The 52,845-nt window shown below is 34.1% G+C and overlaps 1 protein-coding gene across 1 annotated transcript; it reads right to left on the bottom strand.

Annotated features, from left to right (window-relative positions):
- Positions 1-20,771: 20,771 nt before the first annotated feature.
- Positions 20,772-22,865, bottom strand: LOC118198825 (PHD finger protein 10-like). Its single transcript, XM_035370599.2, has one exon. The coding sequence runs from the start codon at positions 22,785-22,787 to the stop codon at positions 21,048-21,050; it is 1,740 nt and encodes a 579-aa protein (XP_035226490.1). The 5' UTR covers positions 22,788-22,865; the 3' UTR covers positions 20,772-21,047.
- Positions 22,866-52,845: the final 29,980 nt, after the last annotated feature.

Raw genomic sequence — 52,845 nt, 5'->3', positions numbered from 1 at the left:
CCGACGAATCCGGATTACGGACTTTGTACTGTACTTCGCTTTACACCTTTTAACTGCTTACTTTCCAGTATGAACAACTCTTGCTTAAATAGTTTTATAAACAAATTTGTCAACAGAATTTCAATTTATGTTTACAATTAAATGTTAAGGTTGTAAAGTTATTAGATTATTTTGAAACAAGAGATGGTGTGAAAAATGAGTAATGCCCTCAGAGGGATTGGAACCTAGACCACTTGAATACGTGCTACATGTGGTACCGTTACACCACGATGGCATGTTGGAAGAAGCGAGGAAGTACCTTATAATGTTATTATATATTTAGATAATATTTATAATCATTATAAATTTATATATATTTAATAACTAGATTTCTTCACTGTAAAATTCATAGGAATATACAAATGAATAAATCTTTCATTTCCAAATACATTTATACATAATTTAATAAATATTTATGCATTTTGTTAAAGGCAAATAGATGCTTTTTACAAGGATATGGATAAATAAATACCCATATATATTTAATATTTTTCATTTTCATAAAAATACAATGATTAGTTTAAAATGAGCAATTATTAAGCCTCTTTTTTTTAAAAGTACATGTTACAGTATTATGTGGATGACAAAAATGTCCTTTTTAAAATATTTTGAGATTTGGAACATAAAATAAAAGTACCAAATATTCCATCAAGGGTGTCGAAAAATGTATACAATTTTAAAGGTACCGTATTTTTCGTTTTTTATGCAAAAAATTTTGCTAAATCTATATTTTTGTAGTCCAGTAGCTTAAAATTTTATAAAACAAATTTATAATCAAAATTGCTGTTGCAAGTTATAAAAAAATAACCAAAATTTGATTTTAGTGTAAATGCCTCTATACAAATTGCTATTAACCATCCAACAATTAATCTTTCTTTTATGCAGAAGTGTTCCTGCTTTTCGATTTGTATGGAACTGTCATGCGTGGAAATACTATCAAAGCACTGTCAAGGGTGCTCTGGATGAAAAGGGGGGGAACCCTCCATTTGGAGACCAAAGCCTGAAAGCACTGCTTCGGTCGTAGTGCAGGGTTGGCCCGTCCTTCTTACCTTCATGGAACAAATGTAATTATTGGCAATAAGTGTCTGTCTTATGCAAGCACAGCTGTGTACATCTTTGCCAAGTATTGCTTTAGACAAGACAAGTCATAAAATGCATTTACCTGGCCACGACTATTGCTACATCTTCATGCATCTGAATCATTAATATCTAAATTATTACACAGACACACACAAATATATAGCAAAAATTAAATTTTGAGGACCTTTCTATTTTGATCAATACTTAAATAAACACAATCTAATGAAAGACTTCATTTCAAATAATGATCCACAAAATTACTATATCAGATTAAATTACTAAAAAAGTAATCTTCCAACTCCCTAACTCTCTGCTTCTTGAACACCATGCAAAATAAACAAGGAAAAAATTCCTATTGTATATCAATCCATCCAATAAATGAATCAGTTTGAATTATGCATGTTCATGCTCATGGTCACACCGATGATGTTCAACTATATTTCCTACCTACATTTTTGCCAATTATAGTATTCTGTAAGATGTTATTATGCATTCTTTCTTTCTATGCAACAGTACCTCATACAACTTTTTACAGGAACCCTAATAATGTTTAACTATATTTCCTACCTACATTTTTGCCAATTATAATATTCTGTAAAGAAGTTATCATATCTAGCAACGGCCCCTGCTAGACGGGACTTTTCTGAGAAACGAGATTCTCGTATCACTGGTTTAAATGGAAGGATTCCTAGAAAAAACAGCTCCGCTGGAAGCGAAGTCCCACCTAGCTATGGAAACGATGTACCAGCTACAGCGGTCCCGGGTAGAGATCAACCAATCAGATGAAAGTTATGCTTCTGAAGGATCACTTGATTCCAATCTGAGTGATAATCGATCAGTGTTTGGCATTCAAATCTTTGTAGCAAGTGAAAATGGTAACCTAGCTACGTGGGTTTCCTGGAAATATGTGGGTTCTGAGAATTTTTCCTTTGGACGTCCAGTCCCTCGTAGCGGAAACATAATGTGATGCAGGTGTTACTATGCATTTTTACTTTTTACACAACAGTGCCTTATACAGCTTTTTACAAGAACCCTAATAATGTGCATATTTACCATTTATTACCTTACAATAAACAAATTTTTAATAAAACCTTTTTGTCTAATGCTAATAACATTGTCCATATTTCATGTCACATAAAGAGAAATAAACAGATAATCCATCTAATAAACTATGAATGTAAACTTAGATACTGACCCACACCACATAGTACTTGTGTAACCTTTACAATTTCTCTGAATAATATTTGCTTTACACTAGCTTTTGTTATTGAAAAAAAGAAACATTGGATGTAATGCATGTGCATTAACTATGTTATTGAAAATCAGTTTACTGTAATCAAAATTCAGGAGTTTTCAAATTTATATGTAAATATCTGACAATGAAGAAGATTAGTACTGTTAATTTCCACATTTTCCAAAAGTATTATGTTTTATTACCTTGGATTTGTGTATTAATTTTATTTATAAATTTATGTTTTATCTCCACTGCCTTCAAAATGAGAATGATTTCTAGATCATAAAAGATAATGAGAAAGTAAAATATTTTAAATAAAGAAATACAGAAAAAACAGAAAGGAATCTTATGACTACATAAAAGGAGCAATGCAGTTTGAAAGTTTTAGAGCTTCATATCGCAATGACAATCCACCAGTTAATTTCATACCTATTTAACTTAGAAAGTGGCATGATTGCCATGAAATCAGTTTACCTAGTCATGAGATTAGTAGTTTATGCATAGTAAATATCATCTTATTATTTATAATATTTTGCTTCCTTATTTTCTTTAATTATCTAAATATCATCTTACTAAATGGAAGAATAAAAAATATACAGTAAAGCAATAGAATAGCCTGCATATAACTCTTAATTTCCTCATTGAAGTAGGTGGAATAACAATGCCCACATTTACTGGTATATGTGACTGTAAGGATAATTCAGATTGTCTCAGTACATCAACAAGCAGCTCTTCTCCCATTGATGATGCCATGGAACAGAGTAAGTTGTCCAATGATGATGCCATGGATCCCTTGAGTCCCAGTGATGATGCAATGGGACCACTACCAAAAACACAAAAGAGATTGCAAGTGTGTATGCTAGAGAAACAAAGGGTTATCATAGACTGAGACTCCTGATGCCCAAAACCTGTAGGCAAAATGGCTATTTATACTTGGTCAAACTTCATAAACTTATAGACTCCATAAAGAAACTACTAAAAAATGTACATTTGGATGATAATGAAAGATCTGAAGCATGGCAGGCATTATTCTTCTCTGGGAATAATAGTAATAAAAAAAAAAAAGATGGGAGAAATAAGTTTATTCCAAGAATGAAAGTGACAAAAGGGAAGAAAATTTTTAAACTTAGTTGAACTTTTTATTATATCTACATTTTATCCATATGCAACCTTTATATTATTAATTTAAATAATTTCACTTTCTACATAATTCAATTAGCCTCACTTCTATGCTGGTTTGGTACTATATATATATATATGTGTGTGTGTGTTCATGTATTTGTTATGACATCTATTTTCACATATGTGAATTTAGATATGATTCTAAAATTGAATTTCATATATATCAATAACAAAATATTAAAATTAAAAAAATAGAAAAAAAATTGATTTTAAAGAAAAGTGAATAATACAATTGAATCTACATCAATGTAAAAAAAACTAATATAAGAAGTCAGAAAATCTTTTTGCTATTGCATGCAGTAACTTATTTCATAATTCTGGTCAGATAAATTTAAAAGAGAAAATTTGTTCTTGATGAATCGTAATCTCAAATACGTTACATAGTTCACATGAAATTTCGGCTAGACTGGAGATTACGGTCCAGTCGGCAAGTGAAGCGAAATCGTCCCAAATCTGGTAACCTCTTCATTTAAATACGAATCAATGCTTTCCGATCATTTACTGCTTATTACAATTTCTTAATTTTGTGATAAAACACTTTACTCCACTTTTCTAATGTCTTAAAAATGATATTATAAAAATACTTTAGGTAAAGTGCAGAATCGCCCACTTATTTGTTTGCCACTTTTTACGAAGGTTAAAAACAATTGGATTTCTGTCAATTTTCCTTGACATTTTAAGTGAACATAGGTCGATGTGTGCATGGGTACCGAGTATGTGCAATTCTTAAAAAACGCGCCAAGCAGTGGGTGATTTTGCACTTTCCCACTTTTTGTTGTTTTTCTTGAAGTCCTGTTTTAGATATTTTTGTATGTTTACACGATCTATCTTTTGCATCTTTACAGAATTAATTCAAATTCGCAACCATCTAATATGGCGATACGATGAGTTAGTGATTTTCTAAAACGTACGAAAACAACTGATTTGGCAATTTTTTTAAATGCGCCATACTGGACCGTAATACCCAGTTTTACCGAAATTTCAATGATGAAATTGGAATTAAATTTAAGAAATGAATGAAATTTGCAGTTTTAAGTTTCATTAACAACAACTTTAATTACTTTAGATCTCGTCATTAAAATTTTCTGGTACTTGAAAAAAGCAGGCAAAGCAGTAGTCAAAAGTCGTTAATTCGGACACCCATAATCCGGACCTCAAAGCTACAAACTTTCTGCGCATGCGTCGTGTTGACGCATGCGCATAAGACTTTTACGGCTGCGAATATGTGTGTGCGCGTAATATGTTTATACTTGCGAGTTTAATGTATAACGGGCGGTATAAGCTAAGCTAAATTATCTAATTCAGTTAATGTTGCAGATTGCGTTGTTCCTTAATCTTCGAATTGGATCCGGCTTATTATTTTTTGCAGACTGTTAGAGCAATTTTATAAAAGTAAGCTTGAACTTTCGATTATGTCAAGTAGAATTTCCGATATATATTTACTAATATGTAAAGGATCTACAAAGCAAAAGTATGTTTCGAAGTCCATTAAACAAAATGTGGAATTGTTGCAAAAAATGGATAAAGGCATATCCTTCGTTTCTCTAACCATTCCGAAATCTGTTTATCAATTTCACGCTGGTCTGCGGGGAGAGGGAAACATCGCGGCGCACAATGAATTGGAAGTTGATTTGTCAGCACTATCCTTATCTTCAGGGCAGATGTTTTTATTTTATTTGGCTTATAATTCCTTACTAAATGTAGTATTTCATCTTGATGTACTCCGTCTTTGATATGACTTAAATCAAATTCCTCGTCATTATAATTCGCCTCCGATAGTGAAGAAAGTGACACAGAGGTTATTGAAAACAAAAAAATTTCGATTGACAAATTAGTCGGTATTCTCGACACAGCAATTATAGGACTTGAACAGCGGAACTTTTGTAACTGAACAAGAAATTATGTCTGTTTATAGAATTAAAAAGAAAGTATTATCACATAAAACGAAGCAACTTAAACAACTTGCATTGAAAGAAATGTTTAATAAAGTAAACAAATAAATATTAAGCTCTTTTTTTTTTTTTTTTTTTTTTTTTTTTTGTAAATTTTGATACCCTTTAGATCATAATTGTTCTTTATTTCATAAATTATGGTTTCATATTTTTAGTTTTATAATTTCTGCATGCCATCTTACCAGATTTAAATTGATGATCTATAACTCGAAATTGCCGAAGTCCCGACGAATCCGGATTACGGACTTTGTACTGTACTTCGCTTTACACCTTTTAACTGCTTACTTTCCAGTATGAACAACTCTTGCTTAAACAGTTTTATAAACAAATTTGTCAACAGAATTTCAATTTATGTTTACAATTAAATGTTAAGGTTGTAAAGTTATTAGATTATTTTGAAACAAGAGATGGTGTGAAAAATGAGTAATGCCCTCAGAGGGATTGGAACCTAGACCACTTGAATACGTGCTACATGTGGTACCGTTACACCACGATGGCATGTTGGAAGAAGCGAGGAAGTACCTTATAATGTTATTATATATTTAGATAATATTTATAATCATTATAAATTTATATATATTTAATAACTAGATTTCTTCACTGTAAAATTCATAGGAATATACAAATGAATAAATCTTTCATTTCCAAATACATTTATACATAATTTAATAAATATTTATGCATTTTGTTAAAGGCAAATAGATGCTTTTTACAAGGATATGGATAAATAAATACCCATATATATTTAATATTTTTCATTTTCATAAAAATGCAATGATTAGTTTAAAATGAGCAATTATTAAGCCTCTTTTTTTTAAAAGTACATGTTACAGTATTATGTGGATGACAAAAATGTCCTTTTTAAAATATTTTGAGATTTGGAACATAAAATAAAAGTACCAAATATTCCATCAAGGGTATCGAAAAATGTATACAATTTTAAAGGTACCGTATTTTTCGTTTTTTATGCAAAAAATTTTGCTAAATCTATATTTTTGTAGTCCAGTAGCTTAAAATTTTATAAAACAAATTTATAATCAAAATTGCTGTTGCAAGTTATAAAAAAATAACCAAGATTTGATTTTAGTGTAAATGCCTCTATACAAATTGCTATTAACCATCCAACAATTAATCTTTCTTTTATGCAGAAGTGTTCCTGCTTTTCGATTTGTATGGAACTGTCATGCGTGGAAATACTATCAAAGCACTGTCAAGGGTGCTCTGGATGAAAAGGGGGGGAACCCTCCATTTGGAGACCAAAGCCTGAAAGCACTGCTTCGGTCGTAGTGCAGGGTTGGCCCGTCCTTCTTACCTTCATGGAACAAATGTAATTATTGGCAATAAGTGTCTGTCTTATGCAAGCACAGCTGTGTACATCTTTGCCAAGTATTGCTTTAGACAAGACAAGTCATAAAATGCATTTACCTGGCCACGACTATTGCTACATCTTCATGCATCTGAATCATTAATATCTAAATTATTACACAGACACACACAAATATATAGCAAAAATTAAATTTTGAGGACCTTTCTATTTTGATCAATACTTAAATAAACACAATCTAATGAAAGACTTCATTTCAAATAATGATCCACAAAATTACTATATCAGATTAGATTACTAAAAAAGTAATCTTCCAACTCCCTAACTCTCTGCTTCTTGAACACCATGCAAAATAAACAAGGAAAAAATTCCTATTGTATATCAATCCATCCAATAAATGAATCAGTTTGAATTATGCATGTTCATGCTCATGGTCACACCGATGATGTTCAACTATATTTCCTACCTACATTTTTGCCAATTATAGTATTCTGTAAGATGTTATTATGCATTCTTTCTTTCTATGCAACAGTACCTCATACAACTTTTTACAGGAACCCTAATAATGTTTAACTATATTTCCTACCTACATTTTTGCCAATTATAATATTCTGTAAAGAAGTTATCATATCTAGCAACGGCCCCTGCTAGACGGGACTTTTCTGAGAAACGAGATTCTCGTATCACTGGTTTAAATGGAAGGATTCCTAGAAAAAACAGCTCCGCTGGAAGCGAAGTCCCACCTAGCTATGGAAACGATGTACCAGCTACAGCGGTCCCGGGTAGAGATCAACCAATCAGATGAAAGTTATGCTTCTGAAGGATCACTTGATTCCAATCTGAGTGATAATCGATCAGTGTTTGGCATTCAAATCTTTGTAGCAAGTGAAAATGGTAACCTAGCTACGTGGGTTTCCTGGAAATATGTGGGTTCTGAGAATTTTTCCTTTGGACGTCCAGTCCCTCGTAGCGGAAACATAATGTGATGCAGGTGTTACTATGCATTGTTACTTTTTACACAACAGTGCCTTATACAGCTTTTTACAAGAACCCTAATAATGTGCATATTTACCATTTATTACCTTACAATAAACAAATTTTTAATAAAACCTTTTTGTCTAATGCTAATAACATTGTCCATATTTCATGTCACATAAAGAGAAATAAACAGATAATCCATCTAATAAACTATGAATGTAAACTTAGATACTGACCCACACCACATAGTACTTGTGTAACCTTTACAATTTCTCTGAATAATATTTGCTTTACACTAGCTTTTGTTATTGAAAAAAAGAAACATTGGATGTAATGCATGTGCATTAACTATGTTATTGAAAATCAGTTTACTGTAATCAAAATTCAGGAGTTTTCAAATTTATATGTAAATATCTGACAATGAAGAAGATTAGTACTGTTAATTTCCACATTTTCCAAAAGTATTATGTTTTATTACCTTGGATTTGTGTATTAATTTTATTTATAAATTTATGTTTTATCTCCACTGCCTTCAAAATGAGAATGATTTCTAGATCATAAAAGATAATGAGAAAGTAAAATATTTTAAATAAAGAAATACAGAAAAAACAGAAAGGAATCTTATGACTACATAAAAGGAGCAATGCAGTTTGAAAGTTTTAGAGCTTCATATCGCAATGACAATCCACCAGTTAATTTCATACCTATTTAACTTAGAAAGTGGCATGATTGCCATGAAATCAGTTTACCTAGTCATGAGATTAGTAGTTTATGCATAGTAAATATCATCTTATTATTTATAATATTTTGCTTCCTTATTTTCTTTAATTATCTAAATATCATCTTACTAAATGGAAGAATAAAAAATATACAGTAAAGCAATAGAATAGCCTGCATATAACTCTTAATTTCCTCATTGAAGTAGGTGGAATAACAATGCCCACATTTACTGGTATATGTGACTGTAAGGATAATTCAGATTGTCTCAGTACATCAACAAGCAGCTCTTCTCCCATTGATGATGCCATGGGACAGAGTAAGTTGTCCAATGATGATGCCATGGATCCCTTGAGTCCCAGTGATGATGCAATGGGACCACTACCAAAAACACAAAAGAGATTGCAAGTGTGTATGCTAGAGAAACAAAGGGTTATCATAGACTGAGACTCCTGATGCCCAAAACCTGTAGGCAAAATGGCTATTTATACTTGGTCAAACTTCATAAACTTATAGACTCCATAAAGAAACTACTAAAAAATGTACATTTGGATGATAATGAAAGATCTGAAGCATGGCAGGCATTATTCTTCTCTGGGAATAATAGTAATAAAAAAAAAAAAAGATGGGAGAAATAAGTTTATTCCAAGAATGAAAGTGACAAAAGGGAAGAAAATTTTTAAACTTAGTTGAACTTTTTATTATATCTACATTTTATCCATATGCAACCTTTATATTATTAATTTAAATAATTTCACTTTCTACATAATTCAATTAGCCTCACTTCTATGCTGGTTTGGTACTATATATATATATATATGTGTGTGTGTTCATGTATTTGTTATGACATCTATTTTCACATATGTGAATTTAGATATGATTCTAAAATTGAATTTCATATATATCAATAACAAAATATTAAAATTAAAAAAATAGAAAAAAAATTGATTTTAAAGAAAAGTGAATAATACAATTGAATCTACATCAATGTAAAAAAAACTAATATAAGAAGTCAGAAAATCTTTTTGCTATTGCATGCAGTAACTTATTTCATAATTCTGGTCAGATAAATTTAAAAGAGAAAATTTGTTCTTGATGAATCGTAATCTCAAATACGTTACATAGTTCACATGAAATTTCGGCTAGACTGGAGATTACGGTCCAGTCGGCAAGTGAAGCGAAATCGTCCCAAATCTGGTAACCTCTTCATTTAAATACGAATCAATGCTTTCCGATCATTTACTGCTTATTACAATTTCTTAATTTTGTGATAAAACACTTTACTCCACTTTTCTAATGTCTTAAAAATGATATTATAAAAATACTTTAGGTAAAGTGCAGAATCGCCCACTTATTTGTTTGCCACTTTTTACGAAGGTTAAAAACAATTGGATTTCTGTCAATTTTCCTTGACATTTTAAGTGAACATAGGTCGATGTGTGCATGGGTACCGAGTATGTGCAATTCTTAAAAAACGCGCCAAGCAGTGGGTGATTTTGCACTTTCCCACTTTTTGTTGTTTTTCTTGAAGTCCTGTTTTAGATATTTTTGTATGTTTACACGATCTATCTTTTGCATCTTTACAGAATTAATTCAAATTCGCAACCATCTAATATGGCGATACGATGAGTTAGTGATTTTCTAAAACGTACGAAAACAACTGATTTGGCAATTTTTTTAAATGCGCCATACTGGACCGTAATACCCAGTTTTACCGAAATTTCAATGATGAAATTGGAATTAAATTTAAGAAATGAATGAAATTTGCAGTTTTAAGTTTCATTAACAACAACTTTAATTACTTTAGATCTCGTCATTAAAATTTTCTGGTACTTGAAAAAAGCAGGCAAAGCAGTAGTCAAAAGTCGTTAATTCGGACACCCATAATCCGGACCTCAAAGCTACAAACTTTCTGCGCATGCGTCGTGTTGACGCATGCGCATAAGACTTTTACGGCTGCGAATATGTGTGTGCGCGTAATATGTTTATACTTGCGAGTTTAATGTATAACGGGCGGTATAAGCTAAGCTAAATTATCTAATTCAGTTAATGTTGCAGATTGCGTTGTTCCTTAATCTTCGAATTGGATCCGGCTTATTATTTTTTGCAGACTGTTAGAGCAATTTTATAAAAGTAAGCTTGAACTTTCGATTATGTCAAGTAGAATTTCCGATATATATTTACTAATATGTAAAGGATCTACAAAGCAAAAGTATGTTTCGAAGTCCATTAAACAAAATGTGGAATTGTTGCAAAAAATGGATAAAGGCATATCCTTCGTTTCTCTAACCATTCCGAAATCTGTTTATCAATTTCACGCTGGTCTGCGGGGAGAGGGAAACATCGCGGCGCACAATGAATTGGAAGTTGATTTGTCAGCACTATCCTTATCTTCAGGGCAGATGTTTTTATTTTATTTGGCTTATAATTCCTTACTAAATGTAGTATTTCATCTTGATGTACTCCGTCTTTGATATGACTTAAATCAAATTCCTCGTCATTATAATTCGCCTCCGATAGTGAAGAAAGTGACACAGAGGTTATTGAAAACAAAAAAATTTCGATTGACAAATTAGTCGGTATTCTCGACACAGCAATTATAGGACTTGAACAGCGGAACTTTTGTAACTGAACAAGAAATTATGTCTGTTTATAGAATTAAAAAGAAAGTATTATCACATAAAACGAAGCAACTTAAACAACTTGCATTGAAAGAAATGTTTAATAAAGTAAACAAATAAATATTAAGCTCTTTTTTTTTTTTTTTTTTTTTTTTTTTTTTTGTAAATTTTGATACCCTTTAGATCATAATTGTTCTTTATTTCATAAATTATGGTTTCATATTTTTAGTTTTATAATTTCTGCATGCCATCTTACCAGATTTAAATTGATGATCTATAACTCGAAATTGCCGAAGTCCCGACGAATCCGGATTACGGACTTTGTACTGTACTTCGCTTTACACCTTTTAACTGCTTACTTTCCAGTATGAACAACTCTTGCTTAAACAGTTTTATAAACAAATTTGTCAACAGAATTTCAATTTATGTTTACAATTAAATGTTAAGGTTGTAAAGTTATTAGATTATTTTGAAACAAGAGATGGTGTGAAAAATGAGTAATGCCCTCAGAGGGATTGGAACCTAGACCACTTGAATACGTGCTACATGTGGTACCGTTACACCACGATGGCATGTTGGAAGAAGCGAGGAAGTACCTTATAATGTTATTATATATTTAGATAATATTTATAATCATTATAAATTTATATATATTTAATAACTAGATTTCTTCACTGTAAAATTCATAGGAATATACAAATGAATAAATCTTTCATTTCCAAATACATTTATACATAATTTAATAAATATTTATGCATTTTGTTAAAGGCAAATAGATGCTTTTTACAAGGATATGGATAAATAAATACCCATATATATTTAATATTTTTCATTTTCATAAAAATGCAATGATTAGTTTAAAATGAGCAATTATTAAGCCTCTTTTTTTTAAAAGTACATGTTACAGTATTATGTGGATGACAAAAATGTCCTTTTTAAAATATTTTGAGATTTGGAACATAAAATAAAAGTACCAAATATTCCATCAAGGGTATCGAAAAATGTATACAATTTTAAAGGTACCGTATTTTTCGTTTTTTATGCAAAAAATTTTGCTAAATCTATATTTTTGTAGTCCAGTAGCTTAAAATTTTATAAAACAAATTTATAATCAAAATTGCTGTTGCAAGTTATAAAAAAATAACCAAGATTTGATTTTAGTGTAAATGCCTCTATACAAATTGCTATTAACCATCCAACAATTAATCTTTCTTTTATGCAGAAGTGTTCCTGCTTTTCGATTTGTATGGAACTGTCATGCGTGGAAATACTATCAAAGCACTGTCAAGGGTGCTCTGGATGAAAAGGGGGGGAACCCTCCATTTGGAGACCAAAGCCTGAAAGCACTGCTTCGGTCGTAGTGCAGGGTTGGCCCGTCCTTCTTACCTTCATGGAACAAATGTAATTATTGGCAATAAGTGTCTGTCTTATGCAAGCACAGCTGTGTACATCTTTGCCAAGTATTGCTTTAGACAAGACAAGTCATAAAATGCATTTACCTGGCCACGACTATTGCTACATCTTCATGCATCTGAATCATTAATATCTAAATTATTACACAGACACACACAAATATATAGCAAAAATTAAATTTTGAGGACCTTTCTATTTTGATCAATACTTAAATAAACACAATCTAATGAAAGACTTCATTTCAAATAATGATCCACAAAATTACTATATCAGATTAGATTACTAAAAAAGTAATCTTCCAACTCCCTAACTCTCTGCTTCTTGAACACCATGCAAAATAAACAAGGAAAAAATTCCTATTGTATATCAATCCATCCAATAAATGAATCAGTTTGAATTATGCATGTTCATGCTCATGGTCACACCGATGATGTTCAACTATATTTCCTACCTACATTTTTGCCAATTATAGTATTCTGTAAGATGTTATTATGCATTCTTTCTTTCTATGCAACAGTACCTCATACAACTTTTTACAGGAACCCTAATAATGTTTAACTATATTTCCTACCTACATTTTTGCCAATTATAATATTCTGTAAAGAAGTTATCATATCTAGCAACGGCCCCTGCTAGACGGGACTTTTCTGAGAAACGAGATTCTCGTATCACTGGTTTAAATGGAAGGATTCCTAGAAAAAACAGCTCCGCTGGAAGCGAAGTCCCACCTAGCTATGGAAACGATGTACCAGCTACAGCGGTCCCGGGTAGAGATCAACCAATCAGATGAAAGTTATGCTTCTGAAGGATCACTTGATTCCAATCTGAGTGATAATCGATCAGTGTTTGGCATTCAAATCTTTGTAGCAAGTGAAAATGGTAACCTAGCTACGTGGGTTTCCTGGAAATATGTGGGTTCTGAGAATTTTTCCTTTGGACGTCCAGTCCCTCGTAGCGGAAACATAATGTGATGCAGGTGTTACTATGCATTGTTACTTTTTACACAACAGTGCCTTATACAGCTTTTTACAAGAACCCTAATAATGTGCATATTTACCATTTATTACCTTACAATAAACAAATTTTTAATAAAACCTTTTTGTCTAATGCTAATAACATTGTCCATATTTCATGTCACATAAAGAGAAATAAACAGATAATCCATCTAATAAACTATGAATGTAAACTTAGATACTGACCCACACCACATAGTACTTGTGTAACCTTTACAATTTCTCTGAATAATATTTGCTTTACACTAGCTTTTGTTATTGAAAAAAAGAAACATTGGATGTAATGCATGTGCATTAACTATGTTATTGAAAATCAGTTTACTGTAATCAAAATTCAGGAGTTTTCAAATTTATATGTAAATATCTGACAATGAAGAAGATTAGTACTGTTAATTTCCACATTTTCCAAAAGTATTATGTTTTATTACCTTGGATTTGTGTATTAATTTTATTTATAAATTTATGTTTTATCTCCACTGCCTTCAAAATGAGAATGATTTCTAGATCATAAAAGATAATGAGAAAGTAAAATATTTTAAATAAAGAAATACAGAAAAAACAGAAAGGAATCTTATGACTACATAAAAGGAGCAATGCAGTTTGAAAGTTTTAGAGCTTCATATCGCAATGACAATCCACCAGTTAATTTCATACCTATTTAACTTAGAAAGTGGCATGATTGCCATGAAATCAGTTTACCTAGTCATGAGATTAGTAGTTTATGCATAGTAAATATCATCTTATTATTTATAATATTTTGCTTCCTTATTTTCTTTAATTATCTAAATATCATCTTACTAAATGGAAGAATAAAAAATATACAGTAAAGCAATAGAATAGCCTGCATATAACTCTTAATTTCCTCATTGAAGTAGGTGGAATAACAATGCCCACATTTACTGGTATATGTGACTGTAAGGATAATTCAGATTGTCTCAGTACATCAACAAGCAGCTCTTCTCCCATTGATGATGCCATGGAACAGAGTAAGTTGTCCAATGATGATGCCATGGATCCCTTGAGTCCCAGTGATGATGCAATGGGACCACTACCAAAAACACAAAAGAGATTGCAAGTGTGTATGCTAGAGAAACAAAGGGTTATCATAGACTGAGACTCCTGATGCCCAAAACCTGTAGGCAAAATGGCTATTTATACTTGGTCAAACTTCATAAACTTATAGACTCCATAAAGAAACTACTAAAAAATGTACATTTGGATGATAATGAAAGATCTGAAGCATGGCAGGCATTATTCTTCTCTGGGAATAATAGTAATAAAAAAAAAAAAGATGGGAGAAATAAGTTTATTCCAAGAATGAAAGTGACAAAAGGGAAGAAAATTTTTAAACTTAGTTGAACTTTTTATTATATCTACATTTTATCCATATGCAACCTTTATATTATTAATTTAAATAATTTCACTTTCTACATAATTCAATTAGCCTCACTTGTATGCTGGTTTGGTACTATATATATATATATATGTGTGTGTGTTCATGTATTTGTTATGACATCTATTTTCACATATGTGAATTTAGATATGATTCTAAAATTGAATTTCATATATATCAATAACAAAATATTAAAATTAAAAAAATAGAAAAAAAATTGATTTTAAAGAAAAGTGAATAATACAATTGAATCTACATCAATGTAAAAAAAACTAATATAAGAAGTCAGAAAATCTTTTTGCTATTGCATGCAGTAACTTATTTCATAATTCTGGTCAGATAAATTTAAAAGAGAAAATTTGTTCTTGATGAATCGTAATCTCAAATACGTTACATAGTTCACATGAAATTTCGGCTAGACTGGAGATTACGGTCCAGTCGGCAAGTGAAGCGAAATCGTCCCAAATCTGGTAACCTTTTCATTTAAATACGAATCAATGCTTTCTGATCATTTACTGCTTATTACAATTTCTTAATTTTGTGATAAAACACTTTACTCCACTTTTCTAATGTCTTAAAAATGATATTATAAAAATACTTTAGGTAAAGTGCAGAATCGCCCACTTATTTGTTTGCCACTTTTTACGAAGGTTAAAAACAATTGGATTTCTGTCAATTTTCCTTGACATTTTAAGTGAACATAGGTCGATGTGTGCATGGGTACCGAGTATGTGCAATTCTTAAAAAACGCGCCAAACAGTGGGTGATTTTGCACTTTCCCACTTTTTGTTGTTTTTCTTGAAGTCCTGTTTTAGATATTTTTGTATGTTTACACGATCTATCTTTTGCATCTTTACAGAATTAATTCAAATTCGCAACCATCTAATATGGCGATACGATGAGTTAGTGATTTTCTAAAACGTACGAAAACAACTGATTTGGCAATTTTTTTAAATGCGCCATACTGGACCGTAATACCCAGTTTTACCGAAATTTCAATGATGAAATTGGAATTAAATTTAAGAAATGAATGAAATTTGCAGTTTTAAGTTTCATTAACAACAACTTTAATTACTTTAGATCTCGTCATTAAAATTTTCTGGTACTTGAAAAAAGCAGGCAAAGCAGTAGTCAAAAGTCGTTAATTCGGACACCCATAATCCGGACCTCAAAGCTACAAACTTTCTGCGCATGCGTCGTGTTGACGCATGCGCATAAGACTTTTACGGCTGCGAATATGTGTGTGCGCGTAATATGTTTATACTTGCGAGTTTAATGTATAACGGGCGGTATAAGCTAAGCTAAATTATCTAATTCAGTTAATGTTGCAGATTGCGTTGTTCCTTAATCTTCGAATTGGATCCGGCTTATTATTTTTTGCAGACTGTTAGAGCAATTTTATAAAAGTAAGCTTGAACTTTCGATTATGTCAAGTAGAATTTCCGAAATATATTTACTAATACGTAAAAGATCTACAAAGCAAAAGTATATTTAGAAGTCCATTAAATAAAAAGTGGAATTGCTGCAAAAAATGGATAAAGGCATATCCTTCGTTTCTCAAACCATTCCGAAATCTGTTTATCAATTTCATGCTGCCCGGGGGGGATGCCGTGATGCTCAATGAATTGGAAGTTAATCTGTCAGCACTATCCTTATCTTCAGGGCAGATTTTTTTATTTTATTTCGCTTATAATTCCCTACTAAATGTAGTATTTCATCTCGATGTACTCCGTCTTTGATATGATTTAAATCAAATTCCTGTCATTATAATTCGCTTCTGATAAAGAAGAAAGTGATACAGAGGTTATTGAAAACGAAAAAATTTCGATTGACAAATTAGTCGGTTTTCTCGACACAGCAATTATAGGACTTGAACAGCGGAACTTTGTAACTGAACAAGAAATTATGTCTGTTTATAGAATTAAAGAGAAAGTATTATCACATAAAACGAAGCAACTTAAACAACTTACATTGAAAGAAATGTTTAATAAAGTAAACAAATAAATATTAAGCTTTTTTTTTTTTTGGTAAATTTTGATACCCTTCAGATCATAATTGTTCTTTATTCAGAAATTAGGGTTTCATATTTTTAATTTTATAATTTCTGCATGCCATCTTTTAAGATTTAAACTGATGATCTACAATCCGGAATTGCCGAAGTCCCGACGAGTCCGGATTAATGACTTTTGATTGTATATCAACAAAAATAGATAACTCACTATGTCATCAAAAACTATTTATATAGGAACTCCGAGATGATAGTAGTACATTTGTTTTAGCCTGAAGTTGTATAAAGCCAAATTTGTGAATTTTTTGGTGGGGTGATTTGTGCAATGTTTTTTCAAGTGAAAAAGTATCACTGTATACACTGGGAGAACAGCAAAAATAGAAAATTTCTTAAAAAAGGGTGTTTTTTTTAAGGTACAACTCTGATATACGCCCTAATTTCACGAAATGTGGCGATATGTGTTCTGTGCTGGTTTTTGCCGCGATTTTGTGTTGTATGGCAACCCTGTTGACGTTGAAAAATCTTTTGCTGGAGCTCGTTGGTTCACGTCATGCTCTGTGTCTGAAAAGATAGGGAGGGGAAGGTAAAATGTTGGAAGTTGTTGAATTTAAATTCGGCAAAACGAAATATCATGGTGGCCATCCTGTTGATGGGTGGTGGGTATTTGGAGGTGTGGAAAGAGGCTCTGAGAGATTATTTTTAGTCGCTGTGCATGATAGAAATAGGGATTTGTGATTTCATTTATTTGGGAACCGTAGTACGAATTTCCTGGATAGTGTGTCTGGCTGTCATATAAATACGACAGTAATTACGTGGCGGCATGTTAAAGGCAGTATGAAATTGGTATTTCTGTTGTTCGAAAAAGCATTAATTCATGGTAAGTGCATTTTATTTTATTCTTATTTTGTAGAATGTTATGTTCATTGTTTTTTTAGTATGAATTTCTGTCGTTATTGTTGTTTTTTTAAATTGTTTGAAATTTATTTTAGTTTATTTTGTTGATTAGTGTGTAGTGCGTTGATTGCGCAATTTGTAGATGTTTTTAAAGTTTAAACAGGACGCTGTGTACATGGTATTCTTTGGAATTTATTGTTGTTAATTTATTAAAGCGAGGTGTGCGTAGTTCATAGATTCGTTCGTTGCCTAGATTATGCCATTCGTAGATATTTTTTTAAGTTAAAACATATCGCTGTGTACATGGATTCTTATTTAATATTTTTGGTTAGTAACTTTACGTTTTTGCTATCTAAATTTTTTTTTCAGATTTTTAGCTTAAATTGTGTGTTCAAAGTGGCATTTTTGGAGACATTTTAGGCTTAAAGTTCGAAATGTAGACAAAAAATTCAGATAGTAATATGGCAGCGTGGAGTTTCTCGCCAAAAATGTTTGGCGACTTGAGGGCGCATATCAGAGTGGTTCCTTTGGTACTTACATATTATCGCAACTAGGTTGGCACTATTTGCAAGTTTGAGTAAAAAAGTATGAATAGAAAGAAAATGTACATTTATTAATTACAAATAATTTTTAATACAGTTTTTTATAGTATTTTGTTTTAAAATATAAAATAGCAATTAAACCCTTCCGGTTTCGAATTTGAATAAGTTGCAGAATTATTTTTTCGGCGGAAATCTTTTGGCTATTGCTTTTAGCACTAATTGAAAACCGTATTCGCCATAACCATGTACACGTTGACTTATTTTTACTTAAAAAAAATATCCCAGAATTGCACAAAAATGGCATTGCGCACACTCTTGACTTTATCCATGTACACTGCTTTTTTCTCATAAATTACAAAAATTTGCACGAAAATGCAGGAAAATTTTGCGAATGTCCACATGCTCTTTTTACAAAACTACGTATAACACGTACGGTTGCCGTAAGTAGGGTCGCCAAATTTGGCAATTTATGCGAATTTCGGCCTGGTTGCGTTAGTACTTAAGTACCGTTCCTTTTTTACCAATGTTCTCTTCAATTTTATCAATCAATTGCTCATGTATGGAATTCTTAGTGCATCACTGTCAGCTTTTGTGAATTAGCTTGGTGAAGGAATAATCACCAACAAGTTCACAAATGCTCTCCAAAGTTGCCAATAAGTTTGCAATTTTCTAGTGGAGGTGTAATCAGAAAGTACCAATTTTCTTCATAAATCTGCAGTTTTCCTAAAACTATATTTAAAAGACTACATTTTTCTGTCATGCACCTGCCATTATGCATTTTGAAGAATTTTCGGGTTTTCATCCGCAGAGAACCCATTGGCGCTTCGGGAAAGAACCCGTTGGCGCCATTGCATTTTTACTCGCCAAGCTCGCGTTTCATCGGCAATGAGCTGAGCCACAAACGTGATTTTTAGTGCATGTAAATTCAAGTTAGCAGACAAAACAATATATTAAGCATATGGTAGTAAAAATTCACAGATAATAAGCATGTAGATGTAAAACTAACTGGTCAAACGTGATATACTAAATAAATTTGTATTAAATTCAAGTTAGCACAGAAAAGAATATATTAAGTATAAGACAATATACAAGCATTTATAACGGAAATAAAAATTCATTTGAAAAATATAAATTAGTATTAATGTACTGATATTAACCGGTTAAATGTGATAAACGAAAAAAATTACCTTAAATTCCAGTTAATACAGAAAACAATATATTCCTTACACCAGCAGTAGTTTTCTAATTTTGATGACCATGGTGATGCATCAAACTATTCTGTCATCTTAGGTAATCAATAATATTTTTTATTTCAATTTAATCATCTGTTTATGTCACACCAGCCATCCTCTGAAAGGTTATTGTTAGAAAAGCATTAACAATATATTGTTAAAATTTAAGCCAGAAAATTTATTTATTCTCATTTTAGATGACAATAACCAATAATAAAAATAAAAGCATTACTTAGTTATTTAAATTGCTGGTTCTTAGAGCTGTTAATAATTAAGAACACAACGTGAACAGCCGTGTTACAAATTAGCATTCACCCCTCCTGCCGTATTTTCTTCCTTTCATCACGAACTGAGAACCGACATCTATCTACGAAAATATTTCTATCCATTCATTGTTAAAAAATTAAAAAAAAAAATAATAATAAATAAGAGAAGAATAATATAAATCTGCAAATGCGAACAACGACAGAATAATTCAACAAAATGAACCCAAGAGGAATGGTTGCAAACTTCGAACAAGCGAACAGGATAAATCCGCTGGGTTACCAGGTTTGAACTATTATCGCCAAAGTTGGCGATGTTTACATTTACCGGGTTCTCTGCGGAAGTGCTTCCGAATTTTCAATACAGGAACATTTTATAGATACACACATACACAACAGCTCAAATGGCACTATCATCGAGTCTCAATGTGTGTTTGGCTTCTCTTTAACGAGTGCCAAACTGCAAGCATATCGGAAAGGTATCAAAAGAAATAATCTAAATTTTGAAAAAAATTAAAAGCAAAAAATTTAGAGATTTATTGGGTTACTGGATGAAAAATTGGGAATGTTTTAGTTTTACTGGGAAGTTTAGGACATCTTCAGTAAGAATAAAAAAATGAAGGATACTAAAAATTAAACAGATTTGTCATCTGAAGAAATAAATTAGCATATTCTGCATGAAAAATTTACCTTGATGAAATGTCATAAATATGCAAAAGAATTCCTGAACAAAGTTTAACAATAAAAGATAGTATACCATTTCTTATTTAATAAATGTCACCAAGAAGTTAATCCCAGATTTAAAATTTACCAGACTATTTAAATTGGCACCACACATTCTGAAATAATTATAATAATTTTTAAAATATTATTTTTAAAAAATATCTTGCATCAAATTTAATTTTATTACATAACTTATATTTTTATAAAATTAAATATCCACATTTTATGACACCATATCTACAAAAAAAATTATCATAACTTCACTAAAAATATCATAAAAGTAAAACAATATAAATGCCATGAAAAATTTACAAATAAAACATTTCAGATCCTTAAATTAATTATTTTGACTACTCATGAAACCCTTCTGAATGAATTTACATTGCAAGTGATAATTTTACAAATGTACATCCAATAAATCCATCCTTATTTGAATATATTATCTCTTTTTCCTAAAACAGGACTGACAATATATTTTTGGTCTTCGATTTACATCCAGTTCAACAGAACCCTTAGTAATATCATACTGCCATTGTGCTTTTGATGTTTCTGGTCCTGGCTTGGATGCCCCACACACTGAACATGAGCCACACCGTCGACAAACCCACTTTCCTTGAGGTAAACTTTTTAAACCAACACAGAACGTATGATATCCACGATCACAAACATCACAGAAAAGCATTTTATCTTCATCATTTGGGTCTCTACAGTGAGAACACACCTTGCAGTCCATACATTGCCAAGGATATGTCTTTAATACATCTACAACTTCCGATGTCAATTCAATGCAAGAAGGATGAGCACTGTTTTCACAATCAGAACAATGTACAAGTTCTTCTGGTTTACCATCTTTGACTTTACCTTCAGGTCCCATTTTACAGACTTTACATATCGCATTTGGTTTCACTTTTTGACGGTATGCAGAATCTGATGATAGGGGGCACTTTTCTAATGAAACAGTACTCTTCCTACTATTCTCTGATTTTTCATTTTTTTCTGAGCCAGAACTACTGTCGTCATGAGTGCCTTGGCTAGAACTGCAACAAGACCCTTCAGATGCTGTACTATCATCTGAATCGGAATGACTACCATCCGATGGTGCTTTCAAGGTACTCATTTCCTTTAGAGGACCATACAAAACTGTATTCACAGGAAGATACTTTAACTCATCAGAAGAATAAGCTTTATAGTAATCTTGGAATTGTCCCGGTAATAGTGACACAGGATACTTGCCAGGCTTTGTGTAAGTTTTTACTTTGGTTGTCTTCACAGGATAATGAATGGTGAAGGTCTGCAAGTCCATGCACGAACGCCTTTCCTCTCGTCTCTCTTGATTCAGATGGGCATTATACTCTGCTGCAGACTGGACTGCTTTCTTTACAAGATCACCCATTTTTGACTTATCAGCATTTGAGGCAGCATATTCCTTATGTTTCTCACTGATTGTCTGTTGTTCTTTTTCACGCAAAACACGGATATATTCTTTGTAGTGATCTGGGTAATCTTTGCTCATCAGTTCCAAAACTTCTTCAGAGCGTAGAGCAGTTAATCCTAAATCGCACTGCATTTCAGTGACCACACCTCTTTCTTTAAGGAACTGTTTTTCGTCCATGTCGACTGTCCTCCTTGCTAAATCTGGATATTTTCTTTTGAATGATTTCACATTCAAATAATCACATATTTGTTCCTGGAGGATGAAAAATTCTCCATTTTCTTGTGGCCACATATATTCAAACAAATTTTCGGGGGGAAAGGTACGGCGACTATCTTCATCATCGGAACATCGCCGTTTTAAAGCACTTTTTTGACTGTTCACACTGTTCTGAGAATCTTCATCCAGGGCAGTTTCTTTAAACTGAGTTTGCTTTGGCTCCACACTCCACGAACTTCTGGTATCCTCTTCAAACATATTAATACCAGAAGTAACACGAGGACTAGTTCTATCATGGCTACTGCTTCCTCCGATACTTGTTAGACTTAATTTCTGCCTACTTATGATATCAAATGATTGATCATCAGATTGTTGATCAACAGCAGTAAATCCCGGCGTTGACGATGACTGAAAGGAACTTACAGAATCTGCTTCACCTGTTTCAGAAGTCCCAGAAAAAGAAGTAGGAATCCAGTTCGAAGCTTCCTCCGTACTCTGTACCTTCGATTCCTCCGACTGTTCAGACATATTTATTCACGAAGAACCGGCAATTACCAAAAACTAACTGGGCGCCATTTGATAACAAGTTTGAATATTCATTTGAGCTGAGTTGTATCCCTACTTCTTAACACATGTTGTGATTATCTATTAACTTCCATTCACAACTTCCATCAATTTGTATAGTTAAATAAATCTAAATTTAGCAGCGGAAGATATAAATATATATGCAAATTTCAAAAATGGTTCAGTGAAAGACTATAAGCCTTCACTTTAATTACTCTAATGGTTTAGGTTACCCTATAAGATAAGTAATTTTAATTCATTAACCCAGGTCAGAGATCAAAATAAGATAATTTATTTCATTTAATTAATGATTGATTTATTTTATCTAATTATTTCATTTTATTAATTTATTCAGTTTCATTAATGTACCTTCTGCTTTAAATTAAATACATAGCTGTTATAGTGTGAAAGAAGTTGCGAATCTAAAGCTTCTCTAAATGCTCCGCACAGTAAACTTATGAGCATGGAACCAAGGCTAACTAGATATCTAGTTGGCTTTGATGGAACTTACTTAAGGAGCACACTTACTTAAAATTATCCTTCCTTAAATATTTTCCTGCCAACGTCTTGTCCTGTTGGCGGAGATCCTCCCAAAATTCCGGAAACATTCCTGTGGAAGTCTGAAGGAACCTATCTTTCTTAAATTAGCTAGATTTACAGTACTTAATTACTGTTCCTACAGCATGGTTTCCTGTGTCTAGAATGAAGCCTTAGACAGAGAAAGTAGTATTACCGGAACCCGGTTTTCTCTAAAAGGAGCTCTTCAGACCCTCTTCATTTCTATCCTAAGTGGGGGAAAAAGGGACTCTTTTTTTTTTTTTTTTTTATGTCCAAAGGGGCTTTGTCTCTGAAGGACTATTGTTTTCGTTTTGCGATTTTGCTTTGTTTCACTATAAATCAAGGAGGTTAGAATAGAAGGAGGAGGGTTTGCAGTTTCCTCCACTATCGGGGAATGAAACACCACCGAACAAGCGGCGTCCATGTTTGTAACTTCAAAACATTGCATTACAGCAGTGAAACGTACGTGTTTTTAAGCTGTTCCGTGCATGTATATTCCACTAAAAATATGTAAAATTTATAATGAAATACTTCGGTATTGTTAGTTTTTTGTTTAAGTTATAAAGATAATATTCGTAATTTACTACGTACAGAAAATCATTAAGAAATAGTTCGAAATCTAAATGCATGTGCATAACATTAAAGCCTTTAAAAATAATGTTTCTGCATACTTCAAGAATTTGTTTAGGTTTTATTAGCAACCTGTTAGGTGTACTTTCCAGTTTTTCCTTTAAGAAGTGATATTTCTGATTTATTTACAATATTGTAATTTATTAAAGAATCATTTAAAATATACTTAACCTGAAATTAATAGCGGATAATTATCTAAAAAAATAGTCACAGGTTGCATTTTTTTTTAAATGAAGGTTTTAAATAGATTCTTTTCACAACCAACAACCGTATAACAACAAGAAAATAAATATTAATAAAATAAAATAGATTTATATGAATCCAGTGATTTCAGTTTATGCGCGTTTCATATTTATGAATCTTAAAAAAATTGCCTTGAATTAAGCTGAATTACAGAAATATACCTATATTTTTCGATACATCTTTCCACACGTTCAGTTGTGTAAATATTTTACTTACTTACGAGGGCCATCCAGGAAGTAGATTACGTTTCCGTCTGTGTCCGCTAGGGGCGGGGCTAGTGCGGCCATCTTGGGGTCAGAGCGTTGCGCAGCTCAGTCTGCATCTAGCCGTGCTAGTGAGAGGTTCGTGCTGTGCTCCGTTCAGATACTATGACGGTTTGAAATGTCTGCGTTAACTGAAAATCCCGCGAGCTGCGAGGTGCGCTCAGTAATAAGGTTTCTGACTGCAAAAAACTGTAAACCGATAGAAATCTATCGGCAGCTTCGTGAAGTGTATGGGGACAACATTATCACTGAAGGTGGAGTGCGTCAGTGGGTCATAAGATTTCAAAATGGCCGAACCAATGTTCACGACGAAGATCGAAGTGGGAGACCCAGCATAGTGACCGCCGAACTTCTCGAAAAAGTCGATGCTAAAGTCCGTGAAAATCGAAATTTCACAATAACGGAACTTTCTTTGAGTTTTCCACAAATTTCGCGAAGTTTGTTGCACGAAATCATCAGCGAAAAGCTTGGTTACCACAAGTTTTGTGCAAGATGGATTCCAAAAATCTTGACAGAGGACCACAAAAATCAGCGAATGGCTGCAGCGTTGAACTTTTTGGACGCTTACCATAAGGATGGTGACTCTTTACTCGATCGCATCGTTACTGGTGACGAAACATGGGTGAAACATGTGAACTGTGAAACGAAATTGCAATCAATGCAGTGGGGGCACACAAGTTCTCCCAAAAAACCCAAGAAATGCATGCAAACAATGTCGGCAAGGAAGATGATGGCGACTGTTTTTTGGGACAGAAAAGGTGTAATTTTGGTGGACTTCCTGGAAAGAGGCACTACAATAAACTCTCAAAGGTATTGCCAAACTCTCCAAAAACTCAGAAGAGCAATTCAAAACAAGCGCAGAGGAATGTTGAGCTCTAAGATCTTGTTGATTCACGACAACGCCCGGCCCCACACGGCAAATGTCACTCGTAAAGTTCTTGAATCTTTTAAGTGGGAGTTGTTTCCTCATCCGCCGTACAGTCCCGACCTGGCACCGAGCGACTTCCACCTATTCCCAGCAATGAAGAAGTGGCTGGCTATGCAGCGTTTTGATGACGACGCACAGCTGCAAGAAGAGGTAACGAAGTGGTTGAAGGCGCAGGCGGCCGAATTTTTCGACGAAGGAATTTCCAAGCTCGTACATCGCTACGATAAATGCCTTAATTTGTATGGTGACTATGTAGAAAAGTAGTATTTGAGTGTGGCTTTCATCTGTATATAATAAAATTTGTTTCCTATACTTTGTTTATTTTTTTATTCCAAAACGTAATCTACTTTCTGGATAGCCCTCGTATATCTCTATACTGCCCACAAATTTGTAAATTTATGTAAAACAAATTTAACAACAGAAAAGTTAGTTTATCTTGATCAAATGCACAAATTATATTCTTAACAGTTCAAAAAACTTAAAAATGAATAATAATTAATACATAAAGAGAAGCATTACTTTATTTAACACCTTTACAATTCATAAAAATAGTAACAATTGGTATCTTACTTTTCATGAAAATTATCAAACGAATTACCTAAAACTTTCAAATTATACAGTTTAAATCCTAGCATACATCATTGTATGTTAAGGAACAAAGATGCCAGCTATAAACAGAAACATTAAAATGTATTTAACATATTTTGATTATTATTAAGTCCTTTTTTTCACATCTGGAAATAAAACAACATGACATTGTGATATTTTTTACCATAGTTATCAAATTACTTAAAAAAAAAAAAGAAAATCAATACTAAATAATAAAGTAATCCCAAGAATCTTTTTCGAAATCTGTTTGTTCATCCATATACAACACAAGCTGACATGCTTCAAAAAGAAAAGAAAAAAATATTGCAATTACAGACTTCCTTGCACAAGTCACAGCGATAACAGGAACATGGCCGCCAAGCTTCACCATTTGAGTTGAACGTTCCCTCCTTCTATTCTAACCCCCTTGCTATAAATGTCCGTTTCACTTTTCAAACTGTTGCCACCAAATGTCAGAGTCTTGCATTATATTTGAAGAAATTAAATAATGAAAAATCTGTATAAATGTATGCATATTTCTCGCATTGTGATAAAACAACGGTACATAGAGCCATCGAATTTTGAATAACGTAATCCTTCTACGAATATGGGTATGTGGAAGACCAAATTTGAAATTTGTTTTATTATGGATTTAATATTTTGTAAAGCTTTAACGAATTTTTGATTAACAAACTCAAAGATTTCAAAGGGAGATCTCCAGCGCGCGAAACTGTGTATTGGAAATTTTAAAGATATGCTCAATTTGAAACGATTTTACGATATTACTCTTAAACTGAAAGTGATGGTTTAAGTGCGAAGAACGTGATATTTAATAAATAAAGGTAAAATGCAAAATGTTAAGAAAGCGCCCCTTTGGACGTATTTTAAAATCTCAAACGTTTAGGTTTTTTTTTTTTTAATCATAGGTAGAAAGAAAATTGCATCCATTATAACACAACTTTTTTATTCAAGACCTATAAGTATAAGAATTAACTGTGACTACTTTATATATATTTTTTAATTCATCCAAGGCAAATTCAACAGAATATGAGAGAAATAGATGATATGATACCTGAAGAACTTACAAAAATGCATAATAAATGTACAGAAGAAGCATACAGTTTCTTTATGTTACATTTAAATAATCGGAAAATGAGATACCAAAAAAATTTTTATCCTGTATAAATAAAATCGTGAGGTTTTATTTATACAGGATACAGGTCTCAGAATGGATGAAAAACTTCTGAAATAGTTATATGTTTGAAAGAGAAAGTAACGCAACACAAAATAATATATTATTTGACAATTTAGATGCGGTTGCATATGATTTAATGGTTAATGAATTAGAATTTCGAAATACCTATAGTAAAATAATTTTTTCTAAAAAAGTAATAACCATAAATTTGTGGATGGTTAATAGCGAGGCAAAGACAGATTTATAAAAATATAAACTTTATGAAACATAACATAATCACTTTAACGACAAACCTGAACTGCTGCATCCTTTCGCCACTCTGTGAATAAAGATTTTAGTTCTATTTTGTAACTTTTATATGAACTGCTAATATACGACAATCACTTATAATACTCAAAACTGATACTCTGCTGTGGTTCTAATAATTATAATAAAACTGAAAGTTCGTACTTTTTCCATAGCATTTCATCTCATTCGATTGTTTCATTTCCATCAGCAGAGAAAGCTGATCTGAGCACAATATATCTGAAGCTATCTTATATATTTTAAGATACCTTCGGATATAATATTCGTATAAGATACCTTAAAATAGTACCGTAGACCAAATCAGAACAAGTAGCTTGGATGTCGTCTTTGACAGAACATCGAATAATCAAAAGTATAAGAGGTAACTATTCTGTCCAGCGACGGTTTTTTTGCGCTTTTATGCTGTTTTTCAGCTGGCCTTGGAACCGTTCAATGATTCTATTTGCTTGAGGTTATAGGCAGTGGTACGAATACGATGAGTGCCCAGCAGGTTCATAAACCCTCCGAAAAGATATGATTCAACGTTTCGACACTGGTCGGTTGTGATAGTGGAAGGGCATCCAAAACGACCTATCCATTCACTAATTAGAGCTTTACAAGTTGTTTCAGCCAACATATCAGACGTGGGAATTACTTCGGGCTATCGCATGAAGCGATCAATTATGGTCAAGCAATACTGATAACCTTCAGAAATTAGTAATGGCCCAATAAAATCGACGTGAATATGAGAAAAATCTTGCATCAGGAAGTAAAAACGTCGAAATGGAGGATTTCGTAAGCCTGCGTATCTTTGAACGCTAACATTTCTCACAAGCCTTCACGGAGTTTTTAATAAAACTATCCATGTTAGGCCAAACGTGAAGTTTGCGTATCATTTTAAAGTGTACCTGGATGCGAAAGGTTATGAATACTTTGGAAGATGACAGGTCTAAACGAAAAGGGAATGAAAAAGCGAGGAACATCGGTTATGAAGTCACAGTAGAGATAAATATCTTCAAGAGAGAAATACTGTTTAGAGAGCTTCAAAGAAGATCTAAAATTTAGCAATTGTAGTTCTTTGTCGGTGAGTTGTGTTGAGGCTAACTATTTGAAATCCAGAATAGATTATCCAGAAATAGAATCTGCTTCTATTTGGGAGAATGCGTTAATGATAGTATTTTCTCTATCTATATCATATAGTATATGGTTGGAAAATTGAGAACGATAATTTAGGTGTCTCAATTGTCGAGGACAGCACTTTTCTGCTTTTTCTCTGAAAGCGAATGTTAGTGGTTTTTGGTCGGTAAATATGACAAAGTTGCGTCTTTCTGACATGTACCGAAATTTTCTAATAGATTCGTTTATTGTCAAAAGTTCGCGGTCTTATGTAGACCATTTTCGTTGACTCTTACTCAATTTTTAAAGAAAGGAATACAAATGGCTCCCATTCACCATTTTGGAGATGCACGAGAGAGCTAATAGCAACTTCAGTTGCATCAGTTCAAAGACTGAGTTGAGCACCAGGAACTGGATATTTTAAGATGGCAGCTTTTGCAAGAACTTCTTTAGCTGCTAAAAAGGCCTTTTCGGCTTCCTCAGACCACTGGAGAGGGTTTTGTCTTTTTAGTTGGATGGAATAATATTTTTTTTTTTTGTTAGAATGATCTTCGAGAATAATTAAATGGAACAAAATGTGTCAGCATAAGGCACAAATCTGCGATAAAAAATGAATAGACCAAGAAATCTGCAATTTTGGGTTAGTCTTGCTGGTCTATGAAATTTAGAAATTACATCAACTCGATCTGGAATTGGAGAAATACTTTCTTTAGAGACTTTCAATCCTAAGAAATGTAACGTAGGTACACTTAAGTACACTTTGAGGGTTTAATTGTTAAACCATAATGATATAACCTTTTAAAAACAGTTCGTAGATGTTCAATTTGTTCTTCTTCTTCTTTTTTTGAGGCAATCATAATATCATCAATAAATGCATATATACCGTTTAAATCTCTCGTCAGCTCATCGATAAACCTTAGAAAAATGCTTGATACATTGCACAAACCAAATTGCATAGGAGTGCTCTCGAAAAGTCCTAAGGTGTACAGATAGCAACTTTATGGACATCCTCTGGGGCAATCGGAATTGGTGAAATGCTTTGACTAAATCTACATGGAAGAATATGTTGCGCCCATGGAGTTCAGTAGCAAAATCAATAATACTAGGGATTGGATACATGTTATTTTAGGTCTGAACATTAAGGGCTCTATAATCACTGACAGGACGCTAATCATTCATATCTTTTTTAGGGACCATATGCAGTCGTGAAGCGAAATTGCTGGTGGATGAGCGAATGTGGTCTAAATGCAACATATGCTGATATTCCATTTTTGATATTTTCAAAAATTCGGGTACAAGTCAAAAAACGTCTATGTAAAGGAAAGGCTCCATAGACGTCATTTTTTTTTATTTCCAATGGCAGATTATGAACAGTTACAGCAAAAATACAAGGACAAAGAATAATGCCAGTTATAGATCTTTTAGCCACTATAAACTGTTACCAGGTGCACCACGAGGAGGTAGATCTACAGCGCACCCATACACGTAATGTAAACCAGTTTATCTTCTACGACGCTAGCAAAGAGGGAAAATTCGCCAAGGGAATTGGCGACGGAACCTGTTGGCGGGAATTTCCTCCTCCGTGATATACCGGAACTGGCCGAGATTTTTCTCTTTCGCGACGTGTACAGGAAATTGAGGAACACGTATTAAGATGAATAAGAAAATTAGGTGAAGTTTCACTTTTACTGGCTGTTGAGCTTGCATTATCCATATCGCAGTTTGGTGTCTGATTTTATATCCGTGAATATGGAGGAAAAAAATGGAGTCGCACAGCTTTAAACTCTTGATAAATGTGACCGTCGAACCTGTTCGAACTTCGACATCAGCTTCGACCTTTGGCTGTTTTGGGCGACAAATATTTCATGCATGCGCAGCTATTTCTCTTTACATTCGAAGGGAGCTACTCCTGCTGCTGCGAAGTTTTCCTTCTTCACAATACATATTCTTTGCGCAAGCCGACGTGGTTTGGCAAAAACGGGAGGGCCAAACATTTCAATATGATATAAAGCTGAATGTTTGACAGTTCGGTTTGCACATGGAGCTTGAACAATAAGAGAAATTCATCTAACAACTTAGAATAATAATTATTACAGTATACGGATTTCACAGAATATATACTAGCAACGTGCAAAATACCATTAAAAGTTAATTTGGTGCAAGTACCGTTTAAACGACGGGTTCTAAGATGTGGTTGGAGGTTAAAATAATGTAGGAAATCTGCATCAATTATCGGAGTTTGAACGTTGCATAAAACGTGTGGTGCTACTTTGTTAGACGGAAGCACAGATTTTTGGTTATTTTTTAGAACAATTGTTAACTCGATTTTTACAATCGTCAATATTACTTTGGTAGACGGGAGCAAGGGTATTTGGTGATTTTTTGGGGCGCAATGGTTGGCCCGATATTGGCGTGGTTTTACAATCGCCTGCCATCTTGAAAAACGTAATTGCTGTTATTAATCATAAGGATTATGATAAGGAACGGGGGAACGTGGGCACTATCCCTTTACCATAACGGTTAATCAGTATAGTACCACGTCCATCTTTATCAAGAAGAACCCCCTCCGATCCGATCCGAACAATTATTGCTGGGGTAGCAAGCGCAGCGCGCTGTTTCCAGCTCTTGAAGAGATGTCTGAAGGCACATGACAGTGACGTGGTAAAGAGAACCCCCTCCCATGTCAACGGGGTCATATAGTCGGCTCACTCCAACCTCCGAAGCCCAGCGTTAGTTATTGTATTTCCCTTTCGTTATACACTTTCCCACTCACGCTTAAATTACCATACCAATATCGAATTCATACAGTGTGAATGCATTGCAAACCTGACTCGCTAAAGCAACATAGACAGGTAAGACGAGATACCATCATAAACCTAAGCCCACGATGGTAGGATTAAACATTTCACCCACTAATATAACTACGACTTCAGTTATGATGGGACAGGCTTCCCAATAAACATAAAATACATAGTGAAATCACGAATAAGATTACTAAACTTTTAATTAGACATTTCATAGTTTCCTGTATATTTCTCCGATAACATGATATCCATCTTTTCTCATTGCTGAGTACTTTCATAACATACTATGGTCAGGGTTTAATTACTAAAATTAGAGGTACCGGAGCCCTCTGGTAGACAGTCAGGAAAGAACAACAAGAATAAATAAATAAAATATTAAAAAAATTTTTAAATCTGTAAGCTTTCGGATTTTAAATTATGTCCAAAGAGGAGTTTTTTTTAACGTTTTGTGTGTTACCTTTATTTATTAAATGTCATATTCTTTTCACTTAAACCACAAAAAGCACAAAATTCAGTTCAACAGAGCAATGTCGCAAAATAATTTTAAAAATATCTTTAATATCTTTAGAATTTCCGATAGTTCCGCGCGCTAAAGATAGAATTTTTTTTTTTTTTTTTTTTTTTTTTTTTTTTTTTTTTTTTCCCGTAGAGTTTTGCCGTTGCTCTCTTTTAAATCATTGAGTTTGTTAATCAAAAATTTGCTATAGTTTTACAAAATACGAAATCGATAATAAAACAAATTCCAAATTTGGGCTTTCTGATGCCCATATTCGCAGTAGGATTACGTCATTCAAAATTGGATGGCTCTAGGTACCGTTGTTTTATCACAATGCGAGAAACATACATTTATGCAGATTTTTCATTATTTAATTTCTTCAAATATAATACAGGGCGATAGTATTTGGTGGCACCGATTTGAAAAGTGATACGCCATTTATAGGGTTCTGACGCAAAACAAATACAATAGTCCTTCAAGGACAAAGCCCCTTTGGACTAAAAATGACACATAAAATCATTAAGAATTTTAAAAATAAATAATTAGTTATTAAAATAATTTAAAAACTATAAAAGTCTGAAACTTTCATTTTACAATACGTCCACATGGGCTTTTTTCTACGTTTCGTGTGTTACCTTTATTTATTAAATATCATGTTTTTCGCACTTAAACCATAAAATTGGATTTAACAGCAATATCGGAAAATAATTTTAAAATGAACATATCTTTAGAATTTCCGATACACAGTCTCGCGCGCTGGAGATAAAAAAATGTTTTTTTGGCTGCACGGTGTTGCCATTGCCAAATCGCTGAGTTTGTTAGTCAAAAATTCGTTAAAATTTTACACAATAAGGAATAGATAATAAATTCCAAATGCCCATATTCGGATGGAAATGTAATGTTATTCAAAATTTGATGGCCATTGTTTTATCACAGTGCGAGAAACATACATGCATTTATGCAGATTCTTCATTATTTAATTTCTTTAAATATAATACAGGGCGCTAATATTTATTTAGTGGCAACAATTTGAAAAGTGAACCCACATTTCAAGGCAAAACGCCATTACGAAATCCTTCAGGGCAAATTGCCCATTTGGACTAATAATTAAAATTTAATAAAATGCCAAATTTCATAAGTGATTTTTGGTATAATTAGCCCAAGTGGGCTTTAGCCCAGAAAGGCTATTATTCTCAAAACGGCATTTTGTTTTGAATCACTTTCAAAATTTTTGCCACCAAACATTATATTTAAAGAAACTAAATAATGAAGAATCTACATTAATGTATGTAGGTTTCTCTCATTGTGAAAAAACAACGGTACTAGAGTCATCAAATTTTGAATAATGTAGTGTTTCATTCGAACCTGGGCACTTGGAAGCCAGAATTTAGAATTTGTTTTGTTGGTTTATTTTATATTTTATAAAACGTTAACGAATTTTTGATTAAAAAACTTAACACTTTCAAAGCCAGAAGTGGCAACACTGTAGTGAATAAAACTTTTTTTTTTTCCTCCAGCGCGCGAGATTGTCTATCGGAAATTCTAAAGATATGCTGTTTTTAAATATTTTTAGCATAATGTAACGTTAGCTCAAATGCTCTGGAGACGTGTATGTGTCAGTAAATTAATGAAAAGCCCGTTTGTGAGTAATGTAAATCTGAAAGCTTTCAGGTTTTTTTTTATTACTAAAAGGAAAATTTTCGAGGTTGAATTTCTGCTAAAATTTGTTTTCAGTTACATAAAAGAGGTGCCGGAGCTTTCTTATTCAGGGCTCCGACTGGAATTATGATTTATCCCCAAAACTAAAAAGTACCGGCACAATTTACGCTCTGACTACGGTACGATAATCTGAACTGAAATGATAGGTGCAATTCGCTTATGTTACTTAGTTCTTGGAGATATCTGGCTTAAGCAATGCTAAGTGCCAAACTAATTTTAATTAAATTTTTATTTTATATACAGAATGAAATATAATAACAATATTTTATGGAATTTGAACAAAAAGGATTTGGAAATATTAAACAAAAAGGATTTGGAAATATTAAATATACTGAGCAGTTATTTGGAGCTCTAAGATAAGTTAATGCACATTTAATTTTGTTAGAGTTGTAGAGACCTTAGCATTCTTTGGATGCCGGAGAGAGGAAAAATTAGCAACCGCCTTCGCCGGGAATCAAATCACGGACCTCTGGATACCGGCCCAACGTGCAGAACCACTACACCACGAAGGCACGCTAGGAAAGCGGGAGAAATACCTTATAGAGTTTCGTATACTGAAAGAATTATAATAATATTTTAGATATATATATGCAATAAAGTTGTGTGCTGTTTGGCATGTTTAATATTTCCAAATCCTTTTTGTTCAAATTCCATAAAATACTGTTATTATATTTCATTCTGTATATAAAATAAAAATTTAATTAAACTTTCTAAAAAAAGGTGTATATTTTGCAGTATCTTTAACATTATTTTAGTAGAAATATGGAATGGAAGGACTAATTTGCCATTAAAAATTTCATCGTTATAAGTCTGTCACATCTATATTGCATACTGAACTGAGAACCAGTAATAAATTTTGCTTAGTGTTTCAAATTAATACGAGGCGTATTCAGAAACTAAGTAAGCAAAACGCCTTTCCTATCCCAGAAGACAGTGCACATGATTTTTTGTAATGACATTGTCACTTTGAACTTTTGTTTTTTCGGAGAATGAGTGTGTCTCCACTCCATCGATTGTTGTTTCGATTCTGGTGTGAAATGACACACCCAAGTTTCATCACCTGTCACAATTTGGCTTAAAAAGTTTTCTCCCTCGTCACTGTACCGCGTGAGAAATGTCAGGGCACTATTAAGTCGCTTTGTTTTGTGAACATCAGTGAGCATTTTTGGAACCCATCGGGAACACAGTTTGTGATAATTCAAGCGGTCAGACACAATTTCGAACAAAACAGTACGTGAAATTTGTGGAAATGCCTCTGAAAGAGTTGTCATTGTGAAGCGTCTGTTCTCATGAATTGCTTCATCAACTTTCCTTACCAAATCATCGGTGACAACAGAAGGCCGACCACTCCAAGCCTCGGCGTGGACATTTGTTCGACCTGCATTAAACATTCTTACCCACTTTCTCACCATTCCATCACTTACCGCGAATTCACCGTAAACTTCTGTGACTTGACGATAAATTTCGGCCGGTTTAACATTCCTCGCGTTCAAAAATTTAATCACGGCACGAATCTCACAGTCAGCGGGAGAACTAATTGTCTTAAACATTTTGAATGTGCACAGCAAACTGAAAACACAACATAGAGCAACCAAAATGGCAAGAATTGGAAGTCAGTGAACAAGAAAGACTAGTGCGCATGCGCGGGACGCCTACCACAGCGCTGTGACGACGCTAGAATTAATACGAGGCGTATTCGGAAACTAAGTAAGCAAAATGCCTTTCCTGTCCCAGAAGACAGTGCACATGATTTTTTGTGATGATATTGTCACTTTGAACTTTTGTTTTTTCGGAGAATGAGTGTGTCTCCACTCCATCGATTGTTGTTTCGGCGCTAGAATTAATACGAGGAATTAAACGGTACTTAATTTCCGAATACTCTACGTACTTCCATATACACAATAAGTAAAAGTATGCAAGTTACAAGGGTAAATAATACTTTTTGTTATTCGCACCCAGGCGCGTAGCCAGGGAGAGTGCCCTGGGCGTCCGGGCACCCTCCCGCTTCACCACTACCTATGCTTAAAAAATAATTTTTTTAAATATTGCTTTCCAGATTCCCAAAAATTTCATGTGATTAATGAAGAATGAACGTAAAGTCTAAGATTTTCCATGTAGGAGTAAGATCAGGAAAAGTCGTCCTTCCTCAGCAAACAAGCGGCGGGAAAATACTCCGAAGGTTATGTGACACTTTCGAGTCGTAAAGCTTTTGTTCTTTTACAGCTTTGTAAAGTCTTCCATATTCAGTCTCACTTTCCTTTTTGGGCAAAATGTATAGTATTGCTGAACATTGTTAGTTTGCCATAGGTTAGAATATTAGAGAACGAGCTTTTAAGGTTTTCCTTATTTTTAAGGAAAAGACAAACCAGTTTCCCCCAGAAAGTCCTCCACAGATGGGATGGCATTCCTTCCCTATGTCTATGGAAACAGATAACCTTTGCATGCTTTTCTGTACTGATTTAAACAAACAGTAGTAAGCATATATGAAATACTAATTATAATGATAAAAATCTGATGTAATTGTAAGATAATATACATCGTCGACATCAAGCCGAAAGCACGAATCAACAGCATCCCTTTCCGAAAGAAATAATTTTATTGACATGAGCTTTAGTTTGCAAAAATCGACGTTCTACGCTGTAGTTCTAACATGTTTATCAAAAACAAATGCATTTTACTTTACAGTCATGGTGCAGAACAGAAGAATAGCAGAAAAGAATTCAATATTATTATTGAAGAGTATCACCGTTGTCCTCGGATAGGAATGCGAAAATATTGTTCATTTTTTTCTGATCCATTTACATCATATAATAGTTCAGATTCATGGCCTAAAATTTTAAAATGATAGTTATTCGTTTTCAAATTCTATAGTGTAGAGCATAGATTTTTGCAAAATTTTTAAAACTTTTTTTTTTTTTTTTTTACTCCTCAGTTTTATAGCATCTATTTCTTTTTAAGGAAAAAAAGTAAACATTTAAAAATAACATAAAACGTAGGCGCATAATCTTTGCTCTCTTCCTCTGTTTAAGAACAAAGGAGTCTCGACGAATGGAACCAAGACATTTTACTAAATTGCTGGAACCATCATTTAGGAGGTCCAATAAACCCTTAGGGATAAACTATGAGAGTTACGGTCAATTTGATCATGAGAAAGTGAAAAGTAGCGGATCAGATCTAACGCCATCGATCTGTGGTTTCAAATTGCCTCCAAAGTCTATGAATCACAGAAGGGCTCACATTTAGACATCTGGCCACTTCTGTCTGCCTTTGTCCTGCCCCAATGGCTCTCCATCGCAGTTCTGCAGGCAAATGATGCCTGGAGGTCATTGTTACGAATTGGCTATCTCAGATTTCTGATGTCACCGTCACAGTGAAATATGTGGGATTGCTCTCAAATATGGACTTTTAAGGTCCTCGCAGATGACGTATTCCGAAAGCAGTACCAATAATTTGCATATCGCAGTTTTACTCAGCTACTCTTATTTGGCAACATATTCAAATTTTACATGGTGTGGCTTATTTTTGAGGGAGTTATCGCTATGTTTTTCCTACAAATTTTGCTGTGTGTTGTGTTACTAGCAAAAATGCTTTGACTTGTGTTCAGTTAATATAAATTACTTAATATGGAGCGCCCTGGGAAAGGAAAGCATAAATTAGGGGGGGGGGAATACAAAAATTGAGAGTTTTTTTTTTTTTTTTCAAAAACTTATACATTTTCTAATGAAATGAACTCTACTGGAAGCATTTCTATTGTGGAAAAAGGTATACAATTTCCCCCTCTCATTTGAAAATTCTGACTATTATATAATTATAGCTATTAAAATAATATATCTCCCACCTCTCTCCACTTCCACTAAACCACACGAGAGGACTTTCGGCTCGCCTCGTATTTAGAGTGCCACCATGCTGCACCGACACTACACATTTACAAACATCCATGTTGGGCGGCAGATATTATCATGCAGATAGTTAATGCTTTCAAGTTGCGCACTTAGAGCAAATAATTTTCATAACAAAATTATTTCTTTAATGTATGATATTAATAAGGGGACAGTTATTTTAATTATTTGAAGTTTTTCTTCGAAGAGCAATACTAATTAAAAAGGAATGACCAGATGAAAATTTGCTAATAATGTTTCAACTTCACTGATTTTATACAGCTGTAAAAGGAAAATGTCTTATACTACAAATCTTATACTTACTGCAAATCCGTATGCTGTGACATATTTCTTGTTCCTATCTCAAAGAACTGAATTGTTTAATCTTTAATACTCTATTAAAAATTCTAAGAAATGAGAGAATCATTGATTTAGTCGCCTGAAGAAAAGTACAAAACACTCTTTCTAACTTTTTTACATTGAAGAATCAACTGTAAATGAGTTAAACTGTGCTGCTTCTGCCAATTTAAAAGATCAAGTCGATATGTAATTTGATTTTAGGTTGACGAAAATAATATTAGATCTTTGCCGGAGAAGATGGGCCATGCGGCATAAGGCGTACCATCTTTTTTATCAAAGCTTTTTCGATATAACTGAAGCCCTAGAGCACATTGTGTGCTCAACCAAATCAGATGCTTATGTACATAATCAATAGATTGTGCAATGTAAGCGAGACTCTATGGATGCCGAATTCAATCATTTCATCTGCTTTCATTGTAACATTCATAACAGCATATCATTATCTATCTCACTTGGAAGGAATTCTAGCTACTCTTCAGGGACGAGCTGTTGATATTTAGGAAGCCTATAACATGGTCCAGGAAATAACTGAGTTTTATATTTCTAAATATGAAAATGCAGAAAAGAGTTTTGAGAGTATATTTGATTCTGGACAAATATGTAAAAAATTAGATGCAGAGCTTAAAATGCCTCGCATCATTCGAAAGCAGGTCTATCGAAATAATGCTCATTGTGATTCTGTGTTTAATTACACTGGTTATCATAAATTAAGGAAAAATCACAAAAATAGCGATAACTCCCTCAAAAATAAGCCAAACGGTGTAAAATTTGAATATGTTGCCAAGTAAGCGTTGCTGAGTAAAACTGCGATATGCAAATTATTGGCGATGCTTTCGGAATACGTCATCTGCGAGGGCTATAAAAGTCCATATTTGAGAGCAATCCCACATATTTCACTGTGACGGTGATATCAGAAATCTGAGATAGCCAATTCGTAATAATGACCTCCAGGCATCATTTGCCTGCAGAACTCCGAAGGAGAGCCGTTGGGGCAGGACAAAGGCAGACAGAAGTGGCCAGATGACTAAATGTGAGTCCTTCTGTGATTCATAGACTTTGGAGGCAATTTCAAACCACAGATTCGGCATCTAGGAGGTTCAGCCAAGGACGGCCAACTGCTATGACGAGAGCCGATGACCGATATTTGACGTTATGTGCACGCAGGAATAGAACCGCTACTCCGACTCTTCTTAGATCCTCCCTTGCTGCAGCCACCGGAAGGTTCGTGTCAACGTCAACTGTGTGTAGGAGGCTTCACGAAGGTGGTCTGTATGCGAGACAGTCATTTGTGTGCCGCTCACATCACGCCATAGGAGGAACCGTTTTCAGTGGGCACGACAACATGTCCACTGGACGCCTGATCAATTCTCTTTACAGATGAGTCCAGGCTTAGTCTAGAAAGCGATAGTAGGCGTTATTTGATATGGAGAGAAACTAGAACACGTTATCATCCGTCGAACATCCGTGAAAGAGATGCATACGGAAGGGGCAGTGTTTGTGTTTGGGGTGACATCTCTTTGGGTGGACGCACAGACCTCCATGTCTTTCCAAGGGGAAACGTGAATGCTCAGATTTATAGAGATGACATCCTTGATGTTTATGTGCGCCCATATGCCGGGTCAATAAGTGATGCTTTCCTGTTACAGGACGACAACGTAAGACCACACAGGGCTCTCATCGTAGATGATTATCTTCAATAGGAAGCAATTATGCGCATGGAGTGCCCAGCTCTATCCCCGGACTTGTATCCTATCGAGTACGTTTGGGATGCTTTAGGGAGACGTCTAGCTTCTCTCAATCCGCCCCATCAGACCCTTGTCGCGCTTGCAACTGATTTGCAAGAGCAATGGCTCTCGCTTCCTATGAAACTGATAGACCGCATAATTGAAAGCATCACACATCGCTGTATGTGCTGTATTACTTCTAGAGGCGATCATATCCCATATTGAAGGTACCTTTCCTATAGCAAACTGACACCTTCGATTTGTTCATTTTATACATGTGCTAATTTCTATACTACCATAATTGTATGGTAATTTCTTTTTATGTTATTTAATACCTTATTATGTGTTGTATATTGTGGCTAAGTTTTATAAAATTCTACATGTAACTTTTTCAGTAATCGCGATTTTTGTGATTTTTCTTTAATTTGTGATAACCAGTGTATTACAAAACTATTTTAGCAATTCCTTTACTTGACCATCTCGTTTTCCATTTAAAATTTTAATTTTCAAATTTAGAAAAGATTGCATCATCTGTTTTGTGTACTACCATCAGTTTGCTCTGATCGTGTAAATGAAATTGCTGTAAATGAGCTGAAGGGTACTTTTAAAAGATGATTTACTCTCTCTGGAACTTCTAAACGAAGAGATGAAACGTTGGCGACGGCATTCTATGTCTATTCCTAAAGCAAACCTCCCAGACACACAAGTTTTGCCTTTAAAAGATTAAATAAAATCTTTTCCCCAAATATTGATGTGCTATTGCACATAACAGCTACACTGCCGATAACTTTTGCGAATGTGAACGTTCCGCAAGTGCTTTGAAAGGGTTAGAAAATTATAATAGAGCTACTATGACGGAACAGCGCAGAAATTCTTTGGCATTAAAGCACATTCATTATACCAAAAGAAATATCAATTAACAAAGTTATTGATATATTTGCTAGTTTGCAGCCACGGAAAATAGAATTCGGAGTATTTTATTTGCCGAACCAAAATGCAAGGCCAGAAAAATATTTGCCTTTTTTAAAAATTTTTATTTGCAATTTAATTTCATGTCCGAAATAAATGATGTATTTGCAACTTTTATGTATTTAATTCAACATCTTTATTATTATATAATTATATACAACAGAAATATAGGTTTTATATATTTGTTTATCCTCATAGTTGTATTATGAAACCAAAATAAGATGAATTTCCAAATTCTTTTAATATTTTGTTGTATGTATGTGAGTGTGTACATCAGAAATGAAAGTAAAATAATAGAAGTCCTTTTACTAGCATCATTCCATTTTTGTTATTTATTATTTCCTTTATTAGGCTTTTTAAAATTGCTTTAATAAAGGTTAAAGTGTTTTACTCTTTGAAATCCAGACCCTTCGCGAACTTATGTCCTCAAAATACCGAAACGCCCGAAATAGTTTTTCAGTTTCACAGCAATTTCCTCCCCTCCCCGTCCATTAACGCAGAAAATAGGTGTGAAGATTTCCAATGACATCCTTTGTACTTTCTAACAAAGATTCCATTAGCCTTTGACCCCGTTCTTTATAAAACTACTCTGAAGGTCAGACCAACAAGCCTTTCTGGCTTTCTTATGATCACGACTGAGATTTCGTTTATTTCCATTATTTTTATAGGAAGGAATAAATTGTTTAAAAATAAATATAATCCTTAAATTTTTAAACTGCTCTTTTATTGCTCTTTTATACCCAATCTATCTGGGAAAAAACACCTTTTAATCTAAAACCCACACACTCATCTCTAGAGCTAACTGAAGAGTCAGTTGAATCCTCTTCTAAATCACTCCTCATACAACAAATTGTCCGATGTACCATCCAGTGCATTACTAAAGCCACACTTCTTGAATGATTTAACCACTGTCTCAGTTTTCACAGCATCCCATGAAGCTTTGAACCATTCACAAACTTGCGAAATGGTAACTCTGAATAAACTGAGTATTGACGTATAAGGCTGTTATCACATCTATAGACGCGCGCGCTTACCCGGGAGTATTCCAAGAAACGAGATTCTAGAAGCACGGCTTTAAGCGGCAGGCTTCCGAGAAATGTTTCGTCTAGCTAGGAGGAACGTGTCCCGGCTACGAGCAACATTTTAAAACTTTTCCCAAAATGTTCCGGCTGGAGACGTGTTCCTCGAACGTTCAACCAATCAGACGAAAAGTCAGCTTCTGAAGGATCACGGGTAACTTTCAGTATGGCGATGGCTCTCACTGTGAAGTGATGGACGATGGAAATAGAGGCCGATTTAATTATTGCTGTTTTGTTGTAATACAACTGCCTGAGTCATTTTTTAAATGTGTATATATTCATTAAATATATAATCGTGGAAATTTCAGAGTTGACAGTATTTTACGACGTTCTTGCATTTCGGATTTGTTTACAAATTGTTCGTAGCCAAAAGTTCGCCAAATTTGTCGTATTTCGTGCTGATCGTGTATTATAATACTGTTATATAATAGAATTTTATTTCTTAAATTTGAATAATTTTTTAAAATCCGTTTGTATATGCGCGGCTTTTCTCCTAATTACTTATCTTTTAAATTGTTAACTGTATAATCAGTGACACATTTTAAACAGCATAAAAGATGCATAAAAAAGAAAAGCATAGCTTATGTAATAATGAGAATACTCATTAAATTTGTCTATTATTTTCATGTTATTAATGAAATACTTTTTGGATTATAAATACATAAGAAACTATACTTTTATTGTAAATGCTACAAATTGAAACATTGAAAATTTATGGATTTATTATTATGCATGATGAAAAACATTTGTATATACATTCATTAATATAAATCTTATTCATTACATTAATACTAATAAATATATATTAACTACTTCTAAAACATCGCATCTCTTTATCTGTATATAAATATATGACTTATTAGATGTGTATATATATATATGTATGTATGAATACAAAAATGAACATTGCTAAGAAGTTTATTTGAAGTTACTTTTAATTCAGATAAGGATTATGTAATTGGCAACAACTATAGTTATCAGTTCTTTGCAAATTATTATGGGTATGTAATAATCAGTTGAAAAATAATTGATGAGTATTTGAGTACTAAAGAGTGTACACATTTTGTTATTGGGTTAATTCATAATTATATCATACGTATGATCTACGTAATAAAAACATGACTAATAAATAATAAGAAATGTAACAGCTGTGCATTTATAACATTTGATTATTTAAAACAGCGCACAACTGATTATCACCTTCATGTCTGTTTACATAATGAATTGCACTTTCCAATTAAATGCACGGGCCTACTAGTGGCCGAAGCGTCGTTGAACACTGGTAGTTCTGTCTCAGGTTAGAATGCCGCGAACGGGCTGGCTACATGACGTTTCCTTGGTTTGCCCCATTTGTAACTGGTATACGAGCCAGTTTTAAAAAATCTTCTACGAAGGGATCCCTCCTGGTGTTATCTCTCGAGGCTTTGCAGTAATCACATAAAACCAACTGAGCCCACCAGCGGCCGAGCGGTAAAGTCGCTGAACACTATGGTAGTTCGGTCCGAGGTTCGAATCCCGCGAACGGGCTGGCTACATGGACGCTTTCGTGGTTTTCCCCATGTGTAACGTGTATACGAGCCAGTTTCCCTTAGAAAGTCCTCCCCGAAGGCATCCCTTCCCTTAGGCAGATAGCCCTAGTGTGCTTTGCTGTAATCTCAATAAACCAAACCATAAAACAAACTCATTATGTGAACACCTAATTTCTAGAGTTGGTATAATTAATGTGTTTTAGGTATATTACCGAGTGTTCTATGGGACAGTAAACAACTCGCACATGTTTTGATTGCTCATGTATTCATATGCTTTATTTGATCTTCATTTTGCTGAATAGTATCTGCTGGCTGTGAGGAGGTAAATATCAGCCATATAGATTTTTGTCATTTGAATGGACAGAACAGTAATTATGAGCCATAAAGTTAATCAGAAAATGCTTTCACCAGGTCACAAATTTTCCAGTGAGCCATCAAATTTTCATTGAAATGCAGACAACAGAAAATACACATAAGCGATGTGTGATAAATAGACTTATCCAGCACATGTTTTTAAACTATTCTTAGTGTATACAGAATTTGTCTGTTACATGAAGTGCCAGAGTGGAGATCAAAGTGATTAACTTGATAGCAATCACCTTTCTATTATCTTCCATTACTAACAATAAAGTTTAAAACGAAAAGCGTGTGAGCGATACAAAACAACACGAAGAAGCGAATGTCACTTGAAAGGAAACGTCACTTTCGCCAATCTGAGCGATAACTGATTCTTGTTTGGCTTTCAGCCTGTTTGCCAAGTGAAGATGGTAACCCTATTTCGCCAAAGGCCGTTTCTCAGAACTGTTGCTACAAACGTTTTGTCCCGGCAACAAACAGCTAATGTGATAACGGCATAAGACGCACCCCGTTTATCAGACCCATTGTCAAAAACAAAAAGTGCGTCTTATACAGCGGCAAATACGTTAATTCCCAGGATAAAACATTTATAACTTATAACGTATGTAACTATGTAAAAATAACAATTCTTTTGTATTCTATTTTATACAATTTATCTTATTTAATTAAACTAGCTGATATTCTTGGTAAATAGTTATGCTTACAGTAAATAAGAGAATTATTCTAGGAAAAGTTGTGTTTAGAGAGGGCTTGTTAAGAGCAGTTGTTTGACATTCTATTATCAACGATACAAAATACTATATAAGTTAGCCAAACTTACCAAAAGTATACGCTGACTAAGGCAGGGTCATACAGAGAAGTTGCCCTGGGCCCCCAAACCGAATAGAAAGTTTATTTTACATTTCCTTCTTTAACCGTTCGAGTCCGAATCAGTAGCAGGTGTTTTATAGGAATTGGAAATTGTTTTCATTTTTTTACCAAGTGTTATACTGATAATTACGAAATAACCCATGTCAAGTTCTGATTCATTTGAAAGTGACTATGTTATGAGAAGTGATAATGAAGAGTATAGTAATGACCTTGGAAGAGATAGTGGAAGTGACATCATCATTCGTTCTAAGAGATTACGAGTTATTAGTGATAGCAGTGATGATGATGAAGTAACTGCAAGTACAGTCGGTCACAAAAGAATTTGAACACCGGTACCCATTCAGAAAATTTACTTTTCAGTTGAGAAACAAAATGGTGGCTTGTGTCAATCTTGGTTCGATCAGAACACCAAACGATGGCTTACTTCCATCCTGGCTAGGTGTAGAAAAAACACGAGCTATCTGGGTGAGCTGGAAAACAACATAGGTGCTCAAGCGAACCAGGTGTGCGCGCAGAGAAAAACGCAATCGGTCGCTGCGCCGGACTTGGTTGGTGAAGAGAGGAAAACAAAAGGGTCTCACTCATCCATCTTAATTGGATGGGAAAACAAAAGGATGGCTCATGTCAAATTCGGCTAGGTGTCGGAAAAAACACAATACGAGGTATATCTGAGTGAGCTCGGAAACCAAATGGATGCTCAAGCGATCGAGGTATGCGCGCAGAGAAAAACGCAAACGGTCGCTACGCCCGTCTCGGTTCGCTAAGAGAGAAAGAACAAAATCGTCTCACTCATCCATCTTAGTTGGATGGGAAAACAAAGAGATGTCTCACGTCAAATTTGACTAGGTGTAGGAAAAATACAACACGATCTATCTGAGCGAGCTGGGAACAAAATGGCTGCTCAAGCGAGCGAGGTTTGCGCTCAGAGAAAAATCAAACGGTCGCTACGCCCCATCTTGGCTCGCGAAGAGAGAAAGAATACAATGGTCTCACTCATCCTAGTTCGATGGGAAAATAAAAGGGTGGCTCACGTTAAATTTGTCTAGGTGTAGGGAAAAAATACAACATGACCTATCTGGGTGAAATGCGACACAAAATGGCTGCTCAAGCGATCAAGGTATAAGAGCAGAGAAAAAAATGGTCACTATACCCCTTTCTTTCCGAAAGACGACACATTTGTATTTTCTTCATGAGTGTTTCCAATTTTTCTCTGAGATCTTTTGGAAAGGGTTCAGGAATCAAACCCAACAAGATCTAGAGAAGCTTCGTTTCAGAGGGCGTGCGATATTGAGATAGGATTCAAACCATAAAAGAGGAGGGATGTCGTTCATTCTATAATGTCTGAAGACATCATAAAATTAACAAAAAGTATTTATAACATATATATATTATATATATTCTTAGATTTTTTTTCAAATCTCTCAGGAAATATTTTCCAGCCCATCTCATAAAGATCCTCCCAGCCGACGAGACATCAGCCCATTCTTTTTTCAAATCTCTCAGAAAATATTTTCCAGCCCATCTCAAAAGGATCCTCCCAGCCAACGTGATCATCAGCCTATTTTTTTGTTTCCAATCTCTCAGAAAACTATTTTCTAGCCCATCTCAAAAGGATCCTCCCAGCCGACGTGATCATCAGCCCATTTTTTTTTATTCCAATCTCTCAGAAAAATATTGTCCAGGCCATCTCAAAATAATCCTCCCAGCCGACGTAATCATCAGGCCATTTTTTTTATTCCAATCTCTCAGAAAAATATTTTCCAGGCCATCTCAAAAGGATCCTCCCAGCCGACGTGATCATCAGCCCATTTTTTTTTTCAAATCTCTCAGAAAATATTTTCCAGCCCATCTCAAAAGGATCCTCCCAGCCGACGTAACCATCAGCCCAATTTTTTATTCCAATCTCTCAGAAAAATATTTTCCAGTCCATCTCAAAAGTATTCTCCCAGCCGACATGACATCAGCCGATTTTTTATCAAATCTCTCTGAAAATATTTTCCAGCCCATCTCAAAATCCCAGCCGACGTTATCAGTGGCATAGCTAGGGTGGGGCAAGGGGAAACATCTGTCCCCGGGCGCAGCGTCCAAGGGACGCCAAATTCATGCTACGATATTTTTAATGAAACGTTTTATATTCTTGGCACACAGAAAGGGGCGCAAATTCTTCAATTGTCCCGGGCGCTGGAAACTCTAGCTACGCCCCTGGACGTGATCATCAGCACATTTTTTGTTCCAATCTGTCAGAAAATATTTTCCAGTCCATCTCAAAAGGATCCCCCAGCCGACGTGATCGACGAGACATCAGCCGATTTTTTCTTTACAGCTCCGTGTGGTTTTCATGTAACGCAGGGGGGTGGACCTGGATCTGTAGAACAAAAATCACTTAAGTCAAAAAACAATAACCCCTTCGCTGGAGACCCATTTCAACGACCACGAGATGTTGGCGAGAAGAATAGCGGAACAGAATCTCGTAAAATAAAAAGCTAACCATGACACAGACTCCAGTGACCACGAGATCTTGGAAAAGATATCCAAGAAACATCACGTGGAGGACAATAGAGGAAGACTCTCTCGTAAGAGAAGCTGACTATCCCACACATTTTTTTAAAAATCATCAAGAATTTTGAGAAACATATTTCCATTCTCTATAGAAAAATTCATGTTTAAGAGGGGGGTCTCATTTAAAATGTATAGGAAAAACATATGAATGATGTCAGGTATAGCCATCATACGACGAAATAAAATTTTTAAAAATTCATGGCAAACACAAAATCATAAAATGTTTTACTCGAACACTGTAAACTGAAAACATTTGACTACCCACAGAAAAAATCGAAAATGTTTAAAAGAATACTTTGAGCAATTATTTAAAAAGGAAATGTAAAAGCTGACTTACCTTTCGTGAAAAGCATTTCTGTGTAGACGAAAACGCGAAGAGATCTCGAAAAAACATTCTTATCCCAGAACGATATCGGCTTTTGAGGCGCTCTGATGTTGACTCAAGGGATAGAGTTTCACCCAAAATCTTCAATGGGTGACATGTTCAAAATTCATAAGTCATTCTATTAGAATCTCCTTCTTTGATCAATAAATAGCTTCGAAATACGAAAAGAAACATCCAGATCATCTAAGGTTCAAAAATGGTAAGAGATTCTCAAAGAATTCTTCTTAAGATCATCGTGGGTCCAGATTTAGGTAGAGAGAGAGACATGTTGCTACTTCAACAGCTCACAGTGTTCTGAACAAAAACGCGTAATACTTTTATAGAAAAGAGAACAATTGAAAGTGAAAGTCAAAAAACGAAATCTGATCGGCTGGAAAAAAATTTTCAAAGCTCAAATGTCTCACCCTTTCTAAAAATAGATCATGACTCATCTTTTCAAAAATAGAATTCCAAGAAAAACAATGAACTACGGTCTATTTTTAGAAAGGGTGAGTCATGATCTATTTTTAGAAAAAGTGAGACATCATCTTAAACAAAAAGGGTATGTAGTTAATTTTTATAATGTCTAAAGACATTATAAAAATTAACAAAAAGGTTTTTTTTAACAACTCAGCCACTCAGAAATTTTTTCCAGAGCTCTGAGAGTTCTTCCCCTTCGACTCGATGATCAAAACATGACATACAAAATACTTTCTAGAAGGAATTCATACTTATCTATTTAAACCACTCGAGTTTCGACTTCAAATCAGTCTGTGCAGTGGATTCGACCTGGATACACACTTCTCCCTCCTAGAAAGAGATTCTATAAAGGCATGCTAACATATTTCTCAGCTTTTAGAAATGTTTTTTCCAGCCGATTCGATCGACGAAACATCACCCTATTCTTAAGAATGGACTCTCTATTATCTATGGAAGCCTTTCCTGTTTCGTTTGCGTTGAGTCCATGCTGTATATCCAGCTGGGTAAAAGTGTCCTTATTCTAGAAATTATCCACCGGTTTTGTATTTCATTTCATAGCTATGACGGTTTGTTTGTCCTATTCATTTCAAACAACACCGTTAAGGTAAGAAAAAGTTTAGAGCATCCGTGTTTGTCTACGGGTGAACAACGGGTCTCCCACTGAATACAATGGAGACCTGTTGTTCGATCTCTGATCTCTCAACATGAGCCTGCTTCAGACGACATGTTTGAATTTTTTTTTCAAAAATGTGTCAAATGTTTTCTCTGAGATCCCTTAGAAATAGGTCTCTAAACGTGATGTGTACAGACATTCCGCTTCAGATCAACATTGCCCAATTTCCTCGTAGCTGTATAAGCGAATTGTAAATTTGGACTCATAGCTCTCAAACGGAGGAAATTTAGATCTGTCGCACGAAAATCACTTGAGTGAAAAAAATTAACCATTTTTGCTTGAGCGATCACGAGATTTTCAGCGACCACGAGAGAGTAGAGAAGATATCAAAAAAAAAAAATACACCCCTTGAAGAAAAATCAAAACTAGCTCGTAAGAGAGAAAGTTAACTCTACAACACATACACACACATATTTTAAAAGGATCATGCGTTTAGGAAAATAATAACAGGATTCTATTCCTCTTAATAATAATAATTCCTCTTAATAGGAAATTCATGTTTAAGAGAGGATCTCATTTAAAACATATAGTAAATATATGAATCGCGTCGGATATATAGCAATAAAACTGAGCATTGAAATTTTTTTATAGATTCATGACAAACAGAAAATCATACAATGTTTTTCTCGAAAGTGTTTAAAAAGGAATACTTTGAACAAATACTTGAAAAACAGGAATGTGAAAGAGGACCTACCTTTCGTGAAAAGTATTTCTGTGTAGACGAAAGTGGGAATCGATCTCGAAAAACATAGTTCTCCTAGAACTATGCCGGCACTCAGGGCGTTCTAGTATCGACTCAAAGGATAGAGTTTCCCCCAAAATATTCAAAGGGTAACATTTTCAAAATTCGTAAGTCATTCCATTGGAATCTCCTCCTTTGATCAATAAATAGCTTCGAAATACGAAAAGAAACATCCATCTTAGCTAAGATTCCGAAATGGTAAGAGATTCTCAAAGAATTCGTCTTGAGAAAACATCATGGGTTCCAGATTTGGGTAGAGAAAGAGAGCATCCATCCAATGAAAACATCTCCCTAGATGAAGCAATGTTCTCATACCTCCAGAGAAGCTCTTTCCAGGAGAGAGCAGCGTGTATCCAAGTTGAGTGCACAACACAGACTGATCTGAAGCTGAAACGCGAATGCTTTAAATAAATAAGCGAGAGCTCCTACAAGAAACAATTTGTTCTGTCTTATTTTGATGATTGAGTCGAGGGGGAAGAACTCTCAGAGCTCTGGAAAAAATTTCTGAGTGGCTGAGTTGTTAAAAAAAAAAAGAAAAAAAAAAGAACTTTTTTTTAAATTTTTATTATGTCTTTAGACATAATAAAAATTAACTTTACCTCTCCTATTTTGGTTCGAATCAGTCGCAACATGTTTCAACATGCTTCAAATGCAGAATTCCAAGAAAGAGATGACTCATTGTTTTTCTAGGAATTCTATTTTTAGAAAGGATGAGTCATGATCTATTTTTAGAAAATGTGAGACATCATCCTAAACAAAAAGGGTATGCAGTTAATTTTTATAATGTCTAAAGACATTATAAAAATTATTAAAGAGTGTGTTTTTTTTTGTTAAACAACTCAGCCACTCAGAAATTTTTTCCAGAGCTCCGAGAGTTCTCCCCCCCCTCGACTCGATCATCAAAACAAGACAGAACAAATTGTTTCTAGAAGGAATTCACACTTATCTATTTAAACCACTCGCGTTTCGATTTCCAATCAGTCTGTGCTGTGGATTTGACCTGAATACACACTGCTCCTTTCTGGAAAGATCCTCTATGAAGGTATGCGAACATTTTTCTCAGCTGTTAGAATTTTTTTGCCAGCCGACTCGATCGACGAGACATCCCTCTATTTTTAAGAATGGACTCTCTATTATCTATGGAAGACTTTCCCGTTTCACTTCCGTGCAGTTCGTGCTGTGGACTCACCTGGATGTCTATTTTCTGTCCCCCTTTCTGGAAATTCTCATAGCTCTTTTGGATTCTGGTAGCTTTTTCTGAGTAACTTTTTTTTTTGAGTTGAAAGCAAATCTGAAAAATGTTTTTTATTGACAGCCTTCCAAGTTTCGCTTTAGCCATACCAGGATGATTTCAGAAAACTAGAGCAAGATCTCTCAACACGATCTTTCTCGAGTGTTCAAAGAGAGGGTGGGAGGTATGGTAACAACATTAGGAACTAAAAACATTTTTAATACAGTTTCTCTCTATAAACAGAAAATTTGACAATATTTCACCCGGAAATATTTAGAAGCATACTTTAAACTACTACTTGAGAAATGAAAATGGGACACGCCTTTCATGAAAATTATTTCTATCCAGACGAAAGCGGGAATAGATTTGAAAAAGCATTTTCAGCCTAGAGCAATATCAGCTCTCGGGACTGACTCAGAATTTTCTTCTGAGGTCTGAGAAATTTTTCCCAGCCGACTGGATCGACGGGACATCACCCTATTTTTAAGAATAGACTTTCCATTATTTAATGAAGCATTCCGCGTTTAGCTTCAGTTCAGTCCCTGCTGTGGACCCACTGGGACACACGTTTCCCTGATCTGGAAGGAATTGGCATCAAGAGAGATTCCTTCTACGCTTTTCCCGTTTCATTTCATATCTGTGACACTTTGTTTACCCTATTTCTTTCAATCTCTATCGTGGAGGTTGGACACTGAACCATCATCAGACGCCAGTATTTTTTATTCAACTCTCATGGTCTGTTTATCCTGATGGATCTAGCTAGACCTCTTACAGGAAAACTAAGAATTGCTTTTGTTTATAGTTATACCACGGTGGTTTGAAAAAAAAAAAAAAGAAAAGAAAAAAAAAAAAAAGAAAGAAAGAAAACAGAACTCAACCTTCCTCGAGTGTTCAAAAAATAGGTTGATTTTAAATTAAAACCTCCAACTTGAATCATGGTTTCTTCATAACAGACAATTTTGAAATTGGGAAGATCCTTTCACATTGTTAACGGAAAGAAAAAGTTCCTCTAGCTCGTCTCCCATACCTCTGTAAATCTCAAATATGTTGTCTGTCGTGGGAACGGAAATGAATCTGTTAGAACACTTTACATTTCACTATCTTGTCAGTAGATGGCCGCACCAGTCCAATGCATTGGATTTGAACTTAGCATTTCAGTGGCCTGGTGATAGCTCAGAAATTGGTAAAAAAATCAATTTAAATTATGAAAGAAAAGTGTAATAATTATTTGTCATTGCTAATAACTGTAATAATGTGCATTTAATTTTTTAAAATTAAGTGTGTGAATTTTCAGAACATTTTTTTTTGCTGTGTTATTGTTTTTAAATTTTCATATGTAACTGTAACATTGACTAAAGAGTTTTCTTGACCATGTGTTTTTTCGTTCACCACATGTGTTGGTGTTGGGTGTGCTGAAGGTGGACGTCTGTAATTTTTTTTCTGTATAAGTTTTTAGTGCTGTTCATGATTATGAATAAAAGTTTGCAATGAGTTGAACTAATAGATCTCACGATCTGCCCTCCCCCCTCCCACCTCATCGGTCAACGTAAAAGGAGGGACCTGTAGAACGGAAAGGATTTGAGTTCAGACCGTTTCGATTGAGACCTATTTCAGGGAGTTCAAAAATAAATAAATAAATAAATAAATAAACTGTCTGTGAGAGATTTTTTTTTCTGAGCTCAGAAAATAAAAACCAATCTAAAAAAATATCTCTGGGATCCTTTAGAAATAGATAATCAATAGAAACGTTTTGCTTTAGATTCTCGTTGCTGATCCGTGAAGGGATTTAGGAGGACAGTTTTGAAATCACAGCGTAAAGAGGGGGGTCTAGCCGAACAGAAATCCTTTTGCCCCATTTCAGCGACCACGAGACGTTAGAAAAGATATCCAAATTTAATATTCTTCTTTGACAAAGTGCTTCGAAATACGAAAAGAAACATCCAACTCATAAAATGTTCAGAAGTCCTCAACAATTCCTAAGAGAATTTCCTCTTAAAAACATCATAGGTCTAGATTGAGTAGAGAAATGTCGTCTCTTCAACAACCAGCACGGATCTGCATTGAAACACGAAATGCTTTTATAGATAAGCGAGCAATTGACAACCAACTCATCTAAGATTCAGAAGTTGTAAACAATTCCTAAAAGAATTTCCTCTGAAGAGCATCCTGGATCCAGATTGAGTAGAGAGAGAGAGAGATGTGTTGCCTCTTCAATAGCCCGCAGGGATCTGCACTGAAACGCGGAATGTTTTTATAGATAAGCAAGGAATTGAAAGTGAAAGTAAAAACGAAATCGTGTTCGCTGTCGAATGGGAAAGAATTCTCAGAACTCAGAAAAAAATTCTAAATCGCTGAGTTGTGTAAAAAAAAAAAAAAAAAAAA

The sequence above is a fragment of the Stegodyphus dumicola genome, chromosome 11 (genome assembly GCF_044657685.1).
Source record: "Stegodyphus dumicola isolate Sdum_Otavi_A_Nest chromosome 11, ASM4465768v1".
In the NCBI taxonomy this organism is placed as follows: domain Eukaryota; kingdom Metazoa; phylum Arthropoda; class Arachnida; order Araneae; family Eresidae; genus Stegodyphus; species Stegodyphus dumicola.
This window is presented reverse-complemented; position numbering and strand designations above follow the sequence as displayed.

Bases quoted from the DNA above. Each gene is read 5' to 3' on its own strand.
- LOC118198825 (XM_035370599.2), bottom strand. From the start codon at position 22,787: ATGTCTGAACAGTCGGAGGAATCGAAGGTACAGAGTACGGAGGAAGCT.